The sequence below is a fragment of the Arachis ipaensis genome, chromosome B2 (assembly GCF_059453495.1).
Source record: "Arachis ipaensis isolate K30076 ecotype BB chromosome B2, ASM5945349v1, whole genome shotgun sequence".
Taxonomy (NCBI): Eukaryota; Viridiplantae; Streptophyta; class Magnoliopsida; order Fabales; family Fabaceae; genus Arachis; species Arachis ipaensis.
In genome coordinates this window covers 103,330,784-103,402,872 of record NC_142437.1, presented here as the reverse complement: position 1 = coordinate 103,402,872, position 72,089 = coordinate 103,330,784, and the positions used below count along the sequence as shown (strand labels likewise).

The window sequence follows — 72,089 nt, the reverse complement described above, 5'->3', positions numbered from 1 at the left end:
TGAATCTAAAAATCTTGATATAGTAGGGCCTGGCAGGAGCTTCAGGAATTTCAAATTTAATACTGCATTGATCTTACAAGCCATGGAAACAGCATTTCTTCTTGAAGGTCCAGCAACATTCCTGTGAAGTCCCTCCCTGTAACTGAATTGGATGGCATGCACCGTTTTCACTCTTATGTCAGAAGTCGGTAGTGATCAAATTAGGTAGTTGTATATGATGTTTCTCAGATTATATCAGGTTGAGTAATTTGTACATTGTTGTACATGAATTGTTTGTGGGCCTAAACAGTATTCTCAATATAAAGGTTTATATTCTCCGATTTTTAATCATTCATACAATTAACTGTGAAACTTGTATTTAATGATACCAAACATGCTAAAATAGGTTAAAGTTATAACATGCTCTGCATTTTTTTTTTTCCAGTACTAAGCTTAAATTATGATTTTTTTTTCATTTGGTATATGAAATTATGTTATAACCTGAGACAGTAAATTATTCTAAATTTAAAATAGCTGGATATCATCAAATAAACCAGCATATGAGATTACATTCGGAACAAAGTAAGCATAAATCATTCCAATTATCCAGATGTAGCGATGAAGCCCAGATCTGAAATGTCACTCATGCATTTGAAGGAGATCAGGTTTTGCAGGATCAGTCTCGAGACCGGCTACTTCTGACGCCGACGACGACGAGTTCAGGGAAGGCGTGCGAGCGCGGCTGAATGCGAGACGGTGACGACTGAAGAACGGAAGTGACGAGGACCTTGGGTTCGAGACTGGAGACGAGAGAGGGAGAGAGCTTGCGATTGCGAAGCCAGTGAGCAAAGAGATGAGCGAAGCCAGTGAGCAAAGAGATGAGGAGTTCGAGCTTCCGTGAGAAAGGGAGAGGAAGGAGACGATAGGGCTAGGTTTGTTTGGTTAGCTTGAGAGATTATTGAGAGGTTGGACTTGGGTTTGGGTTTGGACTTGGGCAAGGACAAGGGGCTAGAGTTAGGTTTTTTTTCAGGGTCCTAATTGTATTTTTATATTTATAGGGATTTAAATATTCACAAAATAAAAGTTAAGGATATATTTGTCTTTATATCAAAAAATTTAAACATAATTCGATTCAGATTGTATAAATCGATCGGATTAATCAGGTCTAATAATTATAATGCAAACAACTGGGTTTATTATTATTACTATAATAAATCGATTTTGTTCTGGTTTATTAAAAAATAAATTATTAATCGATTTTATAAAGATGACCAATAATATTATGAAAAATGTAATCACCTTTAAAAAAAGACATATTTAATATCTTTATCAAAGTAATCTCCTATTAGGAATGTATCAGGAATCCGCTTTATTTTGTTGTAATATTTTGTTGTAAAACAGTAGTAGGTACAAAATTTAATGTAATGGTCCTCTATTTTGGTAAGAAAACCATGTTTATATGCTCCATACTAGTGTTGTTAAAACTAGACCGGACCAGTCAATTTGACTGAAAAATTAGTAAATCGGAGTTTAAATTGATCCGGTCCGTTAATTAAACCAAACAAAGAAGAGAACTGAAGCGGTCAAATCCAAAGTGAACCGATAAAAATCAGTCAAACTCGGTAAAATCAGTCCGACCGAACTGCTGAAAGTTAAAATTTTTTAAAATTGGTGGGGTGAGCCGGTGGGTTTCGAACCCCTATCTTCAATGAAAAACAAGCAAGTCACAACCACTAGACTATCATATTTTCGATTAATATATTTACAAATTATACTATATTTAGATATCTTTTATCAAATAATTTATTTTTATTTAATTTATTTTAATTTTAGTTATAAACTCACTTATTTTTTAATAAATACTTGTAGTATATAATAGTATAATAAATATAAATTAATTAATAAATTATTAAAATTTGAAAATGATTATTATTTTAATATAAAAACAAAATAAAATATTTATGATAGAGTAAAATTAATAAAATACTTATTATTTCTGTTTTATATTATTTTAGAATAGTTAGATATTCTTAAAATATTAGTAAAAATATGTATTTTAAATTTTAATTTCAAATTTTAATTTTAAATTTTTTTATTTTTTATTTTTTATTTGTATAAGACCGGATTAACCGGTTCAACCAGTAACTCACCAGTTGAACCAATAATCCAATAATCCAATATCTTGATCGGTTCGATTACCGGTTCGGTTCTGACAACTATACTCCATACTGTTAAGATTCTATTAAAACAAGGTGATATGTGAAATAAGAAGATAAGCTAGATAAACTTTCAGCGAAAAATTCTAAGAACAATTGATTGATGCTTATTTTTTTTCTTCGCTATTTGCTTAGGAATTAAACTCATCCAGACTTATCAAATCAAACATGGCTAGGCCATAACACTGAAGTTCCTAGCTAAGAGTGACAAGTAGCAGTAATAGGATGTTTACAAAGGGAAGGTAATTTAGTTTCATGAAAGCTCCCTTCTTCAAGATCTTGTAGTTCAGCTACAGAGGGTTCAAGATTCTAGGGCAATTCCCATTCAAGAATCTGTCCCACCTCAGAGGGAGTCATAGACTTGGAATCCTCAATTAAAAAGACAACAAAAAACACAGTCAGAAGCAGCACTTACCAATCACAAATATGGTACAAGTAGAAAAACAATGGAAAACTTATCTGTGCAGATTGTAAAATCAAATCAGTCGAACACCATGCATGAATCTGGTATATTCCAGAACTAGAACCAGCACTAACTAGGTTACACCAATTGACAAACCCGTACTAATACAGGAATTTACATTTGTATGAAATTAAAGTAAGTTTCAAATATTCTATAATACCATTAGACTTCATTTTCAGCATGTCACTTTGTGTGCTCTTTTGTGAGCACAACGACCACAGAGCAACAATTCTGACTTCTTTCAAACATCCACAACATGTTTGATGACGCTACTAGCATGTGTTTTTCATAAAAAAAAAGCATCAAAACAAAGAGAAAATATGCTTTTTAACAAAAGGGCTAACGTGAGTTATTTATTAGAAGTTTAAATTGAGTCAATTGGAATTTCAAGAATCAATTTGAGGCTATCAAAAATTTTGAGAGACTATTTTAAATATTAAATTTTAGGAACCATTTTAAATATTAAATATTAACTCAGTATTGTACGAGAATGGACTTTAGATTATATCGATGAAATAGACCCCCTCCAAAAGAAAAATAAATTCCTTATCCAGACAGAAAACGATAAGACCATCTCCAGTAGGGAACTCATTCCAGTTCCTATTTATGGCCCACCTGTCATAAAAAGTAACTCCACATCAGCTTTTGCATCATAAACAATAAATAGGAACTCAAAGAATCTCTCTCTTTTCCATTAAAAGGAACTAACTTTAATCCCTATTGTGGTCCCACTTAATTAATTAATTAAAGTAATTAAAATTAATATAATTATTATTTTTTTATAATAATATTATTTAAATTTATAAATTCAAAATAATTCAATATTATAAAATATTAAAATAAATAACTTAAATTTGATTAGTATTTTAAATTTTATAAATAAAAATAAATAATCCAACTAAAAATTATTTTATAATATGTAAAAATTAAATTTATTTTTTATGTAAAATAAATTTAATTAATTATGATTTAATATAACAATATAAATAATATTTGATATTGATTTAACATAATTATTTATATTAATTATAATTTAATATAACTAATTATTAAATAATTAATATAAATAATTAATTAAATAAATATATAAGTATTTAATATAATAAATTATTATAATTATTAATAAATTAATTATAATTTAATTATTTAATATATATATTTAATATATTTTTATTTTTATTTTATTAACTTACCACATGACATGATTTTATTGGTTGTTGCAAGTCCCTGTTTAGAGGAACTCTCAATCTTGATTCACGTGAAGAACCCTCTTTCCCTTCTCACTCCAATGGTAATTGAGTCCCCATATGTCAGAAGAGGAATTCTATTTCTTAGCATTGGAATTGCTCTAAACGACCTTTCTTATATCTTTTTAAAGTTTTTTGCTTCAATTACCTAGAGAAAAAAAAGCTCCCCGGGCCCTTAGACCATTTCCAGTAGGGAACTCATCTCAATCCCTATTTATGGCCCACCTGTCATAAAAAGTAACTCCACATCAGCTTTTGCGTTATAAACGGTAAATAGGAACTCAAAGCATCTCTCTCTTCTCCATTAGGAGGAATTAACTTTAGTCCCTGTTGTGGTCCCACTTAATTAATTAATTAAAATACTTTTTTTAATAATATTATTTAAATTTATAAATTTAAAAATAATTCACTATTAAAAGATATTAATATTAAATAAATTCATATATAATAATAATACACAATTATAATTCGGGATTACACTAATTTATAGTTTTGTGTTTACAATTGCTAATTTTAATAATATCGTTAGCATTTTAAATTTTAAAAATAAAAATAACTAACTCAACTAAGAATTATTTTGTAAGGTGTAAAATTAAATTTATTTTTTAATATAAGTAAATTTAATTAATTATAATTTAATATAATAATATAAATAATATTCAATATAAATCATGATATAAATAATTAATATAAATCATTAATTAAATAAAAATGTAATTATTTAATTTAATTAATTATTTTTTAAATAATTAATATAAATTGTTAATTAAATAAAAATATAATTATTTAATATAATTTTTATTATAATTATTATTTCATTATTTAATTATTCCAGATTTTATATTATTATTTTTTTAAAATAATTTGCCAAATGGCAAGTTATTATTGGTTAACTTGAGTCCCTGTTTAGAGGGATTCTCTCACCTTGACAGTTGACACCCCTGTGAGAACTCATTCCTTCTCTCCTCCAATGATTAGAGTTCCTATGTGTCAGAAAAAAGTGAAAAAGGAACTCACCATTGTAGATGCTCTTAACGTTGTCTAATTATGTTCAATTTTCAGAGTAAATATTTTTATTCTTCTTGAAAAAGAAAAATGAAAAACAAAAAGACTAACGTTGTCTAATTATGTTCAATTTTCAGAGTAAATATTTTTTTTTCCTTCTTCAAAAAGAAAAATGAAAAACAAAAAGACCTACATCCCGTATAAAAACTCGGGTCAGTAGGTCACAATCACACAGGAGACGATTCCACCAAATTGAAGTCATTGATCACATTTAAAATATTGCCAAATTAAATATTTATATACAGTTTTGAAGCAAATTCAAACATTTCAGCTATTCATGATATAATTCATATGAGAAACGCGGCAGAAAGCATACATAATCAATTGCGGATTTAATCAAATTCCTAATCACAAATCAATTTTACAACAGCCTATGTGCTAGTTGTGACTCTTAGTCAGCATCCCCAATCTCCCTTCCATCAAAGAATAACTGTACAAATTAATAATTTATAATGTGAAATGGGAGAAAAAAAAGAAACCGTTACTAAAACTTTTCTTTGAAGATGCCTCGACTGTCATCACATTTCAGAAGTGTCATCCGCTGCGATCTCGAATAGCCTTGCCTGTTATTGAGAATATCGATGTAATTCCGTAGCCTGTAACGGTCCGAGTTGGTCAGAGAGAATGGAGGATTGAGAATCAAGGATGGTGCTTCAACTAGTAGGAAGAGTAAGAGACGGACTGCCTTCGAATACAATGCAGCTGCACTTTCCATGTCTCCCATGAGCTCTTCCACCTGCCAACATATGACAATATAATAACTTAAGATTCGATCTTGGAATTAAATCCATGTTAGTTCAATTTCTTTTCTTCACCTTTTGGAATAAAAGATTTTAGGTTGGGAGGACTCTTTCCACTCTAGGGCCAAGGCATGCCCTTGACCTTATCGAGCATTAACATATATACTTATAGATTACTTAGTACTTACAAATAAAAAACCTAGTTGGCCATGTTAGTTCAAGTTTAATATTCTTGTAATGTCCAGACATCATGATAAATTTTGTACTATTGGGACGTGGCATGGTTTCTCTTTATTTTTCTTTTTTTAAAGAGGAAAGATCTAGACGTTTCAGAGCAAAAGAGAAGATTATATATGGTTTTCATCAACTTGGAAAGGCAAATGATAAGGTTCCAAGTTCCAACAAAGACCCTATGGAAGGTACTGCCGTGCTGGAGAAGAAACGAGTAAAGATAGCCAGTATTTGCACAATTTAGGACATACAAGATGATTTTGAATGAGATAAAAGGGAACTAAACATGAATGATTTGAGGTCAGACATGATTCATAGCAGACGTCGTTTGATTCATGTAGTCGACCTAACCTAATGGGACAAGGACATGTTTGGTTTCCTTGTTCAGAGAGGAGGAAGAAGCGGTGGTTGTGTTACAGGGCAACAACGGCATTTATGGTTACCCTAGTAACAAATAGTCCAGTAAATCAAACGCAAACCATTTTTTGTTGACACCGACTGATTTGTGGTTTCTAACTGCAATGCCAATTATAGACCTACAAATCTTTTCTTGAAATAACCTATTGTACCACAAAGATCATGATGGACTTATTTTCTCCATGTTCTCACTTTTAGCTAACTTATTCAGCAAGGCACAGCCATTTCTACATATTTTATTTAAATTAGAAAACTAAGTCCAAGAAGTTCATATAATAAGTCAACCAAGACCCAGTTATGTCTCACGTCTCAATCTAACTATGGGAAATTTAGCTACAAAGAAAAACTACTAAACTAGCATTGCTAGATATAATGAATCTAAAATTGTATTATGTAAGCTGGACCTAAAAATGGAAGAAAGTAGCAGAAGGGATTACTTACACCCCCATGTTTCCCAAAAGCAAGGGCAGATTGAAAAATTGTCTCCATTGCATCTGGCATCTCTGTGTTTCCTGCAATTAGGTACACATTATAAATGCTTTACTTTTATATATCATGGAATGAAAGTCATGTAGCCCTCTCCTCCATACAACCAAAAAACCCCCAAAAAAATTTAATTAAAAAAAATTCATGTCTCTTGTTAGTTATTACTTCCTATTGAGGACATAAATTGTACATTCAATTAGCTCATAAACTGCAAGTGAAATGTAGCTAGTAATGACCTTCCTAGAACCATTGCTCATAATGATTGTTGAGAAATAACATTACGCCCTATCACATTGTACACTACATGAGTTTCGTAATGTATTAAAGTTTACAGGCATAAAACAAAGAACTCTGGTTATAGCAGATGCAAAAGACAGCCATTTTAAGAAAGATAGATATCAATTAGTCGTTCTGCTCTTAAATTAAAATGAGAAAAGCTCATACCAGGTTCAATGGCTTTGGCAAGTTCTTCAGCATGCTCAAATTCCTTCAGAAACTCACTTTCAATTTGAGCTAGCATATCCTTAGACCCTTGGGTGTTTCCGTCAAAGCATTCTTCTGAATCAGAACTACCATGCTTCTTGCTGGCAGTCCTCCTGTATCTTAAAGTTTCTTGATTTGGACTACCTTCCATAGCTGAGGCAGCTCGTGTATGGCATATATGCAGTGCTTGCTTCCAAATGGCAAGAATTACAAGCTGAACAGAAAATGCTTCTAGCGGCTTTCCTGACTCCATCTTTTGATTTTCAGGAGGGAGAGGGCGATGTGGCAAGCAGAAAGAAAAATATCAAGAATCAAGATAAATAACTCTTCTCTTTCATAAATATGCTACTTAAGAAAATGGCATTAATGCCAAATGCAACAACAGCATGGCTCTCAATGAAGATATATAAACAGGTAGATAGGGTTCAATCATTGTTTAATCATTCTCAATTGAGGAAGAGATCCTCAATCACAAGTAGAGAGGGCATAAAAGCATACTGAAGGCACAACTCAACAGATTTACTATGACCGTATTAAAACAGCAGCTGGTCATTAGCTAATATCCATCCTCCTCATACCCTTCCACAAACTAGTTTAAGACCAAAAGCTAGAGCAAAGTGATCCACATCAAATGCCTTACTGTTAATTCATTCTATTATGGATAATAACTAAGCCGTGTCGCATTAGGTGGGGTCACCTACATGTGTCAAACGACGTTAAAGTTCTCTATCATGCATCGTATCCATCTTTAAAACACTATTTATAAATCTATTTTAAAATTTCTTATGTATCCCTATACCACTATATATGTGATTAGTGTCCATCAGATCCATTATCCTAACTAGAACCTCTTGTATATTCATTCTATTATAAATAACAGCCAAATAAAAGAATTCTTAAGTAGCCTATTGCATAATTCCAATTTAGAGTGCTGTATTCATTTCACCGAATATACGCATTATTCATTATACTAGACCACACAATGTCCTGACTCCTGATTAATTTAAAAGACCATACAATTGGCAAACTTCTGAAGCTCAAGACAGTGATAATCTGTTAAAGATTCCATACAAGATTATGCAGACTCCTGAATTTGAATGGAGAACATTTACATACAAAATTTGAGAGTCGCAAATATATAGAAAATTTACCTTTTCATTAACTAATTCTGTGATGGCAGATGCACACTGTTGCAATGATTTAATCCTTGTCATGCAATGGCCTGACGGCTGTTCATCACCTGTATCCATTGATCCATGTGATGTCCCAGGAGCAGAGTCCTGACTTTCTGAGCTTCCAATCTGGCATGTGCTACTGGTAGAAACTCCAACAATTGGCATTGGAGCACTTAATCTAGTGATTGTTTTTGAAGACTCTTGAGGAAGACTGCTTGACTTAAATGGGGAATGGCTTGGCTTTGAAGCACTCACTGAAGATGAAGACACATCAATAGGGGGCCCAGACACAAGAACATAATCTTGATCAATATTCTCCAGGGAATCTGCAACTGCCAATTAGAGGACAAATAAGCAGCATTATGTATAAATTACAAAGAACAAATCATGAATCTAACCATCAGAAACAGAACTAGAAAAAGGAAACTTGGTTTCATAATTAGTACCTTTTGAATGAGAATCGGTAAATCTTTGTTCTAGAGGTTCTAAAGGACCAGTGAGATTTCTTCCTGATACTTTAGGGTTGTCCAATCTTTTAGTCGTGCTTTCAGGTCTCTGTGTTACACTACTGTATCTGGAGGTATAGTTTATGTTGTTAGCAACAGGAGATGCTGGCTCTGGTTTATCTAGTTTTGTACTTAGATCAAATCCAATGGTAGACTTGATTGAAGACTTCTTTGAAAAGGAAGGACTCCCCTCAAGACCACTAGAATCATCATCTAGAAAGAATGGTAAGCAATCCTCTTGATAATTTTCCTCAGTCTTTCTTAAAGGGTCAGATTCTGCTGAACTAAATCCACCTACCAGCCTTGACGAACTTCTATTCCTACAAACAAAAAATATTTACACCTCCCAACTGAAAAACCATAATAAACTAAAAATCTAAGAGTCATCCTTGTTACCTCAACAGTTCAATCTGTTCTGGTTGCTTCTCAGAAAGGAATGGATGGTTAAAGAATTCTTCAAAAGTAAGACGTTCCACTGAAAATTCAATAGATAAGAAACAATGTATCAGAGTAGATTTGTTGGAATGGTGTGAATTAGCCACAACCCATACCTCAATTAATCTTTGACAACAGACGATATTTAATTATTACAAGCAAGCTTTATCTATCAATCATTCTTCAATCAATCCCCGAGTAATCATCAATAATCAATCCGAAGTTAATCATAGTTGATTTTAGGGTCCAACCTTTCCTTTATTTATTCCCTTCACAGTTGTGTATACTCTTAACAATCGAGTAATAATTTACCTTTGGAACAGGACCCTGTATCAAGTAATTATGTATCTAAATCTCACACAACAAGCCAAAATAAGCATTCCCCTGTCTCAAGTGGTCTGATCTCCATTAGCAGGAAGAACAAAATCACACTATTGCTTGACTCTTGTTAGCATGGTTAGCAGGAGGATGGTTCAAGTTATGTAAAAGCCTGAAACATCAAGGCAGATCTGTTGGCCCAATTTTGCTTTAAACGGGCCGCCACTTTGATGGCTAACAAAGCATATCTAATTTCACATAGAGAGGTTGGAAATACAACATTTCACTCTTCCACGCTCTCTCTACTGAAACTAGTTTTCCAGTAATAGTCATAGAATCACACAAGCAACTGTTTAACCAAACAGAAACAGTACAAGTTCTAACAATTAATAATTACCAGAGATACCAAATAAATATCCTAAACAGGTCCAGAGATCTTGCACTGTGATTTATCTCTCAAGTTTCAATCTGCAATATAATCAACAAATACCTGGATTTCGGCGTAGCAATTTCTGACACAAATCTTTGCAGTCAGAACTGAGACTTTGGCAATCAGATGGGAATACCAATTCTGTTGATTTCATAATGTTCTGTAGCAACTGCAGACCCCATGATTATAACAGTAAGCTAAATATGCAAGTCAAAGGAGTCATGTCAAGTTACAGACTCCATTTCAGATGACAGGATCAAATATTAACCTAGAAACCAGGTATGTTCCAACTAACATGTCCTCATGTCAGACACACATTATACACAGATACTTAGCAAACATGCTTACAAATGCGTGATTGACAATGTGTTTGACAAGCATTCATGTGTTAAATAGAATTCTTTAGTTTATTTGTTTATTTATTTACGTATTGTCTTGGACATGGTGTAGAAGCAACTAGACATAAGGTAAACATGGATAAGGTACAAAGAGCTTGGAAACATTTTCATATTTTTTCATCAATTTTATTACATCAACTTAGTTATTAAAAAGCCCAATCCACACCCAACTTCATCTAGTTGTAGGAGTGTGTACACAATGTCAACAAAAGAAAAACAATGGTAGAGAAAAAACAAAATTAATCTTTAGATGGTTCTTTAAATATTTTCTAGCACAAATACTTGAAAATGGCAAGTTTTATAAAGACAATCATTTAGGGGTTTATTTTCGAAACGTTAATAGATATAATGCCTCATAACTTATTGGGGTCTAGATATGATGCATATTGATGTATGACATATATCTAGAGTGCTTTGCCTCTATATTGTGCGCGCGTGTGTGTCCCTCCTACTTGAGTCCTTAAGAATTTGGTGTCTATGTCAAGCATTTCTAAGAGTGTCCATGCTTCAGATATAGCAATAAACTACTCTGCTTTCCTTGAGAGGCATAAAATATCAGTGTGGAAATACGAATTATATACCTGTATTTGATTGTTTCCGGTAAAAGGTGTTCTTCCTATTACAAGCTGAAATAAGATTGCACCAACACTCCAGAGATCTGCCTGTGTGTTTAATTCAGGATAATTAGGAAAGAAACCAACTATGAACACTGGAATTTCAAATATATTAAAACTAAAATCACCTTGGCATCATACTTCTGTAGTTGCATGATTTCTGGAGCCATGTAGAGTGGTGACCCACACAGCGTTTCAGCAAGGCCCCTAGGTTGCAGAGATCTGCCCATGAAGAAATTTATGTTTTAACAACTAATTTGAAGAAAGTAGTATAAGACACTCAAAAGAAACACAATGAAACAGAAACATTATAAAGTGAGCAAGGTGATTTAATTTGTAAACAGATTCATGTGAACAGATCTAACAATAAAGAAAGCAGTGAGAGATTTTAAATGAGACTTAAACACGCTATTGAAATATTTTTTCACTAATGATAAAAAATATAAACTGCACCACACACATAAACGTGTAATATTTTCGGTCCTAAAGATGCATGGAGCATCCAGTTACACTACCTTGCAAATCCAAAGTCAGCAATCTTCAGCACTGACTTCTCATCATTTCTTGACAGAAGGAGGTTCTGTTTCAAGGATGATAAGAATTACTAAGATAGACAAAATAACAATACGACCTTCACAGGAAGAACTTTTGAAGACTGAACAATTTATATTCTAGATATTAAATATCACCTACAACTGCAAGTTGCAACTTGTACCGAAATATGATTTCCCGCTAGAACACTTCGGTGTTCTTTAGTTGAGAGAATATTAATAATGGATTGGTAGAAGGGAAATGGATAAGATTGTGAACTAAATGGAACATAAACCAATTGACAGGTATTTATGTTGTAAAGATTAGGTTCAAACACAAAACCTGTGGTTTTAGATCTCGATGAATTACATTATTGTCCCGGAGAACTTGAAGGCCATCAGCTGTAACAAAAAGAAGTCTCCTTTATTACAACAAACAGTTAAAAGAAAAACAACTGCACAAAACCTAAAACCTACCCAGCTGCTGCATAAAATGCTTTGCGGTTGCCTCCTGTACCCTTCCACGGCGTTGAATGTAAAAATATAGATCTCCCCCTTTACAATACTCTAACACAAGATGTATCTTACCAGGAGCCTAAATAAAATGAACAATGTTTCTTAGCAAGTATTTTATTTATACACAAATGAATGCAAAGTTAATTTGGCACTACACTTGGACCAATAGTAAAGCCATCCAGTCCATACCAATCTATTCATAAAATACTAAATTCTTAGTCTAACCTCATGCTTCTTTGATTTCAATAAAATGAATTAAACCTTAGGCTTGAAGCTTATTCATAAATCAACACAAATGAACCTGCCCAACAGCAGATTTTTAGCCACTATATTTATTGATGATATGGTAGGCTACAATTAGCAAGCACTATCTGGAAGTATGTCAATAATTCAATATATTTCAAGCAGCTAACAGTATTTCAAGAACAAGCTATAGTCGCTCCTTCTTTTGTACAAAGCTCCAAAGGCAAGTAATAGACTCAACATGTTTTGCACAATGTGAGATCAGAGTTAACAGGGAGAGCCCATAATCATTGGTGACAGAGAGAGAGAGAGAGAGAGAGAAGCAACCGGAATCCTCAGTAGCTAGTGATCAGGAGCTTTGGCTCCCCAAAGCCAAAAAAATTGATATCGTAGTCATAATTCTGTAGGCAGGCACCCCATCCTTCCCCTTCTATCATATATCAAACAATGTCTTTAACCAGACCAAACTGCCTGGTTGAGCTAGTTGCACCTTGAATTGACCATGTTCTTCTAGTTCAATCACAAATATAACTAGTTGAACCCACTAACACAAACTTGACTTGTTAACTTAAGTCTATATAGCTCAACAAGAACAAAGTCTAATCCCACTAAATAGATGGGTCAAAAGACGACATTGCATCCTGTCATGAATCATGTTGGAAGTCAACCTCAGGGGGCAATGCAACATCTCAAAATCCACTGTTAACAACAAAAACTTGCACAAAACTCGTTACATGTTTCAAAGCCAAAACAGCACCTGTTTCACTTGCATAAGAAGTTGCCACCTCGTAAATTTCTACTTAAAAAGAACAAAGAACAAAGAACAAAGAAACAAAGAAACAAAGAAACTAAAACTCAGATAAAGAACAAAGAAACAACCCCCCCCCCCCACAAAAAAAAAAAAATCAAACAGAAAAATCAAAATCAAACTTAAAATTAAAATTAAACAAACAAAACTAAAATTAAAAGAATATATATATATGCAAGAATTGATCATGGAACCTGAATGATATCGTGCAAACGAATGATGTTAGGGTGCTTAATTCGCTTGAGGATGAAAATCTCGGACATGAGGCTATCATGGAGCTTGTTATTGAGACGATGGGTTGCGATCTCTTTGATGGCGACCTCAGTGCCATGAACCTTGTGCCTTCCATGCCACACACGCGAGAACGAACCCGAACCAATTTCTCTTCCCACTATGTACTCCCCTATCACCCTGCTGCTACTGCTGCTGTTCATGCTGCTGCTACGCCCTATTCCCGTTCCCTGAGCCATCGCCATGGCCGAAACCCTAGAAGTTGGGTGAAATGAGAACCCGGAAACTAGCTCCGAGTACCAGAGACCAGAAAACAGATCCTTTTTATTTTTATTTTTCTTTTTCTTTTTCTTTTTCTTTTTCTTTTTCTTTGTTTTTTGTGTTTGTTTCTCTCTGCGTGTGTTGCTTGTTTTGTGTGGTGAATGGTGATGGTGTTGTTAGTACGTAGTGTTTTGTTAAGGTAAGGGGGAAGACGATGATGAATTTTGCTGATGATTATGATATGATAATTGGGATTATGATTATTGGGGTTGTTGGATGCTCATGACTGCGACGACGGAGCCAAATAATTAAATGCTTATTTTTGGAAAATTAATTAATTAATTTTTTAGTTTTTGTATTCTCGTTTCTCTCTCTCTTTTTTTTTTTTTTCTTAAGTTTTGTTTGGATGGTATACTTGTATAGGTTCTTAAGAAATTTTATACCCGATGTTTTTGTCTTCATAAAAATTTTATATGTTTCATTTTGGTAAAGAATTATTCTCTATATTTAAGCAATTTTAACATCTAAGTTTATTTAAGTGATTTAGATTACGCGCTTTTTTTTTTTTGCTTTATTTTTCTCTCGTGCTGCTTCTTCTTCTTCTTTCAAATTCACGCATGTCTTCGTTATACATATTGTTCTTATTTGTTATTGTTATTGTTATTGTTAAATTTTTACCATATTGATGATGTTGTGTGATCCAAAATTGATTTTAGATGTATTTCTATTCACAACTCAGTCTTGTTTGTGTGCTTATTTTCAAACTGAGTTTATGTATCGTAATCATTTTGTAATTTTGGTTCATTTCTGAGTTAATTGTGTCACAATCATTATATAATTTCGATTCTTTTCTGAGTGAATTAAGATGCATTTGAACTCGTTGTCCTGCACAATTCAAAATCCTTTCTACTCATCTTTTACTACTTATTTTTCATTTTTTTCTTCTTCATCTTCACCTTCTTATTTTATTTTCTCAAAATTCTTTTTTATTTACTCTTTTAAAAGGAATAAAACCAAGAAAAAGAGAAGAAAATATCAAACAAAAAAGAAAAAAAATCATATTAATGACGTTGTCTGATCCAAAATTTATTTTGGATGTGTTTTTGTTCATGATTCAATCTTATTTGCGTGCTTATTTTCGAACTGAGTTTATGTGTCGCAATCATTATGGTAAATTTCGATTCATTTCTGAGTTAATTGTGTCGCAGTCCATTATATAATTTCGGTTTATTTCTGAGTTAATTGTGTCGCAATCATTATATAATTTTCGGTTCATTTTTAAGTGAATTAAGGTACATTTAGACTCGTTGTCCTGCACAATTCAAAACTTCTTCTCCTCTTCCTCCTCATCTGCTGCTGCTTCTTCTTCTTCTTTTTCTTCATCTTTTTCATCTTTTTCTTCTTCATCTTCTCCTTCTTTTTTCATTTTCTTATAGTTCTTCTTGTTTCACTCTTTTAAGAAAAATAAAACCAAGAAAAAGAGAAAAAAATATCAAACAAAAAAGAAGAAGAAACGTATTAATGACATTGTCTGAGCCAAAATTGATTTTGGATGTGTTTTTTTCATGATTCAGTCTTGTTTATGCACTTATTTTCGAACTGAGTTTATCTGTCGCAATCATTATAGTAAATTTCAGTTCATTTCTGAGTTAATTGTGTTGCAATTGTTTTGTAATTTCAGTTTATTTTTGAGTTAATTGTGTCGTATCCCATTATATAATTCCGATTCATTTCTGAGTGAATTAAGGTACATTTGGACTCATTCTCCTGCACAATTCAAAATTCTTTCTCCTCTTCTTCCTTCACTTTCTACTACAATAACAGTAGCAACAAAAGAATGACGATGAGAAAAAAACACGGAAAAAAGAAGAAGAAGAAAAAGAGAAGGAACAGGAGAAAGAGCAGAAGGAGAAGGAGAAGGAGAAGGAGGAGGAGGAGGAGGAGGAACGCAAAGAAGAAGACGATGACGACGATAACGTAAATAGTGTGTGCACGTGTAATCACGCTCTTTTTAATGAGAGTGGTTTTTATTGGTATTGAGTTACTTAGTTCGACTTGGATGACAATATTGCTTGGATGTGTAGTAAATTTGTTTTGTAAAATTCAAATAACCTCAATGTAATAATTTTTTTTTAAATTTTGATGTATCGGGTTGTTGCATGCACAAGGCAGTATTCAAACCCTCACACTTACTTATAGGAGTACCAAACGGGTCAGTCTAGCCTATTTAAGTCTGGTCTGTTTAAACTCGTGAGTTAAATGGGCTAGTCCGTTTAAGTCTGTTTTATTCGCGAGCCATAATTTTTCAACCTATATCGTTTATAGTCAGTCTGATGGGTTAAACGGGTTAGTCCATTTACCCTTTTATTTTAAAAAATATTTTGACAAAAAATATCACTTTTAGATCAAAAACTTTAAATAAATAATATGTTTTTTAGTTGATAAGTCGGATTTTCAGGTCGGATCGAAAAAATATCAGCTAAAAGTGTAATTTTTTAAAAAATATATAAAAAAAAATAAACAGACTATCTATTTAACCCGTTATTTATTTCTAGTTAATCAGACTCAATCTAAATTTTAAATGCTTTAATTTTAGAAACAAAGCGTACCCATTTAAATAGATAAACAAATTGGTTCGATTGATTTGACTCATTTTAAAAGCCTACTGTTAGGGATGCAATACTACAATAAAATGGATTGGGGCTAAAAAATTATGATATATTTAGGTAATTTTTAATCTTTTTAAAGATATATTAGAGGATCCTATTTAACTTTTTTTTTTTTGAGTTGTAAGTTTTCTATTTTTATATGTGACGAGAAAAACAACAAATTACACCGTTGAATTTACAAATTATCTTGAGTGACACATAAATTATTTTAAATTATATTTTTTTTTGGATGAATAATATAAAAATTTGAGCAGAAACACATAAAAAATTTAGTTGAATAATAAATAGATATAATTTAAATAATACAAAAATTATTTTTGCCTTTATCATCATAAAATTTCTGTATATATCGTTCATAACTTTTTTATTTTCTTCATCTGTTTTATAAAAAGTTTTTGTTTATCTTCAAAAATCTTCTATGTTTATTACCATAAAATTCTATGTTTATTGTGAAAAAATTGTGTTTATTTCTATGTTTCTCTTCTAAAAGTTGTTGTTATCTTAAAAAATGTTGTATTTATCAAAACAAAAATTTGGAACTTTTGATGAGTGAACATCCAACTCCATTTCTGTCTTTTTTTCTCTAAGGGCATCGCAACCTTTGAAAAAAAAAAGACAAATCGCCTCCAGTCCCATACTTTCGTGAGACGTCGCGGTCCTTTTGTCATCTCTCCTGATCAAAACAAACGAAAATTTTCTATGTGTCAGTTAACGTTGATGATGTGGAGGTTAAGACTCTGTTAAATTCTACATTGGCCACTAAAAAATGGACATGGGTTGATCTATCCCGCTTTAGAAAGCAAAAATGACATTGTTTATGGTCTTCTATAAACCAAATCGTTCTGATAGTGATTCCTCGCACCTAAACTCTCTCACTCTTCTCCCAACTCAAATACAAACCCTAGGAGACTATGATTGGTAGTGGAGAACATTGTTCTTCATCAAATCGACGAGGTAGAGACGATTCAGGTTAGAGGTGGTTTCCATGCCCATCCTCTGCACTCTTATATCCATCATCTGAACTTGATGACGAATCACTCAAAACAACCCTTTCATCAGCCAAGCTATCACCTATCACCTTTGGTATATCTACAGGATGGTCAAAATAAATGTAAAACTCCTCACTGTCCCTGACTCTCTGTTCTTGAGCTTATTCTCCTTCATGTCATTAATTTCCTTATCACCCTTAACGAGATGAAGCCCAGACTCCATGTGAGGGGCCAATATATCATACCTGTTGAGTTAAGAAATTAACTAAATTAATTTGATGATGACAAATATTATTTTTAGTGGGTTAAACACCCAATTAGTTTTTAATTGAATTTGATTAAGTGTTGCAGGCCAAAGAAAAGCAAAGTAGCAGGCCAGAGAAAAGCAAAGCAGCAGCCCAATAGGATGGAAAATAAAACCAAAGCTGGTGGGCTACAAAACACTAACAGCCCGAAGGTGATGAACAGAAAGCAAATGGGTTGAATGGTAAGTGAATATGATCCAAGCCCAAGGCATTCCTCTAAAGCTGATCTCTCCAAGGTGTTGCTTCCAAAGCAACATTCACCTTTTTTCATTTGCGGTCAGAATCACAGAGAAAGAGAGAGAGAACTTCTTCTTGCCCATTTTATCAAAGAAGAAAGAAAGAGAAGGGTTAAGCAAAAAGCAAATGTCTAATCGCCAAAATCAAACCATGTTAAGCTAAGTCAAAAGATAAAAGGTGATTCATTTCCATTTGCATGCAATTTATTTTCTTCACTGCATCTCCAACTCTCTGCGACACTATTTTTGGATAAATGGCAAAAGGTATTTCTAATCTATGCTACTGTAAATCAATGGTTCACAAAGTTACTTTGAGTCAAAGCACATTCTTAATGGTATGGATTTGGGACTCATCACTGAACCACCATTCTTGCTGCTCAGTTGACTTCGGTCAAGCAAGAAAATCAGATTTGAAATCCCTAATTTTGGGGTTAATGAAAGAAAGTGAAATGTCACCTTTGGGAAGCACACAGCTCAAGGAGTTGACCTAGGAGAGAGAAATTCAACAATATACAAGGAGATGCAAAAGAAAATTTTGTTCATTATTCTGGAATAAGGAGAGAGAACCAGTGTTTTGAGGTTTATGTTCTGAGAAGATCTCTCTGAAGAAGTTCATCAACTTGGACAGTGCTTCCTAGTCAAAGGAGCATTCCGCCAAAATGAGGAACTAAATCAAAGGCAAGCAAATTTGGTTCATCACATAGCAAAGAGGCTGTTGAAGCATTAATCTCCTTCATGTTTTACAGATTGTAATTTTCTTTTTAATGTTTATCTTTCTGTAATTTCTTGAGGTAAAAGGCAGAATGAGAGAGCTCAAGTAAAAGCCTAAGAGTGGAAAGAGGCAGAGAGAAACACTTGAGTTAAAAGCCTAGAGGGATTTCAGATTTCTTTAGGTTGGTGTTATGTCTTGTATCTTGTACCAGTGAGGTACCCCTTTCTTAGTTGGGTGAGCACTAAGAGTGAAGAGTTAGGTATTAGCATAACCAAGTCAAGTTAGGTTAGAACTTGAGAGTGAAAGGATTATGTCAATCCTGTGAAATTGGTGTATGTAAAATTTTAACTATAGTGGAAATTCCACCATTGTTGTGGTGGAGACTGGATGTAGGTTGCATTGCACAAGGCAACTGAACCAGGATACATGATGGTGTCAGCTTCTCTCTTCCCTTCTCTGTTCTGTTTTCTGATATTCATGAGACAAAATGAAATTTTCTCATAAATTTTTCGCTGCTGAGTTCAAACAGAATCAGACTGAAAGTTTGTTTTAAAGGGTTATTTTATTAAAGTTAAAGAAGGTCATAGATTCAACCCCCCTTCTCTAAGCCTTCTAAAACCTTCAATTAGTATCAAGATCCAAGGTCTCAAGAATCAAGCTTCACCGCTTGGAGCAAAGGTCCAATGGCGAACAACTTGGGCACAACCACAGTTGCCTATACTCTAACTGAAGGCCAGTCAAACAACAAGCCTCCCTTCTTCAACGGGAAGAACTATGCCTACTGAAAAGAGAGGATGAGGATCTTTATTCAATCTATTGATTACAACATATGGAAGATTGTTGTAAGCGGCCCCAAGATTCCAACAAAAACAAGTGCTGATGGAGTGGTGACTCCAAAAGAAGAAACTGAATGGAACGATGACGACAAGAAGAAAATGGAGTTGAATGCTAAATCCATCAACCTTCTTCACTGTGCTATCAACTTTGAAGAGTGCCGAAAGGTGTCTAGATGCAAGACGGCCAAATAAATCTGGGAGAAACTCCAGGTTACACATGAAGGCACTAAACAGGTCAAAGAAACGAGGATTGATATGCTGCGAAAAGAGTACGAGATGTTTAATATGAAGGATGGAGAAAGCATTGATGAAGTGTTTGAGAGATTCTCAATCATAATCAACAACCTTGATGCTATGGGTACAACCTACTCAGAACAAACTCTAGTGAGAAAACTCCTTAGAAGCCTCACAAAGGAATGGGAAATAACTACCACTGTCCTAGCCGAGAGTAATAACCTAAGCCCTATAACCTATGATGAGCTGAGAGGAAATCTCCTTGTCTATGAAGTCACACACATAAACCTGGACTCAAAGAAAAATGAAATAGCCCTCAAGTCAAAAATAGAATAAAAAAGAGTGAGTCTAGTGATGGTTTTTCAGATGATGAACTTGTGTTTTTTGTTAGGAGACTTAAAAGGATAATGAAGAACAAAGGCAAGTACAAGGGTTCAAGCTCAAAGGAATACAAGAAGAACTTGAGCAAGGTGATCTGTCATCATTGCAAGGAGGCTGGACATTTTAAGCTCAACTGTCCGAAGCTCAAGAAGGAGGACAAAGGGAAGAAAGAAAAGAAGAGAGTGCTCATGGCATCTTGGGAGGTTCTTGAGAATTACTCGAATGAGGAAAAAGACTCTGAGGGTGAAGATAAAATCTGCTTCATGGCTAGTAATGATCAACTTGATGAGGTAAATTATTATGACTTATCCATAGATGATTTACATGCTATAATTGATGATCTTACACTAAATTCCTCAAAATTGTTGGATAAGTACAATAAATGTAAATCTGAAAAGGAAATGTTGAAAGCTAAAAATGATTTTTTGAGAGAAAAGGTGAAGGAAACTGAATGTGCCTTGGATATTATTGAAGAAAATAGATTTCTAAAATCTGAACTTGAAAAACTAAAAGGAAAGCACGTTTTTTATCCTTCTCAAGAACTTATTGCTGAAAATGAAAGATTAAATGGAATGATTAAGAGACTAAATGGTGATTTAGCAAAATTTGCTCAAAGTTCTAGTAACTTGGACAAATTACTTGCAAGTCAAAGACCATTGTTTGGAAAATCTGGTTTAGGTTATGTAACAAAGGAAAGTGCAGTTTTTAATGATTCCTCCATGAAATTTGTGGCTTCTTCATCAAAAACTAAATCCAATCCCAACAAACCGGGTCTTGGATATGTTCCCACACATGAGGAGAAATTTGATGAATTTTACAATAGTAAAAATGAACCATCATAAAAAATCGAACCTACATCAAATAGGTCAGGTCTGGGATATATTTTGAATAAGGAGGTTGCTTTCAAAAATCCACCATTTTATAACAAAATCTCATATTCGAAAAGTCCAAATGCTTTCAAAAATTCTGGTTGGAACACTCTTGAAAAGAAGAAAAATTACAACAAAAATTATTTTGTCAAAAGAAATGCACATTTTCCAAAAACAAGAAAAGTTCATTCCTTTAATCATTTCCAGCATCATACCCCCACCTAAATTTCAGCAATATGCATCAGAAAATCATTGTTTTAACTGTAAGAAATTTGATCACTCATATTCACAATGTTGTTTGTGATTTCAATGCACTTGGGCAACCAAGATGGATTAACTTTAAAGGATCCAAATTAGTTTAGATACCTAAGGTTACTTGAAGTTTTTAATGCAGATTTGCCTAGAATCCAAGAACAAAAGGGATATGTGGTACTTGGATAGTGGATGCTCAAGGCACATGACTGGAAGGTCAACTTTCTTCATCAAACTAAACAAGTATGATCGAGGTTTTGTGACCTTTAGAGATGATGAAAAAGGTAAAATAGTTGCAGTTGGAAAAGTAGGTAATAATTACTCCACTTTCATTGATGATGTCTTTTTAGTAAATGGCTTGAGGCATAATTTTTTGAGTATAAGTCAATTGTGTGATTTGGGTTATTTGGTGACTTTCAAAAGACTTGAATGCTGTGTTGTAAATGAAAAGACAAATGAAGTGCTGTTTATTGCTAAGCGTTGTAACAATGTGTATGGACTTACCTTTGATGAACTAAAGGATCAAAATGTAACTTGTTTTCATTCTAAAGATTCTGAAAAGTGGCTATGGCACAAGAGATTGGGCCATGCAAGTATGTTTCAAATAAACAAACTTGTCAAGAAAGGATTAGTAAGAGGTCTCCTTTGATAAGGTTTGACAAAGACATCACTTGTGATGCTTGCCAAATGGAAAAACAAACAAAGAGTTCATTCAAATCAAAGGAAGATATCTCTACTGAAAGACCTCTTAAATTATTACATATTGATTTATTTGGTCCAACAAGAACTCAAAGCTTAGGTGGTAAACATTATGGTTTAGTAATTGTGGATGACTATTCTAAGTTTAGTTGGGTTTTATTTCTTACACACAAAAATGAAGCCTTTTCGGCCTTTGAAATCTTTAGCAAGAAAATTCAAAATGAAAAGGATTTAAAGATCTCTTCTATAAGAAGTGATCATGGAACTGAATTTGAAAACCAATTATTTGAATCCTTTTGTGAGGAATTTGGAATATCTCACAACTTCTCTTGTCCAAGGGCACCACAACAAAATGGTGTTGTGAAAAGAAGAAATAGAAGCATTCAAGAAATGACAAGAGCTATGCTTTGTGAGAGCAATGTTTCGAAATTTCTTTAGGCTGAAGCTGTTAACACAGCTTGCCACATTTTGAATAGAACCATCATAAGAAAATCTTTGAAGAAAACTCCTTATGAACTTTGGAAAGGTCACCCTTCAAACTTAAACTACTTACATATCTTTGAATGTAAATGTTTTGTTCTAAATAACAAAGACAATTTGGGAAAATTTGATCCAAAGGCATATGAATGCTTATTTGTAGGATATTCCACAACTAGTAAAGCATATAGAGTTTATCATCAAGATGCTAGAATTGAGGAGTCCATACATGTTACATTTTGTGATACTAACTTGGTTCAAAGTATTTTGGAAGACTGTGATGCAGGAAATCAAGTTCAAAAAGATGATGAAACAGCACAAAATCATGAAAATGAAAATTCTGGACAAACTGAACCAAAAACTGCAGCTGCTGAAAACCCAACAAGAGACAATTCTGTTTTGTCTCATGAATCTGGAGGAAATCTTGAAACCACCAGTTCCCTGAATCTTTTGGTGACTGAATCTGCCTCCAAGTCCACCAGACCTCGTGAATGGAGATTCTTGAAGAATTATCCTGAGGAATTTGTTATTGTGGACGTCTCTCATGGTGTCAAGACTCGGTCTTCAACTAGAAAGGCAAATGAAGAATCAAACATTGCTCTTCTCTCTCAAATGGAGCCTCAGAATGTCAAGGAAGCCCTTTATGACCCTTTTTGGGGTATAGGCAATGGAGGATGAGCTTCATGAGTTTGAGAAAAACCAAGTTTGGACATTGGTTCCAAGGCCGAATGGAAAGAAAGTGACCGGCACCAAGTGGATATTTCGGAACAAGCTAGGAGAGGATGGTAGCATTGCAAGAAACAAAGCAAGGCTAGTGGCACAAGGATATGACCAAGAAGAAGGAATAGATTTTGATTAATCATTTGCCTCTGTTGCCCGAATGGAAGCCATAAGACTTCTTTTAGCTTATGCTGCCTTTTATGGTTTTAAATTATATCAAATGGATGTGAAATGTGCATTCTTGAATGGTGTGATAGATAGAGAATTTTATGTGGAGCAGCCACCTGGTTTTGAAAATAAAGAAATTTCTAACCATGTTTTCAAATTATCAAAAGCTCTCTATGGTTTAAGACAAGCTCCTAGAGCTTGGTATGAGAGACTCAGCTCTTTTCTTTTGAAAAATGGTTTTCAAAAAGGCACCACAGACACTGCTCTATTTATCAAGAATTCTAATGATTCTTTCATTCTAGTCTAAATCTATGTTGATGACATTATTTTTGGATCAGCCAATGAATCCCTTTGTACTAAATTTGGAAAACTCATGACAAGTGAACTTTACATGAGTATGATGGGTGAACTTAATTTTTTCCTTGGGTTTCAAATTAAGCAAACTGAAAATGGTATTTTTATCATTGTTCTGAAAACCGAACTGGACCGGCCGGTTCGACTGGGTTAACCGGAAACCGGTCATCTAGCCGGTCCGGTTGATATGAAAAATCGCCTGGCAAAAAACCGGCGAAAAAACCGGTCAAACCGGCGGTAAATCGGCGAACCGGTAAAACCGAACGGGTTTTTAACGGGTTTTAAAATTTTAATTAAAAAAAAAAGAAATTCAGCGTATAAAAGCTGTCTCCTCAGATCCCCTCCCTCACGCAAACCCTAACGGCGTAACCCACAACCTCCCTCTCTCTCTCTCAGCCACCACAAGCAGTAGCCACCGCCTCTACCACCGTCGAACTCTTCTCGTCAGCTAAAAGGTGTTGTCACCGCGCGCAGTGACAGAGAGAGTGTCAGATTGAAGCCGTTGTCCGTCGTTCCTCTTCTCCACGCCGTCGCCTCTGGACTTGCATGTCGAAGCTCGTGGCCGTCTTCTACTCTTTTCTACATCGTGGTCGTGGTCGTGGACTTGCAGATCGAGGATCTGACAGTTTGAATCCTATCCTCGTCTCTGTCTCGCCGTTCTACCCTCCTCGACAGTTGAGTTTCGTTCCTCCCTCATCTTGGTCTCTGTCTCGCCATTCCTCCCCCATCTCTGTCTCGCCGTTCCTCCTTCGCCGGCAGTTGGGTTTTGTTACAACTTCGTCTGTCTCTGTCTCACCTGTCTCTGAGTTTTATGATTCTGAATTTCTATTTTTGTATGATTCTGGAACCAAAAATGTTTAGGATTATGAGTATGCACTGCTGAAATCTATGTTTGCTTCAGTTTATGTTTATTCATTTTATTGATTGAGTTACTGTGATTATTGAGTTGCTGTTTTCTGATGATTGGGTTGCAATTTTTTTCTATTTTTTTTCTGAGTTAGGGTTATTGGTGGTGTGATTTGCTAAATTTGGATTGAGTGTATGTGGATTGTGAGTGGATCTGAATTTCAATTTTTTGTGATTAAGTGGCTGAATTTTCTGATGCTTTTGAATTCTCTGGCTTGTCTGAATTTGGATTTTAAGGTTTTATCTTGGGTATTTATGCTGATTATTTTATTAGAATTTGAGAGTTAATTTGTTACTGTAATTTGATTTTATATATTTTTGTAATTCTGTTTGTTTGTTCCAAATTATGATTATGTTTGTTCCAAATTCAATGGTTAGTGGATATTAGGATTACTGATTTGTTTGTTATTTTTTATTATTAGGTTATAAATTAAAATTTTAAATTTTAAATTTTAAATTTTATGAGGTTAAATTTTATTGAAATTTAAATATTTAAAATTATATATTAAATTTTTAATAATTTTATTTAATATTTAATTAAACCGGTCGAACCCCGGTTGAACCCCGATCGAACCATTGAAGCAGTGAACTAGTCACTTCACCGGTTTATTGACCGGTCCGGTTCTCGCAACCTTGATTTTTATTCATCAAGAGAAGTATGCCAAGGAACTAGTTAAGAAATTTGGTATGAAAAATGCCAAACCCATGGGAACTCCCATGCACCCTAATTCAAAATTAGAAAAGGGAGAAAATGAGAAAGATGTAGATGAGACTAGGTATAGAGAAATGATTGGCTCTCTTATGTACTTAACTTTCTCTAGACCTGATATTGTGCAAAGTGTTGGAATGTGTTCAAGATTTCAATCAAAACCTAAAGAGTCACATCTTTTAGCAGTAAAGAGGATCATTAGATATGTTCATGGCACATCCAATTTTGGTCTATAGTATTCTAAGATTGATGATTTTTCTACAATTGGTTATTATGATGCAGATTTTGCTGGTGATAGAGTTGATAGAAGGAGCACATCAGGCTTATGTTGTTTCCTTGGAAAGTTTTTGAATGTTTGGTCAAGTAAGAAGCAGTCAACAGTGGCTTTATCCACTGCAGAGGCTGAGTATATAGTTGCTTCTTCTTGCTGTTCTCAGCTTATATGGTTAAAAACACAGCTTGCTGACTATAAATTAAATGCTGAAAATATTCCCTTACTATGTGACAATATGAGTGTCATTAACATTTCAAAGAACGTAGTTTTTCACTCTAGAACAAAACATATTGAAGTGAGGTTTCACTCAATAAGAGAAAATGTTTAAAAAGGGGATATTAGCATTCAATTTGTTAAATCAGAAGAGCAATTAGCTCATATTTTTACAAAACCACTAGCTGAGGACAGATTCTGCATGCTTAGAACTAGTCTAGGGATTTTGAGTTATGATTCATTGTTTGAAAATTGCTGATGTGTTTGTTAAAGTTTTTGTCTCATAAACAGGTATGAGACAATTCTGGGCATATGAAGAACCATCTCTGAACGACTATCTTTAGGCTTTATTGCACATGCTAAATCATCTGGGCCAACCTTAAAATTCAGAATCTGGTATATTTCCTTAAACTAAACCACCTCTGGACCCAATATGAATGTTACATGATCCATTTATTTATTGTATCTTAGTTCACTTTATTTACTTTATTTTATTCATTTTGTCTTCCAGTCAAAAGGTTGCAAATTTAAAATTACTTTCTATTTTAATTTTAATAAAATCAAATCTTTCTTTTTGTGATTTCAAGTCCTTTCAAAGTCAAATCATAGATGATGTAGTTGCATGTTTTAATAAAATTTTTATTCATGGTGCGGTTACCAACACTCCTTCTTCTCCCTTAATAACTCCTTCCTCCAACCCTTCGGTTTCTCCCCACTACCTTTACTGCTTCTTTTTGTTCAAAATCAGAAACCAACCAAATGAGGAAGAAAACTATCTCTCAAAAGCCTCCTTGTGAAAAGATTTTCAAGCTTCCTGCAAAACAGAAACCTTCCACTCGCTCTCAAGACCGAACCTTCACTCCCTCTCCTTCTCTTCCTACCTCACCTCCTCGGTCAGATCCCATGGCTCACACTAAGAATCCCTCGAGGTTTCCACCCTCTGCCAATTAAGCAGACGCCACCACCAAAGGAACCTCCTTCAAAACCTAGTTCATCGAAGCCAAGCACCTCGAAAGGGAAATGGCCAGCTGCTGCCAAACCTACCTCTGAGCCCACTCAACCTAAGACAAGGTCTGTTCCCACTCATTCTCAGAGAGGTAAACCTCGTATCCCTCTTAAATCTGTTAGAGAACCAGACATTGATATCTTTGCACACAAATCACACTTTATGACCTCCCACTCAAACTATAACCCTTACAGATTTAAGTCTGCCATGAATAATGATTTTTTTTGAAGGTGTTATTAAGTACCGTACTCTGTGTCCCTCTTTTGTTGCTGGTTTGCCAAATCTGAAAAAGAAAAGTTTTCCTTTTGTTGAAAATTTGGAATTTCTGAACTGGAATCAAATTTTTAATATCAAAAAGCCAGTGTACCCTCTTTTGGTCAAAGAATTTTATGCTAACATGACATATCATGAGGGTAGCATTCATTCATATGTGAAAGGCTGTGACATTATTTTTTTTAAACAATGAAACTATAAGTGATGCATTGAAGTATACTAACGTTGGGGCTTGTGCTTACACTTCGGGTAAGTGGGATGAAGGGGTAGGTCTCTCCTTCAGTAATGCTCTTGCTTATGTTTGTGAACATATTTTCTTGATTGATGGCATTACACCCACTCATAAAGCCTTGGGTTATGAACGTGCTCAGTTGCACCGTATAGTAAATCATGTCATTCTTCCTCAGAGTGGTTCATACCAAAGGGTATCTTACACTGACACTCTTGTTTTGTATGCCCTTCTCACTAAAACAAAAATCTCTTTTGCCTATTTGATGGTAAGATACATGTTTGATTCTGTTAGAAGTGAGAAAGATAAAGCTTTTCCTTATGGCATGTTCTTAACTAGCATTTTTGAACATTTTGGTGTTGATTTGTCTAATAAGTCATATGAGAATAGACACTCTTATCTAAAGGGAGGTGGTTCAGTGAAACAGCATAAGGGACCTACTCGCTTTGAAAAGGTGGTTCTAGATGATAATGATGATGGTGATTTCATTCCTGAGGATTCTCCTCCTCCTTCCACCGAGGGCACTTTAATCTCAACTGGACAAAAATCTGCTCTATTTAATGTTGTTAAAGATGTTGTCCAAGAGTTTATTTCCCAATCAAAGCATATGATTACCATGAGTAAGGAACAAAGGAAGCTAGCAAGCAAGCATGAGAACTTCCTCCGAAAATCAAGAGATCGAGTGGCTGTTTTTCTCAAGTTCATTGATAATCTCCAACAAGATGAAGATGCTGCCACTGATGCTGAAGAGGAAGATGATTCTGAGGAAAATGGTTCAAATGCCTAGATTTGTCTCATGTTGCTGCGGCTGTCTGCTCACTTTTGTCTCATGAAAACTGCTGTCATTTACTTTTGAACTACTCTATGTCTTTTATGGATGACTGTAATCTTTTAACTACTGCTGCATTTATTTTTCAATTAATTTCATGTTTGGACTTTGCATTAACACTCTCTTGCAGGTTTAAGGTGCATTTTTAGCTTTGTATTGAGTGCTTTTCCACCCTTGATGACAAAAGGGGGAGTAGTAGTAGTATTCTGGTTATTTTACTACTACTGTGGTCATTTTTGTGAATTAAATATGATATTTGCTGCTTTGAAAGCTTGATAATGCTGTGATTAGGCTAATTTACCTTACAAGTTTTGTTGTTTTGTCATGTCTTGGTTAATCTTGATGCTCTGTTTTTGTTCAATTTTTTTGAGCAGCTTCTGAAATGGATACTTGTTAAAAGTGCTGACATGATATGTTTAGTATTGGGCTGAATTTGTTTTGCTGGTTGTGTAAAATTCCTTAGTCAAGATGAATTGTGTGTAGCTCTTTATTGTATTCTCTATAAGAATAATAAACAGGAAGGGAGAAAAGAGCATAAATCTAGGGGGAGCTACTCTTGAAAAGGAAAGGGGAAACAACACAAAAGCAAGTGACAAAATTAAAGGGAAGTCTCTTAACTTTATTCAAATTCAATTTCTTTTGATTAATGTTTAATTATGTTTGTCATCAAGAGGGAGATTGTTGAGTTAAGAAATTAACTAAATTAATTTGATGATGACAAACATTATTTTTAGTAGGTTAAACACCCAATTAGTTTTTAATTGAATTTGATTAAGTGTTACAAGCCAAAGAAAAACAAAGCAGCAGCCCAATAGGATGGAAAATAAAACTAAAGCTGGTGGGCTACAAAACACTAATAGCCCAAAGGTGATGAAAAGAAAGCAAATGGGCTGAATGATAAGTGAATATGATCCAAGCCCAAGGCGTTCCTCTCAAGCTGGTCTCTCCAAGGTGTTGCTTCCAAAGCAACGTTCACCTTTTTCATTTGCGGTCAGAATCACAGAGAAAGAGAGAGAGAGAACTTCTTCTTGCCCATTTTATCAAAGAAGAAAGAAAGAGAAGGGTTAAGCAAAAAGCAAATGTCTAATTGCCAAAATCAAACCATGTTAAGCTAAGTCAAAAGATAAAAGGTGATTCATTTCCATTTGCATGCAATTTATTTTTTTCACTGCATCTCCAACTCTCTGCGACACTATTTTTGGATAAATGGCAAAAGGTATGTCTGATCTATGCTACTGTAAACCAATGGTTTACAAAGTTACTTGGAGCCAAAGCACATTCTTAATGGTATGGATTTGGGACTCATCACTGAACCACCATTCTTGCTACTCAGTTGACTTCGGTCAAGCAAGAAAATCAGATTTGAAATCCCTGATTTTGGGGTTAATGGAAGAAAGTGAAATGTCACCTCTGGGAAGCACACAACTCAAGGAGTTGACCTAGGAGAGAGCAACTCAGCAACATGTAAGGAGATACAAAAAAAATTTTGTTCATTATTCTGGAATAAGGAGAGAGAACCAGTGTTTTGAGGTTTATGTTCTGAGAAGAGCTCTCTGAAGAAGTTCATCAACTTGGACAGTGCTTCCTAGTCAAAGGAGCATTCTACCAAAATGAGGAACCAAATCAAAGGCAAGCAAATTTGGTTCATTGATGGGATATTTTCGTAGAGAAACGAATTTCTCCAAAACACCCAAATCTAACCGGCAAGTGCACCGGGTCGCATAAAGTAATAATAACTCACGGGAGTGAGGTCGATCCCACAGGGATTGAAGGATTGAGCAATTTTAGTTTAGTGGTTGATTTAGTCAAGCGAATCAAGATTTGGTTGAGAGATTTGTGATTTGCAGAATTTAAATTGCATAGAAAGTAAAGGGAATGGGTAATTGGCATGAAATTAAAGAGAACAGAAATTAAAGTGCTGAATCTTAAAGAACAAGAAATTAAATGGCAGAAACTTAGAACGCAAGAAATGTAAATTGCAAAATCTTAAAGTGCAAGAAATGTAAATGGCTTGAATTGTAAAGGGAATGTGGAGTTGGATTTGCAGAAATTAAACAAGGAAATGTAAAATTGCAACAAACAGAGAAGTAAAGAAGGACTTGAATCGAACCGGATCTTAAAACAAAAATGTAAATGAGCATGAAAACAGTAAACAGGGAATGGGAAATGGAAATTCCGGATCTCAGGACCCAAGAGACTAGAAAGCCAAGTCTAGATCTCAATGCCTTCCTAGATCCAATCAAGAACAATTGCAAAGAAAATGTAAATTGCAAAGAAAGTAGATGAAAAGCAATTAACCGAAACTGAATTCAATTGTGCAGTAAAATTAAACAAAGATATCTTAGGATGAGATTGAAACAGAATTCCTTCAATTCTCCAACCCAAGATCCAAGACAATTGTAATTGAAATTGAAAGCAAGAAAACTAAGAGGAAGGGAATTCAATTCTCCTTCCCCGAGACTTAGAAATTAAAATTCACTCAACACCAAAAGCTCTCCGAAAACTCTCTATGAAAACTAAAAGGGAAAGCTCTCTTCAAAACTTAAATTCTAATCTATTTATACACTTTCTTCAAATGGTCTTCAAGCCTTCAATTGGGCCTTTGCTCTTGGTGGAATTGGGTTGAGAGAGGCCTTGGTTGATTGCTCTTGGAGTTTGGAGAAGAACCGAATTGAACCGGGTTGGAATCATGAAAGCTTGAGTAAAAGTTGGAGTAAAAGTTAGGGGTCTAACTTTTGCTCCAACTTTTCACATCAGCACCCTTGTTTTGCTGATACCAACGTTGGGGCAAAAGTTAGGGGTCTAACTTTTGCTCCAACGTTGGCCTCCCCTTGGTTATTCATGGCGCCAACGTTAGCCAAAAAGTTAGGGGGCTAACGTTGGCGCAAACTTTTGCTAGTCCAGGGAGTGTTTTTCATGTGCCAACATTAGCCAAAAAGTTAGGGGGCTAACGTTGGCGCAAACTTTTTGTGCATCCAGGGAGTGTTTTTCATGCCAAAAGTTAGCCAAAAAGTTAGGGGTCTAACTTTTGCTCCAGCTTTTGCCCAAAAGTTAGCCAAAAAGTTAGGGGTCTAACTTTTGCTCCAGCTTTTACTTCCTGGTTCATAATTAATCCAAAAGTTTGAGCTAAAGTTTGAGGGCAAACTTTTGCTCAAACTTTTTGTTCTCTCTTCCTCCTAGCCCTTCCTTCTTGCATCAACCTTTCTCCAAGCTTTCTTCACCTATCATTAATCAACCAAACACATCAAAGCTATGCTCAAAATCATGAGATATTCATTCTTTCATAATATGTGACAATTATAGCACAAAACCTCATGAAATAGCATGAATTCATATATGGTTGATTAAATCAAAGGAAACATGAAAATCTACCCAATTGGCTTGCTTTTGGCTCAAGTAAGTGCATAATTCTATTGAAAACAAAAGAAAAAGGCTAGTGAAACTAGGCTAAGATGACTTGTCATCATTCATCACATAGCAAAGAGGCTGTTGAAGCATTAATCTCCTTCATGTTTTACAGATTGTAATTTTCTTTTTAATGTTTATCTTTCTGTAATTTCTTGAGGTAAAAGGCAAAATGAGAGAGCTCAAGTAAAAGCCTAAGAGTGGAAAGAGGCAGAGAGAAACACTTGAGTGAAAAGCCTAGAGAGATTTCAGATTTCTTTAGGTTGGTGTTATGTCTTGTATCTTGTACCAGTGAGGTACCCCTTTCTTAGTTAGGTGAGCACTAAGAGTGAAAGGATTGTGTCAATCCTGTGGAATTGGTGTATGTAATACTTTAACTATAGTGAAAATTCCACCACTGTTGTGGTGGAGACTGGATGTAGGTTGCATTGCACAAGGCAACTGAACCAGGATACATGATGGTGTCAGCTTCTCTCTTCCCTTCTCTATTCTATTTTCTAATATTCATGAGACAAAATGAAATTGTCTCATAAATTTTCTACTGTTGAGTTCAAACAGAATCGACTGAAAGTTTGTTTTAAATGGTTATTTTATTAAAGTTAAAGAAGGTCATAGATTCAACCCCCCTTCTCTAAGCCTTCTAAAACCTTCAATACCAATACATCTCGTTATACTCAACATACCCCAACTCCTTAAATAAAACAACCAAATAAAAAAATTCACATAATCTGTATCCAATGGTGAGTTACCATGTACATAACTCATATATTTCTTACTGTCCCTCACAAACTTTCCCCCATGATAAAACACGGAAACAACAAGATATTCAAACATATGCAATATAATATAATATATACATTAAATTAACAACTAGCAATACCAATTTAATTTGACTCTATTTCAATATCAATTCCAAATTAAAAATCCTAGTTTTTTTTCTATTTGTAAGAAACTGTGAAATTTGTCTTTCTTCTCACAATATGGGCATTCCAACATTAAATAACTATTTACAGTATCAAAAAACACAACAATGCTTAGATTTTAGATATTTATTATCCCAAAATCACATTGTTTATTAGTTCCCTTCTTCTTGGACCACACACACAATGTACATAGCAAAACATGTCAGAATTATTGAAAATGACAACACACTTCTGAAAAGGCAAATGGAGGACCACACTAACCCAGCACGTCGCAAACGTCATGCAATCTCCGTCCAAGCTTCAACCAAGTTTCGCCAACCGCACAATCCAACCACCGTCAACAACAATATGTGGATGTCAATCAGCAACTTCGTCAGCAACATTGTCAGCACGTCGCTCCCATTTTGAAAGGTCAACGAGCACTGCAAGGGGATGACTCTTGCTCTACTAGGGTTTTCTAGTAATTACGTGAGCAACATAGGGGGCTTATATAGAAACTCCAATGTGACGTTCCTTATTCAATTGAAACGCAACGTTTTAGTGTTTTAAATGACATCGTTTTTGCTTTCTAAAGTGGGACAGATTGATCCCTATCTATTTTCTAGTGGCCAACGTAGAACTTAACAGAGCCTTAACCTCCACATCATCAACATGAACTAAACACATAGGACATTTTCGTTTGTTTTGGTCAGGAAAGATGACGGAAGGACTGCGACGTCTCATGAAAGTATGGGACAAAGGCTGATTTGTTCTTTTTTTATAAGGGTCGCGATGTCTTTCGAGGAAAAGGATAGGGACTGGGTTGGATGTTCACTCTATTTTTTATTTTATAATTTATTCAAAAACTTGTGTTTACCTTAAAAAAATTTATGTTTATCATCATAAAATTTTTGTATTTATTGTCGATAAATTTTTATATTTTTTTTCTTTGTTTTCTTAAAAAAGTTGCATATTTTAACGTCAAACAATTTCTCTATTTATTATCAAAAAATTTGTGTTTATTACATGGTTCTAAGAAATCCGATCGGACTGGTCGGTTAAAACGGTCCATCTGAGAACTAACACACAAGCGGTTCCGTCTTTCACTAAAAACCACTCATGATAGAATAGTGGAGAAACTGCTGAACCGACTTGGAACTGGCCCAGTAACCAGCCAGTTGGACCGGACCGGCCCGAACGGTTTGCCTAATGTGACATCGTTTCGGAAAAGAAAAAAAATAGAACGCGTCAGTTCTCTAAATGCTCTCTCTTCACTCAGAGAAAAGAAAAAGTGAAAACTATAGCAATCCTCCACCACCGCCGAACGGAGTGACCCACTGCCGCAGTCCGTGGCTGTCCGAGGAGTCTCTCTTCATACTGTCTGCGTTATCCAAGTCAAACCCCCTGTTCGCTCTCTTCTTCCTTGCCTGGTGCCCATCCTCCATCGTCTTCATCCTGCTCACAGTCGTCTTGTCGCCGTCATCTCATCGTGCTCAACCGCTGTCCGTCGTCTTGTTCTCCATCACGCTCAACCTTTCTCGAAGGTCAGTACCACACTCACTTGTTCTTTGTTTTTGGTTTTATTCTCTGTTGTGAAATCATTGAATGATTACAGGGGTTTTGTGTTTTTGTTGAAATCATTGATTTGCTCTGGCTTTGGTGTGCTGTTGTGTTGTGTTTTTTTATTTTTTTATTTTTTTTTGTTGAATGATTATTTGATTTCTGGGTTCTGGCTCTGCTGTGCTGGTGCTGCTTTGTGTTTTTGTTAAATATGTAGATGATTATCTGATTATCAATGACTATTAGCTCAGGTTCTGCTGTGCTGTTTTGTGTTTTGTGTTTTGTGTTTTAGGCTTTGAACTGTTAAGAGAGTAAGGCTGGGTTTGGTAAAGCTTTTCCAAGAGGTGCACAAGCACCTCATTTTGCGTTTGGTAAATTAAAAAGTCCAAGTGCTTGTGCATGCGGCTTTTAAAAGTTAGGGGTGCTTTTGAAAGCACCTAAGCGGGAGCTTTTCAAAGCTGGCTTGTGCATGTCAAATTTTATTTATTTTCCTGCATATATTTTCCGCTATTATATTGCCATTGAAATCCTCATATATTTCTAACTTCTCATCCTAACCTTCACAAATTCTAACACAGTCTTCATATATTTTTTATTTTTCAACCTAATCTTCACAAATTTCAACACAAATACATCTCTATCACATATTGGGTATGAACTTCTATCTATTTATATTATTTTTTTGTGCGTTGTTTTTGTATTTTTTCAGTAGATCTATTATGTTTGTTTGTTTTTTATCTGTTCTTTGAAATGTGAAGAGGTTGACTTGGTTTATGAAAACCAATCATAAAATTTTCCTTGCATGAAAATTAGTCAAAATTATAATAACATGTATATACATATGTAAATATAGATATATAATCATAAGAGTAGTTTATTTGAGATATGTGTCCCATTTTTTGTGATCTATAAAGGTGAGTGATAGTGGCCCAATAGGCTAGGTTTGGATTTTCGCACTAAAAATAGGATTGGCGTTGCAAGTATAGTCCAAACCCAACAATTGAACATCAATCAAATGTCAATTCAAAGAATTTCACAATTCAAAACCAATATAAACCGGGAGTTTTTAGTTCCCGGGTTGTCTCCCAAGGACACTTGAGACCAATGAGTGTACAATTCCGGTTGTGAAGCTCAATGGATTTTCAATGAAGAGATAAACATATAAAGAAATAAAAGAATATTCAAAATTACAATAAATGAACTAATAAAGGAATTAAAGAACTAACTATGTAATATAGACAAGTAAGGTATAAAAAAGATTAATGTAAATGTGTATGAAAGATTTAAAGCATGAAAGGTATCTTGGCTTGGAATGAGCTAAGGGTCCTTTCCTTGTTGGAACCACAACTATGACAATTAGAATGGATTAATCTCACTTGGTCAACCCTCACATTGGAGAGCAAGTTAAATGAGCATAAGTGTTCTTAACCCACAAATCCTAAACTACTTGCTAATTATCTTAGCAACAAATTAGCGTTAGTAGGAACAAGAACAATTAACAATCCAAGAATTGACACTAAATGTTGGACATTCCAACTCTAGGAACCAATTTCTCATTTTCCCCAAGCCAAGAGATAGAAAATTAGCTTAAAACCATGATTGACATTTTATCAAACATTTGGTGGGCAAAAACACTAAACATGAGAAAATGAGAAAGTGCTTGAAACTAAAAGTAATAAATGATCTCAATCAACAATAATAACTCAAGCAAGCATGTAGCAATCATCAATCATCAAATTCATCAACAAGAAATTGAAATTGCAAAAGAGAAGTAAAATTGAACTATAACTTCAACTATAAGAAAGAGTGTGAACAATGTAGCTATAAAGAGTAGTAACAAAGAGATACTTACAATGGAGCTAGCAAAATCCAAGATAAAAAATGGAAATGGCACTTGAATGTAAAAACCTAGTATAAACCCTAATGGAGATGATGAAAAACTTAGAGAAAAACTACTCTAAAGCTTCCTACTACTACTCCTAAGCTACCCTAATGTTATGCTATGCTATGGTCTTCATTTTCCCTTCATTATGAGATAAATGGCTTTAGAAATGGGCCCCCAATCCACCAAAATTGCGAGTCACGTGCAGTTTTAATAAAGGCATGTGCGGGTACCTGTGCGTACGCACAGACGTGTGCGCACACACACTCTACCAAAATCTCTGCCTGTGCGTACGCACAAGAGGCTGTGCGCAGGCACACTAGGCGATGCTCTGAATGGACGCGCGATGCGCACGCATGGCTCTGCTTTGATGCTTGTGCGTACGCACGCAGGTCTGTGCGTACGCACACATCGCTGTGCTCTTCTCCTTTGATTCTTCATGCTTCCTCCTCTTTGCATGCTCCTCTTCCATTATCTCCAAGACATTCCTGCCTTATACATCTGAAATCACTCACAAACAATATTAAGACATCGAATGGAAGGCAAATGGGATAAAAATAGGCTAAATTAGGCACAAAAGAGCATGTTTTCATAATCAAGCATAAATTAGGAGGAAAGTTCAAAAGCATGCTATTTAAGGGAATAAGTGCAAGTTTATATGATGAAATCCATTCAATTTCAACCAAAAATCATCATCAAATATGGATTCATCAGTGAGTCAATATATATAGGTGGGTAATGGACGTACCAGTAATATTGGATTACATGCAAATTTTATTATTGACTAATGATAACTCTATTTATATTAGTACAATCAAGTAAATATTTAAACTATTAGTCTCTAAAATATGAGTTAGTATCAAAATAAAGTTTCAATAGATTCAATTAGAACTTCAAAATTTGATTCATGAATCATATTATCAGTTTATTGTTTCTCGTGGTTTTTTTTTCAAGTAATGTTAATTAATTTATCCTATTATTCTTTTGTTTTTATAATACATCTGGTTCCTGTGTTATTATTGGCCTACTAGAATAGAATAATATTGTATGTTTATTAGTCTTATTAATTGATAATAATACTTTATGAAGTTTATTATTGTGTAACACATAACAAGTATTTAGGTATACTTGACTTAAAAATTCATGATTCACTTTATTTTCAATCTTTCAATTTTTGTATGAACTTATGAAATAATTTTTGTTATCATATGATAACTTTTGATGGATATAACAATAAATTTGATCACATCTGAAGAGAAAAATGATGGAAAAGAAATTGCACAATGGAACAAAAATCTAGTAGATATCTTTTGTGCTTTGTGTGTGAAAAGTATTGAAGCTGGTAGCAAACCAGACACACATTTTGATACCAAAGGTTGGAAACAATTGATAGTTGAATTCACAAAAGCTACAGAAGCAGAATATAATAGAAAACAATTGAGAAACAAATGGGATTAGTTGAAAGTAGATTGGAAGAATTGGAAGCAATTAAAAGGGAACGAGACTGGACTTGGATGGGATTCTACTAAAAAAACAATTGATGCAAGTGAAGAGTGGTGGGCTAAAAGATTAGCGGTTAGTCTTCTTAAGCTTAGTTTGGTAAGTATAGTAGCATGCATATTGATATATATATATATATATATATATATATATATATATATATATATATATATTACTAAGTATCAATATTTTATATTTTATGTAGGTTATTCCAAAGGCTAAAAAATTTAGAAAAGAAGGAATTCATCCAGATTTTGAGGCAACAATGGATAGGATGTTTTAAAGAACAGCTGCAACAGGAGAAGATGCTTGGATTCTATCTTCCGGAATAGTTCCTTCTTCAATTGAGAAAGATACACAATCTGAAGATAGTGAGGATTCTAATATAGAGCTTGAGTCTAGTGTTATAAACATTAAAAGAAAAAGGGAAAATTTCACTAATGCTAATACTAACAAGAAAGTAAAAAAAGTTGGAGGTGCTCAGAAATTGTCACACCAAATTAATAGACTTTGTGAGGCTGTGTACGTAGGAGCTCTAATAAGAATGATACTTTGGGACCTAGTATAACTCAAGCAATAGAAGAACTGGATGCTATACCGGATATAGATCCACTTGGACAAATTTATATGTTTGCAACTCGACTCTTCTTGGATAAAGATAAAAGAGAGTTTTTCGTTGCCTTAAAGCATAAAGAAGTCAAACTTGCGTGGTTAATGAATGAAAAGAATAACCAAGAGGAGAAGGAGAACAATTTGTTTAAAAAGCTTTTCTAAGATTTTTTTACATTCATTTTATAGACAATGAGTTGTGTTTGCTGTTTACATTCATTTGTTTGGATCTTTTTTATTTTATTTGATCTTTTTTTATTGCAAATAAAAATTACAATACTTTTATTTCTTGATATATTATTCTACTTTTTTTCAATCCTTGTGTTCTTTCTTTTAATATAATTATTATACAGTGCATTGAAATATGGAAATTGATTATGATGAAGAGGAAGAGGAAGAATTTGATTGAGTTTTAACTTTCACAGCATGTTTGGTCTTACAATATTATGATAAGTATATCTATAAAAGACCATGCATGACTTCTACACAAACAAGAAACAAATGGCTTAAAGAGATATTAGAAGGGAATAATAGTCGTTGTTGCAGCATGTTTAGGATGGAAAAAGATGTTTTCAAAAGACTATGCTATGATTTGAAAACAAACTATGGTTTATGTGCCTCAAGGAGAATAAGTGCCGCAGAAATGCTAGCAATGTTCCTATATGTACTAGGAGGTGGAAACTCAAATAAGTCAACTAAGGAGCGGTTTCAACATTCTGGTGAAACAATAAGTCAAAAATTTGAAGAAGTGCTACAAGCTATGTACAAAATGGCCATAGACATCATACAACCAAAGGATCGTGATTTTAAAGAAGTGCCTACAAATTAAGGAATGATGATAGATATTGGCCTCACTTTAAGGTAATTTATATATTATTTATTTTGAAAAATATTATAAATAATTACAAAAAAATTATTATCTTTCATTGGATGTGTTGGTTTTGTTTTATAGTATTTGCAAAATTGATGCTCTAATCATGTAATCATAGGATGCAATTGGTGTTATAGATGGAACTCATGTGCCAGTGATTGTGTCTACTGAAGACCAAATTCGATTTATTGGTAGAAAGGGAATTCCAACCCAAAATGTTATGGCTAAATGTAATTTTGATATGGAATTCACTTTTGCTTTGGTCGGTTGGGAAGGGACAGCTTATGACAGAAGAGTATTTTTATATGCAATTGGTACATCTGAGTTGAACTTTCAAAAACCTCCACCAGGTAATATTTGATTATTTTTAAGATTAAATTATATACTACATATATAGATTTAATTTCTTATCATGTTTTCTTTCATTTAATAATACACAGGTAAATACTATTTAGTAGATGCAGGCTATCCAGAAAAGATAGGTTATTTAGGACCATACAAAGGAGCAACATATCATTTGCCAGAATTTCGTCGTGTTAATGGACCTTCTAGATACTACGAAATATATAACTATGCTCATTCTTCACTTAGAAGCGTGATAGAACGTACATTTGGAGTTTGGAAAAAGAGATGGAAAATTTTACGAGATATGCCTAATTTTAGCTATAAAAAATAAATTCAAATTGTTATTGCAACAATGGCGCTGCATAACTACATTAGACGTTATTCTACAAGTGATCGTAAGTTTAAAAATTATGGCCAGATGGACATTGAGCTTGAACAAGAAGAAGGATATGGCGATGAAGGTGAAGCTGAAAATGGAGTTGAAAAAGTTGGAGATGAATTTCTTAGAACTATGGGGATGGTTCGAAATAATATAGCATCAAGTTTGATTGGTGAAAAAAATTAGGTTATAGTGATTTAGGTAATTTAGTATTTTTAATAAATGATGTTTAGGATAAAATAAATTTTTATGATACTTATATAAAATTTTAAAGTTAAAAAGTAAAAGAGTTTATTTATTATATTTATGTTTATTATGAATTTTTTATTTTAAAATTATTTTATTTTAAAATATTATATAAAATTTTAAAGAATTTGAAAAAATAAATTATTCTTCATCATAAACATGTTTATTATAATTTTTTTTTAAGTTTTAAAAGCTGTTTTACCAAACACAATTATGGTGCTTGTGCTTATTAAAGGTAATTTTAATTTGATTTTACCAAACACAAGTGCTGCAGCTTTTAAAAAGCTCTCTTTTAAAAGACTGCTTTCATAAGCTACTTTCAAAAAGTAAAAACTTTACCAAACCAAGTCGGCACCGGATTCGATGGTCCCAGAACGTTTGGACCATTAAATGGTCCCATAACAAAACATATATTTTAAATTTTTTAATAACTGCTAAATAGTCATTTTCTAATTTTAATTACAAATTAACTCCATATATTTTATTTAATTATAAAAACTATTTTTTATTTTATAAATTATTATTTTATCATTCATCTATTATGTTTATTAACAATCAAAAACAAAAACAATAACGAATTAGATCTTCAATTGATCGTAATAACTTTTGGCAATCCTAATCGATTAAAAGTTTATCTTTGATCCGTTATATCCCTCGAGCTTTGTAAAATCGTGTTTCATAGAGAATCAATCGATTGAATTTCAGGTTTTCCATAACTCAATCGATTGATTGGACTTCAGGTTATCACAAAACAATCGATTGAAAGTTGCAAGGTAGTTTTGCAAAAATCAATCGATTGGTCATATAACCCAATCGATTGAACGATGACTAGAATGTGGGTTTTTTATAATTCAATCGATTGTTTATATTACCCAATCGATTGAAGGCTTCAAAGCAACTTGAGGTCTCACAATTCAATCGATTGGTTGTATTACCCAATCAATTGAAGTTTGTACGTGACTAATGGTATATTCCAATTCAATCTATTGGTGTGAGACTTCAATCGATTGGGATGTGATGTAAATAAGTTTTTTCTGCATTTAATCGATTGGTAATGTCTGGTAACCATGCGTATTCAGACTCTCTCCCTATTTTAAAACATAACAACACCATTTTTGCACCTCTCTTCTCTCTTTAAATCTAGAAAGCTTCTCTTTTCTTCTTCTCTAATCTCACCAATATCCACTCCAAACTACATACATATTATTAATCCTCATTCAAATCCTTACAAAACCCACCGAACCAATATCCCCAAAATGGCCAGAACTAAGAATGCTAAAAGAGCTAGGATTGAGGGTGAAAGTTCTGCATCCGCCAGACTAGTTGCTTCATCCCATTACATGGCAAGGTGGCTTCCGTCTCTGAGGGCATTGAACAACTATGTGGAGAAGTTCGAGTCAAGGGCAATTGTTCCTCCCAGGTACATAATAGCCAAGTTCATTCATGATAGACATTATAATTTGGTTTGGAATGCTTTGCAAACACAACACTTGACTGATTTTATACAAACTAAGGATGATTATTATTCGCACTTGGTTAGGGCTGTTTATAGTACTTTAAATTATGTTGTTCCTGAAACTGATGAAGAGGGTGAGGAAGTAATGCCACTGATTGAGTTTGATTTAGGGTCACGACATTATAGAGTTACTTTGGAACAATTAGCTGAATAATGGAATTTAGTTTATCATGGGGCAAAATCTATTGGAGGTATTGCAGCAGATGAGGAATGGGGTGAATATAATAGATTGGTTGGTTTGCAGAGTCTACAGTATGAGAATCCACATATGGATGCTAGAGGTAATATAAGTTGCAGTGGTTCGGGTAATGAGTAGCGTATATTGATGTATTTATTTTCATACATGTTGATTCCAAGAAAACATAATCATGGAATCTTGTTTAACAAGATATTCTAGTGCTTTGTGTAAGAACCTGCGTTTTCACGTAAAACTGTTTTAATAAAATAATTTTAGTGCCCGGAGTAGATTAAAAAATTTAGAAGTTTTAATTTGAAAATATAAATGTGAAATTTGATTTCAGTGAATTTTTCTGAGTTGGAAAATGTACCTTTTCGAAAAGATTTTTGTAAAAATGCGTACTAGCGCTTAAGCTTGCAGTACCGGCTCTAGTCTGTCCAGTACCGCGTATTTTGGAAAATAATATTTTGAAAATTGATTTAATATTTTGAAAGGAGAAAAATAATTTACAATCGAAAACCGGACACTAATCTTAAAGGTTTTGGCCTAAAGTGGGCCAAATAGACCAAAAATACTTAGCAGGTTGGACCGGGCACAAGTGGGCCCAAGTCCAACATATATAACTCTCATTAAATGAGGTTTTCAGCTCATTCCACCCTCATTTGAAGGAGGGGGCGCTGCTGAGTTGAGAGGAGGGGGAGAAGAAAGAGTACTATTCACCTCCACCTTCTGGGAGTCATAACTTTTGATCCGGAGTTTCGATTGACGAGCCGTTTGCGGCCACGCGAAGCTCTCGACGAGCTCTTCCTTTTTACCTAAAGATGGTAAGAACTCGAAATCTACTCCCCAGTTTCCAGACCTAAGTTTTGCGCATTTTTGGATTTAGTTTTTTAGTAGATTTTGTGGTTTTGCTTATTTAGGTGATCTCTAGTAGCGGATAATTATTGGATTTTACCCTTAATCTCGTTGGGTAAGGTAAGGTTTCACTAAACCCTTGTGTTTAGTTATTTTGTGTATCTTAGGTTTTGATTTTGGTGATATATGTGTTGTTAGTTTGAGCTTTGGTGTTTGTTGGAGTTGGTTGAGGCTTTGGATCGAGCTTGGTGACTTTGTTTTGATATTTGGAATGTTTTGGGAATCGGCTAAGGCATGGTTTTGGTTTCCTCTATGTAATATGTAATGTTTATGGATACTTAGGCTAGTAGCCCATAGAATAGGATTGAATTGGATATGTGGTTGTTTGTGGTATATGTGTGATGATGGTGATTGTTGAGGATTATTGGTGCTAATGATGTATTATGATGTTGGTTAATGTTAGTTATTGTTTGGTGATAAATTGTTTGAATTGATGAGGATTTGTAGTGGTTGGTTGATGATACTTGATGAATTGATTTTGTAAATGTTGTCAAATAATGATGTTGAGGTATGATGTATATTGAATTTGAATGAATGTATATTGTTGATTATTGGTATAAAGCATGAATGAGGTTGTTGATGAAGATTGATAGTGAAAGAATGATGATTCGTGAAGGTATTGGTGGAGGATTGATTATAGTATTTTATATTTGATGTTTGGATTGATAAGTGTTGAAGGGGTTGGTAATTTGAGATATTAAATGTTGGATGTGGTATAGTTGAATAATGATGGAAATGGTGAGAAGTCACATTGATGTTAATAAGGTTAATGAAAGTTTGGAAAATGTGAATTTGGTTGGATTTGGAATTGTTGAATGGTTTAGAAGGTTGTGTGACTGAGAAAATGGTTGAAGTAGTGTTTGGTATGAATTTTGGGCTGTTTTGGTATCGTTGATATGTGGTTGAATTGGTTTTGGATTGAGATTTGGTTAAAATTTTTGTTTTTGAGATTTTGGGTAAAAATAGATTTTTGGTGAATTTTGATGGATCATAACGTGAGTCTCAAAACTTGAAATTGCATGAAACTTGTTTTAAATTAAAGATGGCTTTGAGAATTTTAAATTGATATAAAGTTTGTAAGAAATGGATTTTTGGAGAGGAAGTTATGATCATTCAAAGTTTGGTATTATTTGGCTTATTTTTTTGGGCATTGAATCATGGAAAGGATCTTAAGAAGCTTTAGTTGGTATTTCTTTGAAAAGTTAGCAAACGGAGGATTAGATTTCTAGTGTATTGAGGATGAGTTTGGTTGAGAGAGAAGGAAGAGAAGTGAACTGGGTGATGGCCGACAATGAATTGAAAAATTGTTGCACTAATGAATTCGGAATGAATGGAAATGATTAATTGATGATGGTTGTGATGAGTTGAGGACTCAAGATGGGATGAGAATCTTGATGAATGTTGAGTGTGTCAGACACTATATCCTTAGAATGTTGAGAATTGATGATTGAAAGTGATTTGAGATGAGAATGGTGATGACTGGTGATGATTTGAGGTGGATGGATTTGTTGGATGTGGAAAGTGTGCCAAGCACTATATCCTTGGAATGATAGTGTGCCAGGCACTATATCCTTGGAATAATTTATGATGAGATAGATGTTATTGTTTTCCTTCTCTGCCGCAAGTGTGTGCCAGGCCCTATATCCTCGGAATGAGCATGCAAGTGTGTTAGGCACTGTACTATATCCCCGAAACGATAGTGTGCCAGGCACTATATCCTCGGAACAAAAGTGTGCCAGGCGCTATATCCTCGGACGTGGCAGAAAGGTGACATCCGAAAGGATGTGTTGGGTTGGCATTCGTAGACCGACAAGTGATATCACGAGCCAATAGGATAGACATTCATCATGTGCATCTTCTATATGCTTGCTTACTTTGTTTACTTGAGTTTGCCTAATTATATAACATGCCTACCTACTTCTTGAACTACTTGTTGTATATGAATATTATTTGTGTTTTACTTGGTTGCATTAATTGTGATTGTCTGGTGCTGAGGAGGTTAGGTAGGCGGTGGCGATGGGATCGCACGGAGATTATGGTGGCGAAGACTGTGGGATACAGTTGTGTGATCAGTATTAGTTAGAATTCTCTTAGGTTTAGAAAACTCTGTTTATTGTTTAAGGTTTACGTTAATTATATTTTATTCTAAGCTTGAATATTAGTATATGATGTGAAGTTCTAGGATTGCCTTCGGCGTCCCGGAGCCTTACATCTTACATCATTGGGCACTGTTACCATACTGAGAACCTCCGGTTCTCATTCCATACTTTGTTGTTGTTTTCAGATGCAGGTCGTAATCTACTTCGGTGAGATTGCGGATATGGTGACAGAGCGGGGTATGGTTCTTTCCTTGTATGTTTCTGTTTTACTTTTGTCATAGCATTCTCTCACCTTTTTGTATGTTTAACTTTATGGCCTTAGAGGCTTATTTGAGAGATAAGTTGTATAAGCTGTTTTAATTCCAAAATTCTGTATTTCTCTACTTGTAACTTGTCGGCTTAAACTCCGCAAGTTGTGGCTAGTTCTCTATGATTATTATAATATTGTATCTATACATACGTTTCATTCTTTTACATCTAAACCTTGTGTCTCATGCGTTAGCTTCGTGTGAATCTTTCGCACTTTTGTAATTCTGTCTCTGAGCTTAATCCTTCATCAGGCTTCTAGATTATATTATTTTCTTCTCTCTATATATATATAAGCCTTAGGATTGTCGTAACCTCTGATTAACCTTTGCTTTACGGCTAGAGGTAAGGCTTAGGGTAATTGGGGTGTTACACTTTGGGCTATGGTGACTGGAAAAGAGATAAACTGGCCTTATTTTATGGTTCATCATATGCTTGAAATGAAGAAAGAAAAATCAAGTGTTGGTTTAGGATATGCTTGCCAATGGACCAATATTTTCACCTGGCTTGGAATTGACTTGAGTGAAGAGAAAAGTATCGTCTTGAGTAATGTAGCCAAGATTGATGATAGCACTCTAAGACAGATGGGAAGAGATCCGGATGCCAAGAACCTCAGATCCAAGGACAACCACAAGACCCTGAGGTGCAAGCACAATCCCAAGAACCTCCACCACCACCGCCTCCTTCGCCAATAATGCGAGATTTGATGGATGAATTGCGAAGCATAAGAGTATATATGGAGGGACAATTTGCTGATATGAGGCAGCATCAAGATAGGCAAAATGAAGTTATCAATCGTCAAGGAGAAGCAATTGATCTTCTATACACTAATCTAGGCATCACAAATCCAAGGGGCATCATCCCAAGGCCTGGACCATGAAGAAAATGTGTCAAAGAATGAAGAAAATCTGTTTCAGGGTCTTGAAATTGTTTCAGTTGTTCAATTGATATGCATTCAATCGATTGAATTAGGAAACCAATCGATTGAACAATGCTTGCAATCAAGAGTTTTTATGCATTCAATCGATTGTTTTGTTAGTGCAATCGATTGAATTATCCTCAATAACTAATTTAATCGATTATTTTGTTAGTGTAATCAATTGAAGTATCCTTAATTATGGATTCAATCGATTGTTTTGTTAGTGCAATTGATTGAAGTATCCACAATTACTGATTCAATCGATTATTTTATTAATGAAATCGATTGAAGTATCCTCAATTTTTTCAATCGATTGGTAAGTGCTTGAACACGTATAGTGCTATTCAACTAGTTTGTTCTTGTTTTTATTTAATTATTAGTGATCCGTCTAATCTTATTATTATTATTATTATTTGAGTATTCATCTACTTAAAAATAATTATAGATAAGATATAATCATATGAATTAATAAAATTTACTTTGTTAAATTGTAAAATAAAAATCAAGATAAAATTCAATTTGTATTTGATTTTAACCAAAAGATAAGATAACATAAAAGTTTTTAGAATTGTTCACTTAGTTTAAAAAAAGATAGAATTAAAATTTGATTATCTTTATTGGGTATATATATATATATATATATATATGTGCTCACTCCGACTAATTTTTTATACTTTGACAAATTATTTTAAGTATTTGTCTTTCAACCAAATCTACTCATACAATATTCTTCAGTTGATCATAATAATGGATATTCCTCCTAATGAAAATTTAGTCCCCAATGATGCATGTAATACACAAAATATGTCACTGATTACAGACTGTGATCTTATCACACTTGATTTTGGTGATCAAATTGGAATTACAATTCCTAGTGCTAAGGTAAGACGTAATGGGTTTTTAATTTTTAGTAGAATATATTATGAGTAATTTAATCTTTTATGTTTTCTTTCTATAGGATGACCTAGTTATCAATGACGATGTTATTCAAAATAAGGATCTAAATAAAAGTGAAGAATTGTCTAGTAAAGTGGAGGAGGTCCTCCTTACCATGCAGGTAATTTAATTTGGTAAATAGTAATACAATTTATATTATATAATACATTTTATAAATTATAAACAGTTTTTCGCTATTATTTGTGATTAGAGAAATCTTTGTCTTATTCCATTGATAATCTCATTAGAACAACCATCACTCTTTTTGTATTTTTACATTTATATGAAATTATTTTACCTAAAATGTTTGCAGTCAACGAGAGTTATAAATATGGCTCGGGATAAAAAAAATTGATAAAATCCTTGAATCTGTAAGCCACATTGAGACAATGATATCACAACTGAGTCTGAACAATGATTTCGAGACTCCGACCAAACTTTCTTCATAAAAGACACGTCCATTCTCAAATAGATTGAAGGCTAAGAGTTCGGATATTGATATTTATACTGCTATATCAGACGATGAGGATGATCTTATTGAACTGGACAAGCGGTCTTTCACTCACGATGATGCGTTCAACATCAAAATCAATATATATGGACAAACAGTATCCCCAACTATAAAAGCCGCAACGAAAAAGAAAAATATATCAAAGGTATATGCATCTGTAGTAAAATTCATGCATCATATTTTTTACTAGTATATTCCTAACATGATAATAAGTGTTTACTAACCTATTTTTTTTCTTAGGATAAGACTATTATGTGGACACAGAAAAAATTACCGTTCACTCCCCCAGGCGGAGTTAGAAAACCAAAGATTGAGCGCAAATCATTCAATAAATCTAAGGCGTCTTATGCACTGAGCCAACCCACAAAAGACTATAGAAGACCTGTTTATTTCTTTTCCATTACCAACGTAATTACCTCTTAGGCACCAATCTTTAATTATCTAGTTTGTTTTGAGTAGTGATAATTAACCATCTAGTCTACAATGTGTATTGCTAATACTTTTGTGTTAAACTTTGTAGTCAATGAAGTGTAAATTTATGCCAACTCCAACCATGCGCCTTTTGGAAGATCAGATAAAGGCATGTGCATATGCATTTTCAGCCTCGCTAGATCCATCGTAAGTTAATTTGATATTATGTGTGTTGTCGATCAATGAGGACCCATCTAATGTGTTTTGGTTTTTAATTGATACAATGAAGAACTTGCGATAACAGATACAATCAGAGTAACTAGATCAGACTTTGATCATTTCATACCTGACAGACCCATTACTGATAAGGTACACAAATAATCTATTAATTAATTTACATTTTATTTTCCGCACAATCTAGTAATATATTTGGATTATGGTTCAGATTCTTGAATTAGTGGCATTGAGATGCACTGATGAACAATCTGATGTAAGTTTCAAGATAACATGGCAACTTCCACCGAGATATGTGATATGTTTTATAACCCCTAACAAGATAATTTTACTTATTATAAGTTATAAATATAATGCTGATATTGAACCATGCTTTATCATGTACTAACAGTTATATGAATGCATTAATGAATTAGATGGATGTCTTTAGCAAGATAAATTTAAAGCAGAAGATGGAACACTATATTTATAAATTTGTGCAACCTACTGCTGATTTAAAATTTGTAAGATTTTTCTTGGATATTCTTTGTTGAATATAGTTTTTCCTCATCAACATACATAACTCACGGACAAATTTTATGGTCTAGATATATGTTCCTATTCAAGAGGGTGACCACTGATATCTAATGGTAATCTTGATTGACGATCGCACAATCTATCACTTGGACACCCATTTTAATGATGACAGAATTCACTATCGTGAACGTGTTATCAAGACACTAGTAAGGCCAAGAAAAAATTTTTATAAGCTTATTTGCTGATATTTTGTTTTTATTATTTAACTAGTTAATTGAAATCAGGCAAACGTACTGGAGCAAGTCATCATGTCGAACTTTTACAAGGATGATGGTATTCAAGAGTATAATAAACAATTTCATGACTACAAAATTAAAAGGTCAGAAGATATACCTCAATGTAGTTCAAGCTGGAACTCTGCAACTTGGGTAATGAAGTGGATGGATATGACTTTTGAGTTTAAACCAAATGGTAACAATAAGGTGAGCATTTATAAAACAACTCTCTAATATTTAATCCCTATTTTTTGTACTAATTTATAATAAATAAATTGCAGCTTGAGGATCACGATATTCGCATGATAACTGCTGTGCATTTACTCAAGAGTCGGATCAACCAGAAGAAATCACAAATTATAGCGTCGGCCAATGAGTTTTGGAATATGCACACAAACCATGAGATGTAAAGATAATAGTAGTAATCTAGATAAATTATAATACTTTGGTTATTGAGTATTTATTTGTTATGTTTGGTGGATGTACTTCTTTAGTTATTTTTCAATGACTTCTTAAATAGATATTTATTGCTTTGTGGCTTTTACAATTTTTATCTATTTCTATGCACTATATAGATATTTTAGTTTAAAAAACTCATATTTTTATGATGAAGTAATGTCATTTTCATTTATTATTTCAGCAACAACGCCATACATATATTATGTCTTGTGAATTATATTTTATTTTATATAATTAATTTATTTAAAAAATTCCCATTTTTTTATTTTTTTGCATTCTATTTTGTTATTTTCATATGTTCAAGATTTGACCTCTATTGAATCTTGACTAGGAAAAAAAAAGACTTTGCAATATATACCAAAGAAAATTAATAATCTGTTCATATATTGCTAAGACATATGCAGTATATATGTTACAAAATTTTAAGCAATTCTTCCTAGATTAACGTGGTTCTAAAATGGACATACTTAATTCATTAGTAGCAAGTAAATTACTCTAATTTGGTGAAGTATAATAAATGATCTTTCAAGCCACAAAGGATTTTTTTTTTCTTAAACCCTCTTGTTCATATTTTGTAAGGCGTATTTTAGACTTGTTTACATTTGTGGAGCTTCCTTTTGCACTTGCGTGGTAACTTCCAAGGTCCAATGTCACAACGTCATTGAGTACCAAAAAACAATAAAATTATATAACAAGCTGCTATGTTTACAATACAAGTTCTTTGGCAATGTGGCTGAGGCTTGTGCTAATGACAAGTACAAGTTCTTTAGAATTAATATAGGTGCTAGAGACAACAATAGCATCATTCTTGGATAGTATTATTAACCTAAGATATGATAATTCTTCATTATGTATTAAACTCTATTCCATTAGTACACAAACATGTTCTTACTTGTAAGAGTAACTAGAGAATCTGTAAGATAGCTAGGCTTGGCTTTACTTAGTTCTGGTGCATCAGCAGCATAATAGGAGGAGGTGTAGTAGTTTAATCCAATAAAATCAAAGGACCCTCTTAAAATCCCTGATTGATATGAAGAGAACTTTGGCAACCTATTTCCCACCAGAAGCTGCATGGAACTTGGGTAGTCTCCTTTTGTTATTGGCTCCATAAACCTGAAATTTCATTATTTGAATCAACTCTCATGTGACAGTGAATTCATATGACAAATAAGCTACAGCAGCATATAATTTATAGTGAATTCAAATGCCAAAATTTCTTGTGTTCTTGCTTTTATTCTAATTCACTAACTATATGTCATGTTAGTCTTCATTTTCTTCATCACCTAATTTTATATTACATCTTTATTTTTTTAACCATGAAGTTCATCGGATGTTTAACCAACAGATTAGAGCAAGAAGCATATAAGAATTTCTCAATGGCAAGATCATGTAGTAAAATCCACTAATGAGTCTTTTTTTTTTCCTCATTAAGAATTTACACCATCCAACAATGAAATCAAGGGCTTTCTGTGCAGCATGATGATCCAGTTCTGTATCATGTGATGGCACCATCAAGAAACAAGCCTCAGCAACATTGCCAAAGAACTTGTACATCAAGATCAGACATCATGTCCTCACCCTTAATCATATCTATCTTAACTCTATTCAAAATCATCTTTATGTCCCTACTTCCATCACATTCAAGCAAACCAGTAACCCTATCAGCATCTCTAAGGGAAGTTATATCTAGTGTGGTTATCAAAATTTGCATCCCGATTCAAATGATATCCACCCCCAAATGCGATAAATCAAAACAATATTCAATATTCAATATTAGCATCATAAAAATCAATCCTTGATCCAGCCCAACCCAAGAGAGAAATACAGTATACATAACAATAATTCCAAGTAACAACATTTACTTACCAGCAGCAAGAGACAGACAACGGGACAGACAGAGAGAGGGAGAGCTCGAACAAAGCATTCACGCGACGGCGACGGAGCTTTAATGCGACGGCGACAGAGCCTCCACACGTGAACACAAAGAGAGAGCTCTCGAACAGAGGAGACGACGACAGAGCTTCCACACGCGACGGTGCTTCCACACGCACGCCTATACCAAGCAGAGAAATATGGCGATGAAAACGAGCGGGGCTGCGAGGCTGGGGGCTGGGAGCTAGGAGCTAGGGGATAGGGTTCTTCACTTTGTTCTTTCAATTTCCATTTTCAGTTTCAGAGAGGAGAGGGTGGGAATGGGGTTGGGGCTGCGTTAGGCCGTTAGGGTATTAGATCTAGGTTTTTTATTTTTTCCCAGCCCATTAAACCACGTCATTGGTGGGGCAGCTTAAACCGGAAATCCACTAAAAAACCGTCCGGTTCTACCGGTTTACTAGTTAAACACCGGTTTTTTGACCGATTTTTGCTAACCGATATTTATTTGACAATTATTTCATCTAAAAAACATAAGCACGAATATTGGAAGAATATATAAAATTTCATTAATATAGTAAAAAAATATAAATACAAATATGAAAGTGATTCTCTACGCAAAAATATTAAGTTTATGGGGGTTGCTAATTATCACTATCTAAATCAGCCGTCGGTTCGATATACATGTCGCCATCATCCGAACCATTAGCTTCATCTTCTATAACGTTGTTGTCAATGTCCTTTTGCCAAGGACATGTTGCCTTCTTATGTCCTTTCATTTGACAAACACTACAACATTGCCGCTTCTTCTTAGATGGTTGTCCTGAGCCTATATTTATTTGATATACATACGGATTGCTACTTTTAGCTACATCTGACTGAGGTTGATTAGTGCCTTCGTCTGCAGCCTTGTAAGATGAGTACAATCCCATAATTATGTCACGTGTCTCTTCATATCTCTTTGGGACTTTAGTAGCAACAGTAGCCAATTGTTTAGAAAATTCCATCAAGGCACTTTGACGACTAATAACAACAGAATCCCTGGTGAACCCACTTGCATCATTAAGAGCTGATTTTACCTTTTTTGTCCATCTATCCAATACCAATGACCGGGGAATCTCACAAATGTCTCTGTCAACCAGAACTTTCACAATATGTTCGCAAGGAATCCCAAATGACTCCATTCTTAAACAGGTACACATGAAGATCATTTCTTCTTGACAAAATTCAATGGTCCACATAAAATTGGGCCTCCCATGGTTACTGATGCATGAGCATCATGTTGTGTTTTCTATGCTTGTTCATACAATAAATTAATGTTTTGTGCTTAATTATTGAGTGTTTTAGTGCTTAAGTAGTATATTGCTTTGATCTTTTGATTTAAAGAATTTTGTAGGAAATAATAGAAAAAGAAGCAATAAAAGCACTAATAGAAGAAGCACACTCACAAGGTGGCAAAAGAGTTGGAAACAAACTCAAAGAGGAGCAAAGAGGATTTGCAACCCTGACTTCTTCACACTCCAACAAGAATAACTCGAGCTACAAAGCTCCAAATTAGGTGATTCTAGTGGCATTGGAAAGTAGGAATCTAGAGCTTTGCAAGCATATATGGCACTACATGGTGGACACTAAATCTAAGGGAGAAAACTTATCCCAAAAGTGCAAATATGAACATAGTATCAACCTGTAGTAAGGCCAGCTGACCTCTTCACCTTCCAAAGAGGATAACTTGAGCTGTAGAGCTTTGAATGATGCGCTCTTAAATGCATTGGAAAGTAGACATCCAGAGCTTTCCAACGATATATAATAGTATGGGGTGAACACTAAGTTTGGGCTCCAAAAGCTGGCGCTAACTTTGGCCTCCAAACAGCACCAAGAGCGCTACGCTTTGCTAAGAGTGCTACGCTTTTCTCCAAGAGCGCTAGCGATCCTTGACAGCACGACCATACCTTCTTCAAAGGGCCATAACTTGAGCTACAGATATTCAACTGATGTGCTTTCAGTTGCGTTGGAAAGCTGACATTCAGAGATTTCCAACGATATATAATAGTATATATTTGGCATGAAATTGGAGCACAAATGATAGGCATCTTTAAAGCCCAAAAGCACACAACAAAAGAACCCAGCGCCCAAGAGTGCTCCGTTCTCACCAAGAGCGCCTGCAATCAAAGTTGGGATTGGATGGCCGGTGACGCGTACGCGTGGGTGCAAGAGCGCTACGCTCTCCCCAAGAGTGCTACGCTCTCCTGGAAGCCTCATCATTTTAACTCATTTCTCAACCCAAGTCCACTCCAAATTCAAGCAAGCAAGCCCACTCATATCACTCAATCAAGGTCACAAGAATTATCTAGAATAGTTAATTTTCATTTGATTGTAATTTATTTTCAATTTTATTTTCAATTTGTAATTTAGGCTAGCTTATAAATAGGTCTTAGTTTCACAGAATTAGGCAGCGAGGGAGGGAGTCTTCGGACCCTCTCTTCACACTTCTCTTCTCTTCTATTTTTTCTTTCTCACGTTGTAAATATTTTTGTTATGAATTACTAACTCTTCCCATTGGGAAAGAGAGCTCTATTGCGTTTTGATGGGTTGATTTATTTTCATTCTTCTTCTTCTTCAATTCTTTTTTTTATTGTTGCTTTAGAGAGAGTCTTTGTGCTTCATATATCCAATTATTACCGAGAGGGGATTGGATCTACTTGAATTACATGTGAGCCTTGAGAAAAGGATCATGGAATTTAGTTTGAAACTCTTCTCTCATGATTCTCTTGATCAATACATTCTTGGTTGGTATGTGAGATGTAACCACCATGAATTGAGGTCTTGAGGGTTGTGTGGCCTTTGAATCAGAAAATGAACTTCATCTCTTCTCATGATCAATTAGATCAAGAGATTGGCAATTGTTTATGTTAAGAGAAATCAAATCACCAAGAGATTGGGATTTGGTTACTTATGATTTGCCAAGAGATCAATAATTGTATGATTGAAAAGGAGATGAGAATGGTTGATCCTGAGAGTGCAGTATCTCTTAATCCCAATGCCTTTGTTTACTTTCTTGTACTGTTATTCCTTGCAATTTACTTTCCAGCACTTTACTTTCCTGCACTTGACTCTTACGTCATTTACTTTCCTTGCTCTTTATTACTTTATTTTATTTTATAGCCATTTACATTTCCTGTTTGTTTATCACTCCAATATGAACCATCTGACTAGAATAATCAACTAACTATTGATTGCTTAATCCTTTAATCCTTTTTTCCATTGTGTAATATTTCTCCTTCCTGAATCCTTGCCTATGACATACAAACTTTTGTTTGTAAATCTCGCCAATACTATTCTTGAAAGTCTTACTCTTCCTTGCACTAAAGCCCTTCGACTTTGAGTACTTCAGATAAAAATCAAATGCAAGCTGCAAAGTAGAAAAGTGATATTTACCAATTTTCTCCGCACAATTTTCACCGAAATTCAAAGTTGTAATGTCTTGCACGGAGTCAACCGCATAAGCAGCTTCAAGGGTATCTTTTGACTGATCAGATTTAGAAAAATACGCTCCCTCAGTAAATTCATCTCCGAAATCTTGTTCGAATTCATTTTGTTCATCCATCATATCTTGGTCACAAACTAGCTCTTCTTGTTGGGTAATGTCATCGTCCTCCTGGTATTGCTCATCCATCTCAGTATTCGTAAATATATCTGACATCTTAAAAATGTCCAATGAAAAAAAAAATTTCAGTACACTCCGTCTTATAACATTACAAAAAATAAATAGCTTCTAATATTGCTAACATGAATGGATCCAGAAATTTTAATATGGAAGGGCTAAATTTTAAATAATTTTTTTATTCTATAAAAATAATTAACATATAGTTATTAGAGTTAGTTTTTTAAAAGATTTATTAATATATATATATTTTTTTTCATAATTTTATTTTTAATATGATAATTACATAAAGAAAACATAACAATATCAATAGTACATTATAAAATTATAAAATGCCAATAATTTATAGTGTGTTTAGTTAAAAATTATCACATATCTTATTAATTAAAATTAATTCTTTCAAAAATTTTAAAAAATTTGAAAATAAATTATAAATTATTAATTATTTGAAAGACACGGTACCCTTATAGAATACAAGATATAAGATATCTTTATAAAATTTTTCTTTTAACAACGTAAATTTAAAAGAAAAATTAGTATTTTTTACAAGAAAATAACATCTAAAGTACATAATGTGATTACCAAAATATAACTATGTAAGTTATTATTAATATAATAATCTGAATGTTAAATATATTAATATAAAAAAATAAATTATTTTTTAAAAAATAAATATAGAGATTATTATATAAAAACTAATTTGAAAGGTACAAAGACTTGAGGGTAGGGGTGTAAGTTACCGAACCGGACCGAAAATTATCGCAGAATCGAACCGAATTCTACAACAACCGATTGAAAAACCGAAAAAACTGGTTTTTTTTGTTTTTTTCGAATTAAACCGATCGGTTCGATTCGGTTCGGTTTTCGGTTGCCTTTGCTAAAACCAAACCGAACCGGACTGAACCGAAGAATGAGGGTTCAGTGGAGTGTGATTTTACTAAGTTGCCCTTTAACCTAGGTACAAAAGGGCAACTCAGCCACATAACCTAGCTTTCTTCTTCCCCTTTTACGCCGCGAACCCTATACCCACTACCTAGTACCCAGTCTGCCAGTCACCCACACTTCTCTCCCCCATTCTTCGAAGGTTCCACCTCCGACCTCCATGCTTGAGAGAAGGAGAGGCTGAGGGAGACAGAGAACTCGCCAGTCGTCGCTCGAAGCCTCGAAGTCGTTCATTCATCGCCGTCGAAGGGTCGCCGTCGCAGGGTCGCCGTCGCAGGGTCGCCGCCGCAACAAAGCCAAAGCCGAGCAGCACTCCAACGTCCAACCAGTCCATTGCCGAGCAGCAAACGATTCGCCGAGCAACAGTCCGTCGCCGAGCAGCAATCCAGTCACCGAGCAAGACTCCAGTGGCCGAGCCGCCGAACAACCAGTCCCTCTCCTGCAAAAACCCAAAACGCAACAAAAGGATGTCTTCGTCGGAGGTTAGATTTTGTGCTTGGTTATAATTTTTTTACAGTAATTAAGTAATTAATGTATATATTGTCAACAAAATCCTAGTCTGCAATATTTTCAGTGATATTGGTACTTGATTTAGTGGGATTTTTAGTGATATTTGTACTGTTATGTGAGTTTTTGATTGTATGTTAAGTGAATTGGAAGACTTATTTAAAAATATACAGAGTTAATGAACAGAAAAAATGAAGTTCTGGAGTTGTTAGATATGAGAAAAACTTTGCAACTTTTGTTTTTTAGTTAATGTTGCTGTGTTGTTTTTGTTAACTACTAATGAGTCTCTTTGATTGCTCTTTCTTGTTCTTGTGATACTGATCATTGCTGAAGCCTTAGAAAAATTTATGTAACAGTAACTCCTTGCTGAACAACACAAATATTACTTCGAATCCTCAATTTTTTTTAATAAAAAATACTTCCAATCCCCTGGTTAGGGCATTTTTTTACTACTTTGAACTTCCTAGGGATCCCATAAAAAGAATTTCAACTTTACAAGTCAACAGCAGCCAATCACAGAGAAAGGATATGGACAATTAAGCTATAAAACACCATGAAATTTAATATGCACATGTACTAAGCCAATTAAATCTAATTATGTACAAACATCAACAGCCATTAATCAAATTGGTTTTGCCTTACTTTACAAGCTTTGCACCAAATGCATATGATAATTCAAACTGATGGCCATTCAATGTTCAATATATCAGTGTTTACTGTATGCTTGGACAGGAATTAGGATAGAAAATTCTTGTTCTGGTGGAAGGTATTGGTTTATTTTATATAGAGGTTGTCTGCACCTTTTTCATAGAAGTCTAGTTTCATCTTTGTTTATTAATGAACATGCTTACTTTGACTTCAGTATTATTATCAACCAAATTTATTTTCTTTATTAATGAACAAATCTATATTATATTTATAATCTATATTGATTTTCTTGTTTTATTTTTGTAGAAATTGTACCAACCGGAGAAGATGAGGATGAGTCTGGTGTGGATTCAGATTAAACATGGTGGCTGTTTGGTTTTTATTTGTTTTAAAGTGAATGTTTCAGTTTAAACTGTGTTTATTTTTGTTGTTTTGCTAGAAATTTTTAATTGTCTTTGTTTTATGTTTAATTAAGTTGAATTTGTATTGGATTTGGATGTGATATACTCTTGTTATTCTAGTTTATTGAAGGTTTTAAATTTCATTTTATGGCATTTTAAATTCTGATAATTAGGTGTAAAAAAACCAAAAAAACTGACCGAACCAAACCGCTGTTGGTTCGGTTCGGTTCGGTTCGATTGCTCAAACAGTAGTCAACCGAATGGTTGGCCTCTTTGTAGAACCGATCAGATCGGTTCGGTTGGTTTTCGGTCCAAAACTGAACTGAACCGAGCCGATTACACCCCTACTTGAGGGTATGATATTAAATTAGTTAAGTAAAAAATATTAGTGAATTAAACAATTAAGACATAAATCCATTACATAGTGAAAAATAATACATATAAAACTATTAAATTACATAATATTTTTTTTTTTATTTTTTAAACACATATCTTATATATAAGTATAGTTTCTTAAAATTTTGGGGGGTCGAGGCCACTACTCGCCCCCTCTAGGTCCGTCCCTGATTGCTAGCTAATTAATAATAAAAAATAATAAAATTTATTTACTTTTTACTATTTCTCAATGTCTGTGAATTATTAAAAGATAAAAAAAATATTTTTTCAATACACAATCAATTTCACGAATAAAGTATCGAAACAAAGAATTGTAAAATTAGAGATTCTATTCACTGACCTCAATTTTGTAATAAAAACGGTAGATTATTTTCTGAACACTACAATGAAAAAATTGATTGGACCTTTGCTGATTGTTGCAACTGTGATTATCAATTAATGATGAACAAATATTGGATATTAAATAGACGGATAAAAAATGAAGAAAAATTGGATATTAAGTAGATGGATATCCGAAAGAAAAATAATGAAATTTTTTATAATCAAAGAGATTGATACACAATTCCAATGGTGGGATTGAATAATTGGTGATAGATTATTCACCAATTTATAATCTTAATATTAAAGGAAATATAAGATTAGAGTATCTAAATCAAAATAAAAACTTAAAAATTGAAGATAGAATTTTAAAGATAAGATAGATGAATAATAAGATAATAATTTATAAAAAACGATAAGAAAATTGAGAACGACGTAGTGCACAATTCAATAACCAATCGATTGAATTGGGCAAATCCATATTATTTTGGTGATTTCAATCGATTGAATTGTGAGACCTCAAGTTGCTTTGAAGCCTTCAATCGATTGGGTAATATAAACAATTGATTGAATTATAAAAAAACCCACATTCTAGTCATCGTTCAATCGATTGGGTTATATGTAGGTGGTGTCCATGGATCGGATCCGATCCGCATATCCGCGGTGTTTATCCGAATCCGATCCGAAAATTGCGGATATGGATCCGATCCGCAAGGCTTTCGGATCGGATCGGATCGGATCGGATCCACACATTAATCGGATTAGATTGCGGATTTTGTGTTGGTATCTGCATATCCGATCCGCATATCCGCCTATCCGCAAAAATAAAGAAAAAAATAAGTAAAATATTCTTTTTATGTTTTATTTTAACTAATAATTATCATATATGTTAAATTATTTTAATTTATTATTCAAAAAAAGTATGTTTAATATTATTTTAAGAATAAACATATTTAAAAGAATAGAAAAAATAAATTTTATTGATATTTTTTTAATAAAAATAAGCTTTTAAAAATATTTTTGTGCTTTGCGGATATATCCGATATCCGATCCGATCCGATCCGCAAATGTGCGGATCGGATCGGATCGGATCCAACCTTAAAAACTGCGGATATTGGATCCGATCCGATCCGATGATTTTAGTGCGGATCGGATCGAAATTTTAGCCATATCCGATCCGATCCGATCCGCGGACACCCCTAGTTATATGACCTAATGACCAATCGATTGATTTTTGCGAAAACCATACTGTCTTGCAATTTTCAATCGATTGTTTTGTGATAACCTGAAGTCCAATCGATTGAGTTATGGGAAACTGAAATTCAATCGATTGTTTTGTTAATCCAATTGATTGATTTTCTAAGAAACACGATTTCACAGCCCTCGACGAATGTAACGGATCAAAGATAAAATTTTAATCGACTGGGATTGCCAAAAAGTTATTACAATCAATGAAAGATCTAATTCATTATTGTTTTTGTTTTTGATTGTTAATAAACATAATATATGAATGATAAAATAATAATTTATAAAATAAAAAATAATTTTTATAATTAAATAACATATATAGGATTAATTTGTAATTAAAATTAGAAAATGACTATTTAGCAATTATTAAAAAACTCAAAAAATATATTTTATTATGAAACCATTTGATGGTCTAAACATTTTGGGACCATCTAATCATTTGCCAACTAAGTCTAATACTAATATGCTGCTGTTGTAAACATAACTAAAAGATAAAAAAAAATTTATATGAGATATTTAAATATAAAATAATTTTTAACTTTTAAAAAAATCTTAATTTAAATTTCGAGTTAAATCTCAGAGTGGTCCCTGAACTTGCACTCGAGTTTTAAAGTTGTCCCTAAACTTGCATTGGCCCCAATATTGTCCCCGAAATTAACAACGGTGACTCACGGTCGTCCCTGAAGCATTTTCCGGAGAATATTTCCAAACGCGTGATGATGTGTATGGAGGGGCGCCACATTGGATATCTGACGTGGTTGTTATTATTTTTTAACTCAATTTAGTCCCTAAATTATTTTATAACCTTAATCCCCAATTTATTATCAGAAACCACTTTGTTTCTTCTTCTCTACTCTCCTTCGTCTTCTCTGCCATTGTTGAGCTGCCATTGTTGAACGTGATTTGAGTGGGTCATGATGTGTGGAGTAATAGTTAAAGTACCTGGTGGTGTGATAATTGGTTTGGCCCTTGCTTCCTTGATTCTGGCATTGAATATTTCGCAAGCATTGTTACATATGTTGTCACATTTTGGTTGGGAGGGGAAGAAGGCCCGACTCCATGCATCTTTTCGTTATTTAGAAAGGTACTCTCATGCTTCCTTTTTAGCTCTCTGGATTTTCATCATCTCCTCAATGAATCCCTCTTGAGTAGTAGATCTTACATACTCCCATAGTAATCCTCTAAGTTCATTGTCTTTCCACTGCTTATTGAAGTTTTTCCGCAAGTGCCATACACAAAATCTGTGGTGGACATCAGAAAAGACCTCCTGCACAGCTGTGATTAGCCCCTGCACAAAACCATTGAAATTAATAACTTACAATATCGGAATTCAAAATGGTCCCCCACCTTACATAAGTGACATCAAAATAATCCCTACACATACATAAGTGACATCAAATTAATCCCTACACATGTATAAGTGACAGCAAATTCATCTCCACTTTGGGTGTAGCAAAGACATCGTTACCTTTTGTATGTCCAAAATGAAACATCACCCATTTTGAGTGTAGCTCCTTAGATCCTCATGCAGCAGCTCAAGAAACCACCTCCAATTATTCGTGTTCTCCACTGGTACAATGGCATATGCAATGACGTAAATGGCTGCCAAGATTTGTCCACCAAATCTGATTTTCAGGAATGCTCCATCAAGCCCATTAGAGGTCTACATCCCGCCCTAAACCCATTCTTGCACCCATCCAGACAAATATACATCTTGTCAAAAGTGGGCTCTTCTGTGGGGTTGGGATGAGAAATTGTTGTGATGCGCATAGTAGAACCAGGGTTGCACTTCAGGAGAGTCTCACCATAGTCTCTCACCATCCCATATTGTGCAGCAGCATCACCAGACACAATGTGCCTTGCATCTCCAAGTGCTCTTGTCAGGGAAGACTTGTTCAAGTCCAAGTTACATTTGCTTTTGAAGTATGTTAAAGTTTCAGAGCGCGCTTCAGATTTGGAAATTTCCTAATCTTCTTCACCAACTTGTTTGCTAACTACCATCTGTTAGCTAATTTATTTTTTGTCTCTCTTGAGCAGGTATGATCATCATTGAAGGCTTTAACTTGCCAGCAAACACTCTTACTATCCTTAGAGACATAGATAACCCATGGACATTCCTCACCCCTACATAAAGCCCTGCATCGTACATTATCATTTTTCTTGAATCTAACTCTTCTACCTTCCTGAATGCAATACTCCCTCATAGCCTCCTTAAAATTCATCTCCGTGTTGAATTTCATCCCTACCTCTAATCGGAGTATCCCGAATCTTGTTTCTTCTCTAAAAACAGAAAATGCGTCGTCATCCTCTGAGTTAGGGGTGTCTTCATTTCTTCGAAATGCCAAAAATTTTTCCCATCTGACTCATCATGATTCATCATGAGCATCATAACCTCCAACATTCGGGCCTTCATCATAACCTCAATTTGCTGCCTCCACCCATCATAACCCACTCAAATCATGTTCAACAATGGCAGCTCAACAATGGCAGAGAAGACGAAGGAGAGCAGAAAAGAAGAAACAGAGTGATTTCTGATAATAAATTGGAGATTAAGGTTATAAAATAATTTAGGGACTAAATTGAGTTAAAAAATGATAACAGCCATGTCAGATATCTAACATGGCGCCTCTCCATACACGTCATCACGCTGTTTGAGAATATTTCTCAAAAAATGCTTTAGGGACGACCGTACCGTTGTTAAATTCGAAAACAATATTAGAGCCAATGCAAGTTTAGGGATGACTTTAAGACTAAGTACAAGTTCACGGATGACTCTGAGATTTAACTCTTAAATTTCACTTAAACAAACCCTTAATTTGATTGAAATTCTTAAATTGCCGTTTACCATTCTGCTGACGCTAACCCTAATTCTTCTGCGTCACACACACCTCACTTCACTCAAACACGCGAAGAAAGAAAAGAAAGAAGACGGGAAACAAAGAACAGAGACTGAGGGAAGGAAGAAGAGGAACGGGAGAAGGGGAAGTGGTTGCCGACAAAGGGTCTCCACCACTGCTGGACCGCCGATTAGTCTGGGAGGAGAGAGAGAAAATCGCAGAGAGAGAGAGAGAGAGAGAGAAACAGAGAGTGACGAAGGAAGGAGAAGAATCGAAGGAGAAACAGAGGGCGGGGAGGGCGACGACCGACGACCCCATTACCGTCGTCGCTGAATCGCTGTCCATCTGCAGCCTGAAGGTAGGCTGTTTTCCTTACCTCCGTTTGACTGCTTAGGTTTATTCAGGCTTTGTTTGATTCTTTGATACTTTACCTGCAGTTTTATTTTTCTTTCTTTGATAATAATACTGTGATTTTAGATTTAGGTGGTATATTTTCTTTAAATTTATTTGGATATTTGAGACTGAGAGTTGGCTACTTAGGGTTAGTTTGATAGGTCTTTTTTTTTACACTGATTTGGCTGTAATTTTACTAGTATTTTTGACATCATTTGACACTTTTGGCTGTTTAGGCAGTTAGGTTTAGTTTGATTGTTAATTATTTGAAGTTTTTGTTTCGTAATATGTAACAATGTGAGTACCCTTATTCTGCCATTGATGAGCTCCTGGTTTTTCGATTCCTATTTTGTTTTATTTTTTATTTTTTAAAACAGGGCGGGGTTTATACTTTATACGCAACTAACACTGCTGAATCAAATTCATTTGACCTTTCAATCTTAATACTCTTTGCTCTGAACTCTTACTTTGATAAGTGTTTTTGGTTCTGTTTCTTTAACTGGGTATGTTTTCTTTGAGATCATAGTTGACCGTGTTTGCATTCTTTTGATGCTTGCCTATGACATTTTAAATTTTTGCTCTTGCAATGGCTTCATTTTATAATTATTGCTTACCTGAGGAACTCGGTCCATTATGTTTATCATATGTGCAATTCAAATGAGTGGCTTTTAAATTAAGAAAAATAAATAATTGCTAATGATATTCATTTGCTAAGAGCTGATTACAAACCTAGTTTTTTGAAGAGATTTTAGAATATCTTTTGTATGGCACTAGTTTTTCAAATGGTCAAGCAATGTTGTTCTGGTCTTGAGGGCATATAAAAGACTGCAAGTTTTACCTTAGCCAGCAATGATGTTGTGTCTTTCAGATGAGACTTCAACACCACTAGAATTTGTTAGACTAAGTGTGGAGCTAGAAAGAGAACATCAATGGTGTTAGACTAAAGTGATTGGAATTGGAGAATTTGAGTATATTTGTTATGAGAATTTTGGTAGATCATTTATGTTTTGTTGTGGTTGTTTGATGATTGATAGTTACGCAAATTTAATGAAATTGAACACTAAGTTGTGGTTGAACTGTGATTAATTAGCTCGAGTTTATGTTGTCAATACTTGATATGTATTCTTGAGTGGTTCTAAAGTTTGAGAATAGATTTTTAAATGGATTAGTTAATTTTAACTTCTAGGGTTCTAATTAAACATAAAAGATGTTTAAGAGTTAAGGTGGTGAATTAAGAAAGACTAAACATCATATAGTTGGTTTCTTATGGAAGCTGAACTTTATATTGACTAAACACTTTTGTTGTGGAAATTCTATTAAGGAAGCTAAACTTTATATATGTTGTTTCTAATTATTTTTGTTTTCATTCTTCACATTTGTAGGGGTGCAAAATTGTTGACATATGCTAGACCTTATATTGACTATATCATGCTAGAAGAGTCATGGATTTATAACCTTATGACACTAGTTTATGTTAGGAAAAACTTTATATTTAGTTGAATCTGTAAAACTGTAATTCTATTTTGTTGTAAAATCCCAATTACATGTAAGAGATGTTTTAATTATTTATATTATTATATAAATATTGACTTAGCTTGTTAAGGAAATCATTTGATATATTAATTATTTAAAAAAGTGTTGCAAAATGAATTTTCTGTTTTTGTAACAAAAAGAATAAAAATGTTACAAAAACAAGAAATATTTTGTACCAGAATATTATGACACGAAAGTTTAAATTGTTACAAAAAAGTTCTACATGTCAAAAATTGTTACCAATTTTGTAATAAATTTTAACTTTTGTATTAAAAAATTATTACAAAATATTACTTTGTTTTGCAAAATTTCGGTTTTTGTTGCAAAAACTTTTTGAAATGGGATTTACCGCAACAATTCTGTAACAATTCTGCTTTTGTTTAAAATTATTTATTAACGAAATTAACAATTATTGTAACAACTTTTTTTGATACAAATATTGCTTTTTCTTGTAGTGTGATGATGGATGGAAATCAAATCAATGAGGGATATGGTTTCCGCTGGGAGTCACAGCCAATTCTTAATTCGCAGCATGTGCGCGGTAGTTGTGAAGGGTCACTGGCGCACTCTCTTGAAGTCGAAGAATGGCACTTCTTGTTCAGCTCTCACTCCTACGCCCGTTCATAACGTCCTCCTGCAGCTCTCACTCCATGGTTATGGGCCCACACATTCCTTCCCTTTCTTCAAGTGGGCCCAGTCAACCCCAAACTATACCCACTCCTTGCACTGCTCGTGGGCCATGGTTCACATTCTTGCCAAGCACAAGCACTTCAGAGATGCACAACACTTGCTCGAGAAAATTTCCCAGAGGGATTTCCTCTCCTCGCCTTCGGTTTTGATGTCTCTCATCAGGTCCCATGAGGACAGGGAGGTAAATTCACAAGTGCTGAGCTGGCTTGTGATAATTTATGCAAGGTCGAAACCAGCCCTGCAGGATGCTGTTCAGGTTTTTGAGTATATGAGGGTTTCTGGGCTTAAGCCACACTTGCATGCCTGCACTGTGCTGTTGAATTCTTTGGTTAAAGATGGGGTTGTTAACTTGGTGTGGAAGGTTCACAAGGGAATGGTTCAAGTAGGGGTTTTCAGTAATGTTTATATCTACAATTGCTTGATTCATGCTTGTTCAAGGTCACATGACGTAGAGCGTGCAGAGAAGTTGTTGAACGAGATGGAGGAAAAGGGTGTAGTTCCTGATATCTTCACTTACAATACTTTGATTTCGTTGTATTGCAAGAAGGGTATGCACTATGAGGCTTTAACAGTACTTGATAGAATGGAAAGAGAAGGGATAGGTCTTGACATTGTTAGTTACAATTCTCTTATCCATGGTTTTTGTAAAGAAGGTAGGATGAGGGAAGCTATGAGGATGTTTAGTGAGATGAAGAACAATGTGACTCCGAATCAAGTGACTTATACTACATTGATTGATGGGTATTCTAAGGTGAATGAGCTCGAGCAAGCTTTGAAGTTGCACAAGTTGATGCAGGCTGAGGGGTTGGACCCTGGAGTTGTCACTTATAACTCGATTCTGCGCAAGCTATGTCAGGATGGCAAGATAAGGGACGCAAACAAATTGTTGACTGAGATGAGCGAAAGGAAACTCCAAGCTGATAATATCACATGTAACACGTTGATTAATGCTTACTGCAAGATAGGAGATTTGAAATCTGCTCTGAAGTTCAAGAATAAGATGTTGGAAGCTGGGCTGAAGCCTGATCCATTTACATACAAGGCACTGATACACGGGTTCTGCAGGGTAAATGAACTGGAAAGTGCGAAGGAGCATCTTTTTGGCATGCTTGATGCTGGAATTTCACCAAATTACTCTACATACTCATGGATTGTGGATGGACTTTGCAAGAAGAACAACATGGATGCAGTTCTAGCACTGCCAGATGAGTTTTTAAGAAGAGGCCTTTGCCTTGATGTTTCAGTATATAGGGCACTGATTAGAAGGTTATGCAAACTAGAAAAGATTGCATGTGCTGAGAAGTTATTGAATCATATGGAAGGAAAGGGTATATCAGCTGATAGCGTTATTTACACTAGTATCGCCTATGCTTACTGGAAAGCAGGGAATACAAATGCTGCATCAAATGTGTTAGTTGAGATGGCTAGGAAGAGGTTGATGATAACAATCAAACTCTATAGATGTATTAGGGGTGCTGATGATAATAGTGAAAGCAAAGTGTTACAGATATTCTGGGATCATGTAGTGGATTTAGGTCTGATGTCAAGAAATACAATGAATAAGATACAACAGATGGCAATATGATAATAAATTCGTCTTATTTTCAGTTGATTGCAACTGCTGTGTGATGTCTACACAAACCATCTTCATATTTTGACTTGATGACAAATTGATTATTGTATAGCATTAAGTGGCCACCTATATATCTCTTACTTGTATATTTGTTGTGGGTTATTCAGCCAGGTGTCGCTCATGGTTAACAAGATTAAAAAATTCAAAATGCCTCTTCTCCTATCTCTTTCTTCATTCTGTGTCTCACCTGCTCTTTGCCGCCTCCCTCTGCTGTAGCTCTCTGATGCTATTTGGTTAGGGTTAAAGAAGGTACTGGTGGACAGATTTCTGGGAGTGATTTGTGGGATTCACTAGAAGATGGGTTTAGCTTTGCAAGTTGGATTTCTCTCTTCCCTCTGATTCTCTGAGCTGATGATGGCGGCGGTGAAGATCAAATTAAATTTCGGAGGTTAGTAGGCATTAGATTGTTTTAGGATTTCTCATGTATCCTAGAAATTGTAGGCATTATGCTTCTAGTATTTGTGATCGGTTTCCTGTGTAATTTCCTCATGAGTTTCATGGTAGATTGATTATTAAGGTAGCGTTTGTTTTGAGGTATTGGGACGGAGACTGAGAGACTGGAACTTAGTATCATGTTTGTTGGCTTAGAGACGGGTACTAAAATTTCAGTTTCTGTCTCCCAAAATTTCAATATTTCAGTACTCCTAAAAAGTAGGAACATAGGGGACTGAAATTTTTGGAGACGAAGACTAAAACTTTAATAACATTTTATACCTAAAATATCCCTATTTCAATTAATTAATTCCAACTTTATTTTTTGTGCAAATTAAATTAGAGCTTCATTCTTATTTCAGTCTCTGTCTCCCACTTTACACCAAACACAATTCTGAGACTTATTTCAATCTCTGTCTCTGAATCTTTGTCTCTCTTCCAAATGCTACCTAAGATCTTATTTACTGTTTCATTAGTTATTTTGTTGAATTGTTTTTATTTCTTCAATTTTTTCATGGATGGGTCTAGAGCTTGGTCATTGGATGAAGTTTTTAATAATTCTTCTTCCCCTGTTGAAATTTAACTGGTTTGTTGGATTTAATTGATCCCAAATTTTCAGGTTACTAGCTATGGTTTTGTTTGTTGATTTGGGTTCACATTGAAGGTTTCCTTTTCTTCTTTTCTTTTTGATAGGGTTTCGGTTACTAGCTATGTGGCCTTTTTGACCCGTTAGATTTAAGCAATTTGTTAGATTTAATTGATCATATAGATTAATTTTGTTGTCTCATTATTGTTGAGTTTATTCGACTACTTTGCTGGTCTATTGTATTATTTCTTAATTTTCTTTTGCTTGTGTATGATTCATGTGTCCTGGAGATACCCATTTTTCCTGCTGGTAAGGTTATACCCATTTTTCCTGCTGGTATGGTTCCTCTTACCTACTGTACTTTAGGTATAAGTTGTGATCATTCATACCCAGTTTTGTTACTTTTCTTTTTCAAATGTGTGAAAATTAAGGGCTGATTTTTTTTTTCTGGTAGTTAAAGAATATGTCTTTCACACTGGTGAACTTTGGGAGGCAAAGAAGGATTATCTCAAATTAGATATATTCAGAATTTCACAGATCCTGTGTCCATTGTGTTGCAATAGCCCCTTTTGGGAAATTATTGTTTTTGTTGATGAGCATAGAGTAAATTGACATTGGGACAAATTAAGGGAAGTGAAAAAGAAATCGCAAAGATGTTTCTAAACTGTAAAATTCATCTTGAAAGAAAAACAATAAAATTCTCCACTTGTCTTTATGGATTGAAGTGGAGTCTGATTACCTTTCTTAAAACAATGTAGTGGGAATTAATGTCATTGTTTCATTAATTTCATGTTACTATTACTAAAAGGAAAAGCAAGGCAATTAGGCAACACAAATCATTCTATGTATCATTTTGGCTGTTGCAGTCTACTTGGGTTTAGGGTTTAGTGTTTGGAGAACAGATTGGATGTGCTTAAGATTGGCTTAGTATCTTACTTATTTTGTAAAGTATCGGGAAGACAATCTGAGCATTTTAAGGCAAAAGGGCAAAATGAAAATTTTACACTTTCGAAGGGCTCAATCACTAAAGCATGTGCAAAGAGAACTTTGGGAACTTGACAATGCTCATGCATGAGGAGATACATCACTTGCTAACGAATGGAGAAGAAACAAGGACTGTTGGGCTAAGTTAGAATAGTAGGAAGTCCACTAATACTTTTCAAGCTCAATGGGAGTTACAAAATTAATATATAAATTCGAATTTATTAGGTCTGAGTTTAGTTTGTTTTGTTGTCCGGGTTTGTTAGAATATTTTATTTAGTTTTGATTTGTTTAATAGTGTTTTTAGAAATTTTAAATTCAATTCAATTTGATATAATCCAATAAGATGAAATTTGATTTAATTAAGTTATCTTTTAAGAGATTTAATTTCAAATTAGATGCTTAGGAAGATTTGGTCTGGTTTTAGGTTGATGTGTTAGGAGCTTATTTAAACACTCTGTGTGATTCATTCTAGTTAATTTTTGATGAATAATAACTTTTTGTTGTTTTATGCACGTTTTTCATTGTGTAATCAAGTGAGGTGAGTTATTTGTTTTGTTTGTTGCATGAAGAAAATTGAAGGATCCAATCTAAGGTAATTTTGCATGTTAGTTATTTCAGTTTTCACCTTTTGATCTAGGTTGTCAAAGACAAATTTTTTTGAAGGTCTAGTAGAAAATTTCTTTCGGTGACTTAGGTTGCTAAGAACAAGTTTTTTAGAGATCTAGTAGAATTTTTTTTTGTCAATTCTATTTCTGCTATTAATTTTTCCATCTTTTTCGTTTTCCTGTGTCTTTTCATCCTTGGTTTTTATCATTTGGTATCAGTTACATGTAGGTAAATTCTTATTTATCTACACGTTTTAGGATTTTTGTCTAGTTTCTTAGTTTTATCTTGTATTTCTGCAATTTTATTTTAGAGTTAAAATTAAATAAAAAAAATTCGAAAATCTAAAAAAAAATAGGAGAGTTAAAAAAAAACTTGAAAGTAAAAAAAAAAAAATCAATTACACAGTTTTCGATCTTATTTTTCAAGTATCTACAATTTCACATTTGCCTTATTTACAATTTAAAAAAAAAAAGATCAATCATGAAATATTTTTCTGCTTTGTTTTAACTTTTCAAGTTATTGCTTTCTAAGCTCTTGAATTATAAGGTTATTCCCTTAAACTTTCCAAATTTACTTTGGGTTTCAATTAAAATTATTTTTTTATATAATTTTTGTCACCTTAGTATCACACGTTATTTTCTCTCTTTTGTCACATATTTTGGTTGTTTTCTTGTCTGATTGAAAGTTTTTATCATTCAGATTATTTTAGTTTGGTCTTTCTATTTTTTATTTTCTAAAGTGTACTTTTAAAGTAATTCAAAATTGGAAAAAGACAATAGTAATGAGCTCAAAAGAGAGAAAAAAAACCACAAATTGAGTGCAAACACGAGTGTCTTTATTAGAGTGATACACGTGAGAAGAGTGCTATTAGATTTTTTTTGCAGATTTATCAATGGAATCAAAACTAATCGAATATTTGACAAGTGAAGAGGAAGTGATTCGAGATCCGAAACTGACGTTTCAACTCCAAGTTATTGTTGGCGTATTTGAAAGGTTTTAACGTCTTGATGACATGGATTTGATGATCAATTCTTTAACCTCTGTGATAAATTCTAATTTTGTGATTTCTCTTGTATTGAATTTGGTGGATTTTATCAATTTTTCCTACAATTATTCAATGAAATAGTATGGTTTTATAAATTCTCTGTAATTTGTGCTTAAGAGTGAAAACATGCTTTTTAGGCCCAAAAATTGAAAAAGTTAATTCACTTTAATTCCATTCGATGCCTTGATATGTTGTTGAGTGATTTCAGATTTATAAGGCAAGGATTGGATCAAAGAAGTGAAGAAAAAACATGTAAAATGGAGAATTCATGAAAAAATTGAGTTTTGGAAATCTGCCATGCGACGTGTACGCGTGACCTGAAAATCGCAATATGATGCGTACGTGGACCCACGTGTACGCGTGACAAGCAGCAGATGACCAACTTAAAGGCAACACGCTGGGGGCGATTTTTGGGCATGCAGAAGCCCAATTCAACTCATTTTTGAAGCTATTAGAGGCTAAATTCAAGGTGGATCAAGGGGAAAGCAATTAGGGGTAGTTTAAAAACATGCTTTAGGTTATATTCTAGAGAGAGAAGCTCTCTCTAAAATTAGGGTAGATTAGTTAAGCTTTTCATATATTTAGGTTTTAATTCTTGTCTTGATTTAGTTTTCCTTGCAATTTATTGTTCTTACATCTTTGCTTTCTTAGTTTTACTTGTTATTTCCTTTATCTTGTGTCTTTTATGTTCATGACTCTTGTTAATTTCAATTTCTATTAATGCAATTTATGTTTGATGTTTCCTATTGTTTAATTGACTTGTTATTGTTATTTTCTTGCATTGGGTAGTTGTAGAAGTTATTATTTCTTGCAATTTTATCATACTTTTCTTTTATGCCTTTCAATTGTTTGATAAAATGCTTGGTTGAATTTTAGAGTAGATTTTTATACTCTTGACTTGTGATTGAGTAATTGGAGACTCTTGAGTTGTCAAATTCTAATGTGGATTGGTAATTGAAGATTGGTAGTTAGCTTGAATTCCACTAAATCTAGTCTTTTATTAGGATTTGACTAGGACTTATGGACTAAAGTTAATATTTCTCACTTGACTTTCTTTCATTTGTTAGAGGTTGACTAAGTTAGGGCAATAGACATTTACCATCTCAATTGATGATGATAATAAGAATAGGAATTCCAATTCTCAATCCATGTCAAGACATTTCTTAGTTGTTAGCTTATTTCTTTTGTTATTTACATTTTTTGTCTCTTATTACAAAAATTCCAAAATACCTCATAACCAATAGTATGCACACTTCTTTACAATTTATAGAGAGACGACCCGAGATTTAAATACTCTTGGTTTTTATTGGGTTTGCTTAAGTGACAAACAAATTAAACTTTGATTGAGGGTTGATTGTTGGTTTGGATCTATACTTTGACGAGATTATTTTTGTGAAAATTCCTAATTGACGTAATCCCTCTATCAAGTTTTTGGCGTCGTTGTCGGGGAATTGCAAATGTGCCCTTGTTATTGGTTATTGTATATAGGTTAATATTGTGAATAGCTTGATCTTTAGTTAGTTGCTAGTTTTAGGAGTTTGTTTTCATTATTTTTTATTAGTACTTGTTTTTATTTTCTCTTGCTACTATGAATTCTCAACACTTTGGCTGAGTTTGGTTTTAACTATATTGTAGGAAATGAGAATTACAATGAGAACATGCATCAAGGATGGAACAATCAAAGGTGGGAGGAGTCATATGCTTATGATCAATCCTCTTGGCAACAACCCCCTCCAATGTACTATAAGCAAGAACCATACCATGATGCATACCAATCCAATAGTTATGGTGGATCTCCTTGTAATTATCAACAACCACCACCATATGCCTATGAGCCCTATCCTCAACATAGCCCTCAACCATCATACTCACAAACCTCCTACCACCAAACACCTCCATATGATCCTAACCCATATCTACCATACTAACAACCATATGAGCCATAATTAGAACCACAACAATTTCAATATCAATACTCCCAAGAACCACCACCTCAATATACACCATCTCCATATGCTTATCAAGATGAACTATCTTCCTATCATGAACCCTTTCTCCCAAACAATGAACCCTTATATCCACCCCAAACTCCAATGGATGACACTCTTATCTTAATTCTTCAAGAGCAAAGGGAGCTTTATACTATTCTTCAAGAGGTAGTAACCAATTTAGCCTCCCAAATCCTAGACACTCAAAGCACTCTCATGACTACATGTGGAGAATTAAATGAAGAGTGGAGTATGAAAGAGAGATT

At 34.1% G+C, this 72,089-nt stretch overlaps 4 protein-coding genes across 6 annotated transcripts; 2 read left to right on the top strand and 2 right to left on the bottom strand.

Annotated features, from left to right (window-relative positions):
* Positions 1-5,152: 5,152 nt before the first annotated feature.
* LOC107625614 (serine/threonine-protein kinase ATG1c) lies at positions 5,153-14,116 on the bottom strand. 3 transcript variants are annotated; one of them, XM_016328299.3, is made up of 13 exons: positions 13,495-14,116; positions 12,211-12,328; positions 12,077-12,135; positions 11,719-11,783; positions 11,332-11,425; positions 11,171-11,251; positions 10,252-10,360; positions 9,405-9,483; positions 8,949-9,328; positions 8,479-8,834; positions 7,289-7,580; positions 6,800-6,870; positions 5,153-5,706 (listed from the first exon to the last, which is right to left on the bottom strand). In XM_016328299.3, the coding sequence occupies exons 1-13, from the start codon at positions 13,774-13,776 to the stop codon at positions 5,455-5,457; spliced, it is 2,238 nt and encodes a 745-aa protein (XP_016183785.1). In that variant the 5' UTR covers positions 13,777-14,116; the 3' UTR covers positions 5,153-5,454. The 3 variants fall into 3 exon arrangements, with proteins under 3 accessions (XP_016183785.1, XP_020971756.1, XP_020971755.1); XM_021116097.2 differs by having other exon boundaries at positions 8,479-8,828; XM_021116096.2 differs by having other exon boundaries at positions 8,949-9,322.
* A 24,517-nt stretch (positions 14,117-38,633) lies between these two features.
* Positions 38,634-39,771, top strand: LOC148575068 (uncharacterized). The gene is made up of 4 exons (XM_088506035.1): positions 38,634-38,804; positions 38,980-39,211; positions 39,302-39,456; positions 39,625-39,771. Exons 1-4 carry the CDS (start codon positions 38,634-38,636, stop codon positions 39,769-39,771), a joined length of 705 nt encoding a protein of 234 aa, XP_088362161.1.
* An 11,848-nt stretch (positions 39,772-51,619) lies between these two features.
* LOC148575067 (uncharacterized) lies at positions 51,620-52,159 on the bottom strand. The gene has a single exon (XM_088506034.1). It carries the CDS (start codon positions 52,157-52,159, stop codon positions 51,620-51,622), a length of 540 nt encoding a protein of 179 aa, XP_088362160.1.
* A 9,779-nt stretch (positions 52,160-61,938) lies between these two features.
* On the top strand, positions 61,939-66,167 carry LOC107625612 (Tetratricopeptide repeat (TPR)-like superfamily protein). The gene is made up of 2 exons (XM_016328297.3): positions 61,939-62,291; positions 64,315-66,167. Exon 2 carries the CDS (start codon positions 64,326-64,328, stop codon positions 66,132-66,134), a length of 1,809 nt encoding a protein of 602 aa, XP_016183783.1. The 5' UTR covers positions 61,939-62,291; positions 64,315-64,325; the 3' UTR covers positions 66,135-66,167.
* The last annotated feature ends 5,922 nt before the right edge of the window (positions 66,168-72,089 follow it).

What these genes read in the sequence shown, in the direction of transcription:
- LOC107625614 (XM_016328299.3), bottom strand. Translation starts at nt 13,776, where the DNA reads ATGGCGATGGCTCAGGGAACGGGAATAGGGCGTAGCAGCAGCATGAAC. An exon ending in GAACAGATTGAACTGTTGAG is followed by an intron (nt 9,329 to 9,404) that starts GTAACAAGGATG and finishes TTTTGTTTGTAG; the next exon opens with GAATAGAAGTTCGTCAAGGC. An exon ending in TACCGATTCTCATTCAAAAG is followed by an intron (nt 8,835 to 8,948) that starts GTACTAATTATG and finishes TCTAATTGGCAG; the next exon opens with TTGCAGATTCCCTGGAGAAT.
- LOC148575068 (XM_088506035.1), top strand. Translation starts at nt 38,634, where the DNA reads ATGCTAGCAATGTTCCTATATGTACTAGGAGGTGGAAACTCAAATAAG. An exon ending in CTTTCAAAAACCTCCACCAG is followed by an intron (nt 39,212 to 39,301) that starts GTAATATTTGAT and finishes AATAATACACAG; the next exon opens with GTAAATACTATTTAGTAGAT. An exon ending in CTCATTCTTCACTTAGAAGC is followed by an intron (nt 39,457 to 39,624) that starts GTGATAGAACGT and finishes AATTATGGCCAG; the next exon opens with ATGGACATTGAGCTTGAACA.
- LOC148575067 (XM_088506034.1), bottom strand. Translation starts at nt 52,159, where the DNA reads ATGGAGTCATTTGGGATTCCTTGCGAACATATTGTGAAAGTTCTGGTT.
- LOC107625612 (XM_016328297.3), top strand. Translation starts at nt 64,326, where the DNA reads ATGGAAATCAAATCAATGAGGGATATGGTTTCCGCTGGGAGTCACAGC.